Raw genomic sequence first — 72089 nt, 5'->3', positions numbered from 1 at the left:
CAGGTCAAACTTAGATTCACTGACAGTGGAATAGCCTAGCATTAGGTACCTCTCTATGTATTACAGTATAAAATTCAAAAATCACCTATAATGTGTTTTTCCCTAAAGATTTAATTTAGGTGTAATTAAGCCCCTTTAAACCCATCTTTCAGTTGACAGAAAATATGAGAAACAGAAGAACAAGTTAAACAATACCATAAAGAAATAATCAGAAAAATTTTGAATGTAGAATGTTCCATAAGATAACCATCCAAACTTCTCAAAAAGTCAAAATCATTTAGAAGAAGAAGAAGAAGAAGAAGAAGAAGAAGAAGAAGAAGAAGAAGAAGAAGAAGAAGAAGAGTTATTTTAGAGTCTAGACTAAAAGAAACTGCAGAGACATAAAAATTGTGGTGGTGAATTTTATGTATTACCTGGGGCACAGGATGTCCAGATATTTGGTGAAACATGACTCTGGGTGTTCATGGAAAATATTAACATTTGAATTTGTAGACTGTAAACTTTACATATATAAAGTTTATTATAAGGAATAGGAATATATGTCCTTTTTGTTTTGTTTTTCTGGAGAACCCTGACTAATACAACTAAATCCAATGCATGAACCTATCTTCAAACCTGGTTGAAAAAAAAAAAAAGAAAGAAAACTAGCTAAAAGGCATTTTTGGTGCATTTAGAAACATTTAAATATGGACTCTATATTAAATGATATTATGGAATTATTAATAATTTTAGAAGTGATAATGGTAATGTGGTTAAGTGGAAGATTGTTTTTACTCTTAGGAAGTAAATGCTGATGTATTTATAGGCAAAATGGCTTGTAATTAAAACTTAGCCTGAAATGGTATAGAATTAGAGAAAGAAAAAGAGAGAATATCTGACAAAATGTTAAAATTATTGAATCTCATTGAAGTGACATTATACTATTCTTTTAACCTTTTCTGTATGGGAGAAATGTCCTGAACTTAACTTTCTGCTTTATGTCTAATTTCTGCATGACTGTGTGTGTGTGCCTGGGTTACATAGAGCCCAGGCTGACCAAAATGTTCTAACTTCTTAAGAAATAGACTTGGTGCATTGAATTTTAGATTTTCCTCTTTTGTGATATACATTTTAAGGCAAAAATTTCTCTTATAAATTCTGTTTTGCTGCATCTCAAAAGTCTTGACACAGTTTTGTTCCATCAATTCTAAATATTTTCTGTTTGATTTTACTATTTTATTTGATCCATGAATTATTTATCAGTGTTCTTTTATTTTAAATGTATGTGTGTTTTTAGTTATCTTTGGTAATTAATCTCTAAGTTATGGACTGTGATGTGACTTTTATTTTTATTGAAACCCAGTTCTTAATGTGGTCAATCTTTGTAAGTATTTTATGTCTGTTGAAAAGTGGTGTGTGTGTTTGTTTTTTTTCTAATTTGGAGATGCAGGACTTTATGTGTCTGCCTTAAAGTTAATAATTGAGTTATTTAAATGTTCTATATCCTAACTTTTTGTCTATAATTAATCTCTCAATTGAGGGAGGAATCTTAACATCTCATGTTATAATTACGGTTTTCCTAGTTTATTCTTATAATTTGCACTATTTTTCTTTATATATATCTACTAGAGGCCCAGTGCACAAAATTCATGCATGGTTGTGGTCCCTAGGCCTGGCTGGCAATCAAAGTGTGGGTGTCTGGCATGGAAGGGCAGGTCCCAGCTGATCTCTGGGCCCTGGGCATGGGCCCTAGGCCCCCACACGACCCCCTCCACCTGAGTCATGGTTCCCGAATCCCCACGTGGAGATGCGGTGAGTGAGGCCAGACACAGCGGGCCGGGGTGCAGCCTGGCACCTGAGTGCGGGGGTTTCCCTGGCGCATGAGCCCTGGCATCCCGGGGGAGGGTAGCAGGGGGAGTGAGAACGAGCTTGGTAGACATCCCGCATTCTCACCACACCTCCTGGTCACCCCCGTCCCCAGGTAGCCTGTGAGAGGTTGCAGTGCATAGCTGAAGCCCGCCATGTTTTGCCTCGCCCCCTGGTGGTCAGTGCACATCACAGTGAGTGGTTGAACTCCCAGTCGAATGACAGCTCCGCTCGAGGGGACAATTTGCATATTAGGCTTTTATTATATAGGATATATATGTATCTATATCTATATATTCAGGACATATTTTTTGATGCATGGGAGGTACAGGCTCAAGTTCATCAAAATTAAGGAATGTCTGAGAAACTCTCACAGTCTAGAGGGGCCTAAAGAGACATGATGGGTAAAATCTAATGTGGTCTCCTATATGGGATCCTGGGACAGAAAGGGACATGAGGTAAGAAAGCTAAGGACATTTGAATAAAGTATAGACATTAATTAATGATAATGTCTCAATATTGCTCAGTTAGTTATAACAAATGCATCATTCAAATACAAAACGTTATTAATGGAGGAAGGTGGGTGCGGTGTACATGGAGGCCCTCTGCACTCACATGGCAACTTCTCTGTAAATCTAAAACTATTCTAAAGTGAAAAGTTTATCTAAAAACAAACGTGTTACAAGGTTAATGATATCTCCAGAAAAAAATATAAAACCTAAGAGTCACAATATTTCCAGAGATAAGGCTCTGCAGACTTTGATCTCAAAACCTAAAATTATAAAAACAAAGAAAATTAACCACAGGGTGAAGAGAGAAGGAATACATAAGAAACAGCAGATTAAGGGTTCCCAAGACTTGAGATAATAGGATAGTTCTTATACAGTACAAAAAATATTATTTAAAAATTATCTTTATTATTGAAAGTATTCCAGATGTCCCCTTTTCCCCTCATTGACCCCCTCCACCCTACTCCTGTCCTGCCCCAGGCCTTCACCGCACTGTGTCTATGAGTTATGCATACATGCAAATAAGTTCTTTGGTTAATCTCTTCCCACCCACCCCCCTTCCCTCTGGAGATTCATCAAAAATTATTTTAAGTAATTAAAAGTGTAAAAGAAGGTATGGGAAAACAATTAGAGATAGTAGTTGTAGTGTACATTTTGTTCATTTGTAGGAACAGTTATTGGACCAAAAAGACATAGACATGATATTCTTTTAAAAGACAAATACTCAGAAGAATTTTCTCTCTCAGTGGTATAAACAGCCATGCATCTTGCTCTAATATTGAATGGTCATTATTAGAGACATAAGGTCTTAAATACCAGTTTTAGAAATAGAGGTCATAAAACTTACCATGTAGCAAAATTCAGAGTAACCTTAAGGAGAAGTATAAGAGCACCACTACTGAATGAATATAAATCTGGGGATAGAGATCGTAGAAGATAAGGGTTTCCAACCACATACAGAGTTTTTTCTTCATTTGTTTGTTTGGTCCCAAAGAAGGGATTTGCTTACTAAGAATTAAGTTATTTAATAAAGAGTTTTCACAAAATTACTAAAGTTTGTCTGCAATCTTGAGTGAATGATTTTACATCCCACCACTCTTAAGTAAGAAAGAATGAATTGTAATTCTACATTGCTTTCTAGTTCACCCAAATCTTTAATTCTATGATCTCTGGGGCCTAAAAGTATCTGCCCATTTCTAGAATGCTGTATCCTAATATGCACCCTTGAACTTTTTGGCTGCAGCATGAGTCAAATCAGAAGACTATAGGAGAAACTTTCTTAACAAAGGAACCAAAAAAGCAAGGGACAGAAGCATTCTTTTGATGTAAAAAATTCTCCTTAGAGTCAGTCCTCTGTGCATTCACTTGTGGGTTATGTAGTTATGACTCAATTACATTATATTAACTGCCCCACGCAAAGAATTATTTTATGTTCCCTCATTTGTCTAAAATATAACTCGCTCACATGGGAGCCAGTTAGTCATCATCATTGTAAAGGGCACAGAAATATACTACAGTCTGATTAAATTCAAATGCTCAGGACATATCACTCAGCCAGAAGAGCATCTTGTGTTCCCATTAGAATTTTGTTAGAGAGAATATTATCAATTTATCACCCTTCACCAGTTTTCTTAGGTAAGAGGTGGAAGCTATTTTCATTTTCTTACAAAAACTAAGGAGCAAGAGGAGTTTGTCCAGGCAAATAAAACAGCAAGTAAAAAATAAAAAAAATAGGAACCAGTTCCCCCAACTCCCTGACTAGACCCCAAGAAGCTTTATTCTGAGGATATCTAGGACTGAATAAGAGAATCAAAGTACATGAATGCATCAAATATAAGAGGCAGTTCTCATTTCTCATTCTCTCCAGAACAAACCCTTCAGCAAGTCTAGGCCACAAGTCCCAAAATACTGACCAATTCCAGCCTTCATTCATCTCTACTACTTCCTCCATATTTTATCATCCTATCTTGGACCATGACAAAGATCTCCTAAGCACCACCTTTTACTCTCATACCCTGCTTACATGCATTCTGGTCATAACAGCCAGAGGGTACTTAAAAACAAAACAAAACAAAAAAGAAGCAACGGTCGTTGTCCTGTTTCAAAACCTGGCATAAAGTTAAAACTCCTTAGCAGAGCTTCCAAGATGCTGTATGATCTGGTTCTGTGCCAGCAACTCTGATCTCAACTCTTATCACACCCCCTCCCATTCACTTCTTGTCAACCACACTTGCCCCATCTCTGTCTCATACTCAAACCCACTGCCACCTCAAGGCATCTGCACTGGCCATTCTCTGAGCCTGAAAAGTTCTTACCTAAGCTCTCAAAATGCCTGTCTCCTTGTCATTCAGGTCTCAGTTTAAGGACATCTCCTCAGAGAGGACATGCCTAACCTCCCTATCTAAATTGCTGCCAGGCATCCTTTTTCTCATTGCTTTGTTTTACTTTACTTTTAGTACTTGTGATTACTTGATGTATTTTTCAGTCTACTTATTATCTATTCCCACCTGTTCTCCATTAGAATCTTAGGTTCATGCAAGCAGTAATTGTATCTGTCTTGTTCATTGATATATCCCTAACATCCGCTTTAATGTTTAACACATAAGTGGGTAACAAATGGTTTTCAAATAAGTTAATGACTGAAAATATGATGGATGCAGTTATTCTAGAGACAGAGGCCAAATAAAGTTGGCTGGATATGCATAATGGGAACTATTTGTTTATAGGAATAGAATAAATTAGAATTGCCTACAGAAATTTTTCCTGTTCAAGGAAAAGGACACATCAGTTGGAGCATCCCATTTTACTTTGAGTCATGTCCAAAGATATTGACAAACTATTAATTTGACAAGATGGTTGGCTGTTTTTCCAAATTCATGACCCCCCCCCCCACACACACACACAATGACTATTGGATTAATATTGGAAACTGACTGCCTAACCAGGAATGATGTTTACTATTCCCCTCTTACCTACCCCTCCTCAAGCTTGCAATTCAGTATAGTTATTTTGATAAGTTCTAGCCAGTGAAATGTTAAGGGCAATGATGTTTGCCTATCCCAGGCCTGGCCCATAGAATCTCTCCATGCAATACTCCCCCAGCTCTTTTCCACTTCTGACTGGCAAGAATGGAGATGATGCTTAGGACAGCTTTGCAAGCCCTGTACTATAGACAGCAGATCTTCCATCTAAGTCTGAGAATGACTGAATAGAAGAAACCACCATGCTGAATTTTTTATCCATGCATACTGCTTCCTGAGTAAGAAAGAATCTTCTATTGTGTTTGAACTATTTTGCATATTAGGATCTACCTGTTACTGCAATACCCTAGTAAATATTACCTAGGTTTCAGGTAAATTAAAAATATCACAAGAGCAGGTTTGGCCCATTACAGTTCTTCTGATTGGCTCTTGGGAAACTTCAAATAAACACTTTTACACTAAATTTAGGAGGTTAGAAAAGAACAAAGGTAGTAAAGCATGGGATGCTTGCTGGGGACAAGAAGGTAAAGGACTCAGAGTCACATAATGACAAATGGTTTCTGATTGGCTGTATTCCTGCACAAAGACAATAAAGGGGCTTCCATTCCCAGAAGAAGAAAAAGATGGGTGTGCTAAGAAGTTCTTCCACGGAGATGGCAATATTTCCATTAGCAGGGTGAGCTCATAGTTAAGTTATAAAGAAGGAAAATTGTATCTGTGGTTTCCTTCTTAGAAACCACACTCTCTGGCTAATGCATAGCCTTCTTCCCTTAGGTGTTCTCTCAAAAGATGCTGTCCTGGCAATCAGAAAGTCTAGCTTCCGGCTTGGTTCATCCATCACTTTCCTTGAGCTAGTTACTTCACCTGGCTGGATCTAAACACCTTTTTACTAGATGGGAGTGGGGTCATGATGGCTGGTGGTTAGGCTGAACATTGTATCCTGTTCTGATACAACACTGAGCAGAATGGATTAGTCATCATTAAAGTGATTCAGTGCCTTGGGTCTTGTCTGTTCTAGAGAACAAATCTCTAAGACCATACTAAGAGGTCTTTGGGATGATGTTTCAGGCTACTATTGAGCATGAGAAAAGTCTATCCCTTGTCTGCAAAAAAGAAAAAATAAAGTAGATCCCTGGCTATCTGAATAAAATTAATTCTGCCTGAAGCCAGGAGAGTCACAGCCAGGATCACTGAGGCCCTCCTGCCAGTCCATCAGATCTGTTTTTCTGCTACCCCCAGCTAGTCAGAGCTCATCTACAATTTGAATGACCTCTCTTTGTGGATGGTAGAGCAGCATGACTCTCATAATGTGCAAATTCTGTGCAGCAGCAGGCACCTTTTGCCCATTTTTATGTATCTCTCCATTAAATTTTCCAAATGTTCCAACAAGCTAATCTCCCATGACAGCGGCATGAGGTGGCCCTCACTAAGGCTAATGTGGCACCATAGACTGCATGGACCTTCAAGAACACTTAAGGTACAGCCTTATGTCTTTCTCCAATGAAATTCAGATATATTATAAAGTTGTGCCGCTACACTTTAGGAGACATCATGATCTGATGCACAGAATTGGTGAGGCGATTCAACCAGCATGACTCATGCCTATCATCAAGTAACTTTGGGATGCTTTGGGGAAGAGGGACTGAGCTTGGTTCAAGTGGCCACAATGGATAGATAGATCAATGATGGGTAGAAGGAAGCCACAGGGAGACTGATTTCACTCCAGAAAAAGAATGGGCTGCCCTTGGGAGGAAATGAGCTCCCTGTCCCTGGGGTTGCCTATGCAGACCTGAAGGATCTCTCAGAGGACATGAAACAGAGAAAAGCCAAGGTGGATGTTGCAGAGAGAAAATTTTGACTAAATATCAGAAACATCTCTGAAAATTAGACTGGGCTACCTGGAGAAGTAATGAGTTTCCTATTGCTGGAAGTATTCAAAGAGATATTAGGTGACTGAGAGAGATATTAAGAAAGAATTCCTCAATTTGGTCAAGTATTAGACTATATGGCTTCTAAGTTTCATTGTATTCAATGAGTCTTTAAATTTTTTTAAGTAGGGTTACTTTTACAATTAGGATTTAGTTTGTAAAATTAATTCACGCACATGCATTCATCTAATTGAAGTCAAATATTACTAAAAATCCATAAAGGTGAAAATTTCTCGCTCAATCTCTTTCTACCTGCCAGCCTCACACTCACGCTTATAACTGGTTACTTAGCATTTACAACCTTATTTCTAAATAATATACATTTATTACATTTCTTGATTTATCAATTCTAGACATTTTCTGTAGACTTTTCACTATAAAAGATGAGGGCTTACCTTTTTTGTACAAGGTCTATTTTCTCTCTTTCCAATTCCCCAAAAGAGTAATGGGAAAATTTCGGTTAAATAGTCATGTTTACATTATTATGATAATGCAAATATTGTTTGATACTGAGATTTTACAATCATGCATCTTTCTTATACAACACTTCTATTTTCCCAAAGTTAATAGCTATTTTCCTTTTGCCCATTTTTATGTATCTCCCATTAATTTTTCCAAATGTTCCAACAATCTCTACACATCTATCTATATTGCTTTTCAAAATCTTGCATATATCAGAGCCATTCTCCTTGAAAATCTCCCTCCGCTCTCCCTTTTCTAATGTGTATTGGCTTCCTCTATCCCTCCTGTGCAGCTTTATTCTGCGGCTTCTTTTAACCATTTTCCTGTGTAGGTCCTCTATTTGCTGTATCCTATGTCATTTTTTTGGTTTTGTTTAGCCCTCATTTTGGTTGAGCATGTCACCTAAAAGCCCTTTAAAGTGATGTCCCTGGAGAATAACTTTTCTGAATCCTCACATGCCTGAGAGTACTTTTACCTACCCTCACATTTGACTGGTGATGTGACAGAGACTAAGTCTTTCCTTTATCCATCTCTCCTTTATAAGAGATAAAGCTCCCCTCCCCACTTTAAGCTAGGTACCTGTCTGCCCAGCGAGAGTCTGTATTTCCCAGCCTGCCTTGCAGCTTGGTGTGACTATAGACTCAGTCAGAATTCATGTGTGCAATTTCCATATCCCATTTGAATGGGAGCTCCCTTTCTCCTTCCCATGGGCTGGTGCTTAGACAAGGTGGTGATGATAGCTTTGACCATGTGGACTAGGTCAGCCCCTAGAGAGTGAGAAAATGAAATAAAAGGGACTGTTCTTGTGCAGCTGAGCTGTCTTCCTGAATCACCTAACTACACCTACCCTGCTACTGCTCAGAGAATAAACTTTTTTCTTATCTGAGCCACTGTGTTTGGAAGGATTGGGGGAAGGCAGGGCAGCCCCTGTGTTATAGCACATTTGCCTGTTCCCTAGTTGAGAATAGAAATCATTTGAAATCATTTTCCTTCAGAATTTTGAAACTATAACTTTATTGCCTTTGAACTTCCAGTGTCAATCTTGAGAAGACCACTATCATTCTGACTCCCAGGCTTGTGTGTGGATCAGTTTCTTCATTTAGGATCTTTTTCTTTTCCTTGGCATTTTACAATTCCATGATGATGTATATTGGTGGGGATCTCTTTTAATTCACCAAGCTGAGCACCTAGTGATAACTTTCAATCTGAAAACTTATAGTTTTTAAGTTCTCAAATTATATTCTTCTCCCTTATTTTCATGTATGCACTTTCTAGAACCCTCAATAGTCACATGGTATAGCACTTTTGTCTAATTTCCTTACCAATTACTAGAGGTGCAGTGCACGAAATTTGTGCACTTGGGGGGGGGGGGCGTCCCTCAGCCCAGCCTGTGCCCTCTCGCAATCTGGGAGCCCTCAGGGCATATCCGACTGCCAAGGAGGTGGGAGCCTCCCACTACCACTGGCTGCACTTGCCAGCCGTGAGCCCGGCTTGTGGCTGAGCGCACAGACCACCAGGGGGCAGCTCCTGCATTAAGCGTCTGCACCTTGGTGGTCAATGCATGTCATAGTGACTGGTCATTCCACCCTTTAGTCGATTTACATATTAGCTTTTTATTATATAGGATTTCTTATTTTTTAGATCTTTTTGTTTTATTTCTAATAAATTCTTTAGATTTTTATCTTTTGATTCTTTCATTAGGTTTTTATTTCAGATTCATATTTTTAATTTCCACAGGCTCATTTTGGTCTTGAGAGTATTCCTTTTTATACCTCCTATTCTCGTTTCAGCTCTTAGCTCTCTGGAGATGTTAATTATAAGCTATTATACTTTAATTTTCTTCTGCTCCTATGTTGCCTCTGTGTCCTCTGAATTGGTTATTATTAGTATTATTATATTTTGTTGTAATCTCTCTCTTACCCATGTGTGAAGCCTTTTCAGAATTCTGGTATCCTTGGCTCTTTATTCGTATTTTTATGTGAGTGTGGAAAGGAGGAGTCAGTCTTTCCTTCAGTGTTCTCAGGCAGCGAACCAGTCTTTGCATCAGCAAGCTCAGATGTCAATGTCCATAGGTCTCTCCTCTGAATTTCCTCAGTTTCCCCAAAGAATAAAGCATTCTGTCTTGAGGCTGCCGTACCAACCTGAGGCTCTGGGTTCTGGGCTTGGAAAGGTGGTTGGAAATCCTTTTCTTTACTAAATAGACTTTTCCTTTATCCTTTGTTTGGTCACATATCTCACATCAGCACTGTGCTTGGTGTCCCCAGTTCAGGAATTAGATGATTTTGTTTTTTAAGGAAACAAACCTCAGGTCTCCACTATTGTGGGGCAGAGACAGTTTCCTTGTGGTCTGCAGTAAGGAAGGGCACCAGAGCTACAACTATTCTGTTTCCAGCTTCTAACTAATTTTGCTTTCACCCCTAGCAGCCCTGCCCAACATTTTTGCCCTTGGCTGAGATTATTAGGGGTCTGCAGGTCAGGTTGACTCACTTCTCATAGCATCCCATCTCAATTTTCTGTGAACTCTTCCTCTATGTTCCTTGTATTTGGAACAAGGCATGTCTGTAATCTAATCAGTTTATTTTTAAGGAAATTTCAGAATATTTTTAAAGACAATATTTGAAACTCTAAGTGCCTTCTAGGATTCTGTTTTGGAAACTTTTGGAAATGTCTGTATTTCTTAGTAGAGGTGATTTCCACAGTGCTCCTGAGTCTTTGTGGAATCAAAAGCTATGAGAAACTTCAAGAATCTCATGCAGAAAAGTGGCCCCAGTAGAGAAGTAGAGAAAATTTAAAGCTTCTCTTGGAATGCAGACTGACAATTGTTTGCGAAATCCAAAGTGTGAAAAATCATCTTAAGGTGGCTATAAACATCAAACTGATAGAAGGGCCTCTCCAACTTCCCACCTCACTCAGGGAATTTTATGTGTTGTTTTGCTTATTGTCTGGAGATTGCAAAAGACTGTCTTTGTTTTGTGAGACAGGAGTCTTTTAAATCTAATCAGACTTGAAGTGCAGCCATCTGGCTCCCCCTCCAGGAGGTGCTAACACAGCTCTGGTGCTCAAAAGTCATGGCCTGAAAGGCAAGAAAATCGTCCATGTGAACAAATACACTCTTCAAGCTCTCTCTCTTTTAATTATTTAAACTCCCAAAGGCTCTGAAGTTAAACAACAAGTTCTTCCTGGGGAAAGGTAATTTTGTCCTCTTTTCCCCACTCTTTCCCTCGACCTCAAGTCCTCTACAGGAACATCAAGGTCACTGCCATAAACTTAGTTGACATTAGAAAGCTTCCTCCACCTAAAACTGACAGAGAACAGTAAAGCTGGGAAGGTTTTCTCCCATGAGGCTGGGAATCTGTTCTACCCTCTCATTAATTAAAAAAAATTTACTTCCTTGGGCAAAATGGATCACGGCTGTCAGTTATCCATGTCAGAGAAATCATAATATTATTTCAGTTTTTCTGCAGCACCCCTCCAGCTCGTACTGAGTTAATTTTAGTGCAAACTAGGTTATTTTTGGCTCTTCAAATGTACTAATCTTCATGAAGAAGACACAGAATGTTTAGGATCTCAATGTCAGGCATACTTGGATTGAAATTCTGGCTCCCCCAATAACTAGCTATGACATTTTGAGCATGTCACTTAACCTATAATATTTATACACAATCTATGAATTACACCATAATAGTATGAAATAAGATCCAGAGGAATATTAAATGGAATGATGCATATAAAGATCTGAGCATATACTTTATCATATAGTAATTACTCAATAAATTTAACATTGGGAAGATTTAAAAAGCATGTATGTGTGTAGTTATGTTACACATGTGATCTGAATTGTAAAAGTTTAGAATACTTAATATTGCAGCTGCGCGTGCGCGTGCACACACACACACACACACACACACACACACACACACACACACTGAAATATAGGATCCAATAAATTTGAGCCTATTAAAACTCCTTTGAACTGTGCCAAGAACAACTTTTTAAAAAGTAGCACCTATGTTTTGTTTATCACAGCATGTGTTGAGAAACTATGAGATGAACTAGAGTCTTGAGGAAACTGGGGTTCCTGGATTCTCTTTTTAACTCACTTTGAGAACCAGTCCTGTGACTAAACTCAGACTCAGGTTCAACTTTAGTCACAGCCCTTCACTGTGAAAAAGCATTACAGGTTGTATGACTTTGTTTATAATAATCCCTACCTCCCACAATTTCAGTGAGGGCTCATGGATCAATGCTTGAAATTTGCCCCATACAGGGTCTGTAACAGGAAGTACTCTGAGGTACTGCCACCTACCTGCTTCCATTCAAGATCATCCATATTTCCAAGGCTTCTTTCTGTTCTCCATTTTAAAAGCAACCTATGGGAAAGTTAAAAACTGTTAAAGAGACTTGACTGAGTAAAATAACTGTGAAATAAAGTTAGGAGTCCTGGAATCTATTGCCACCCAGTTCATGTGACCTTGGTCAACTCCCTGCCTTGGCCAAGGTCTCAGTTTTCTATTTTGTAAATAGGGATCTTTTTATTACAAGATTCCTCCAAAATCTGACTACTTTGTAATTCTAATTTAGTCTCTCCTTCTCCAGTTTCCATCATTATTTGATACTTCCTAGAAGTATACGTCAGAAAGCTAAATTTTTTTAAACCATAGAAATGTGTTGAATCAAAAAGAATAGAGTTCCTGAAAGCATTCAAACTAGTGCCCTCAACAGTAATTTAAATGATTTCATCTCATTCATTTATGACAGAAAGAACTCTGGAGCTACACAGTACATCGGTATGACTATTATTTATACTTTCCAGACAGTGAGGAATTATTCTAAGAATAAAGGGACAGGTCATTTATCTCTCAGGCCCCCTGAACATATTCAAGTGCCTTGCTTTAGCATTGCTGAGAAAAAGAGATGCCCTACACAGTGGACTGGCAGGTATCAGGGAACTGAGTCTGCTAACAAACTTGCTTACAAGGTTGCCTGAGTGATGACCCCACAGTAATATCCCCATATCCAGGCAAACTGACACATGATAAATGCAGGGCGGAGGGGGTGGGAGAGGAAGAAGTCAACATTTCTTTAACACCATACACTTTTCTTCATGTTCACATCTATTGTAACATTGACCCTTATATACAGATCTACAATTTGCAAAACAATTTTTGCTCCCAGTAGTTTATAGTAATAGTAATCCTGCAATACAAAGGGACATGGCAGGAAATAACAGAGCTGAGACTGTTATCATTTTGTCTGGGGGGAAAATGAGCCTGAGTAAAGATATAGCATTTTGCAAGGTTCAACAGATAAAGATGAAAAATAGTGGCCAAATCAAGGCATGAATTCAGGTCATCTGACGCTAAGCCCTTTGTTCAGTCCAGCAGACCACATTGCCTCTCACTCTCATCAATTTGACTCCACAGAGGTACTGTATGCTGAGAAGGACTAGTAGAAAAGGACATTTAAACATTGTGGCAAAAGTCAGTAACTCCCATAACAAATGTAAAATCTGGATGTCAGAACCACAGGGATGTAGTGTGGTCACTTACAAAGGAATAAGACTTGAGTAATATCAGATTTCCTATCAGCACCTTTTAGGAATTAGGAGACAATGAAAACTCTTCAAATTTCAGAGGGAAAAAGATTTCAACATAAAACTCTATAACCAGTCAACCCATCTATCAAATGTAAAAGCATCATTAAGACACTTTGCATGTGCAAAAACTCAAGAAGTTCACTGCCCTTATACTCTGTTTGAGAGACATTTCTTGAGATATGGTTCTCTGCCAAAACAGGACAGCAAATTGTTAAAGAGGATGAAATTGGATACAAAAAACAATGGCAGCAGAGAAGGGCTGAGAAGTAAGAAAAACTAGAAATCAAGTAAGTGAAAATCCACTACCTGGGACATTTGGAAGATTCCCCTTTAATCTGAAATATGTGAACGACATAGAATGTTTCTTTCTACATGACAATCTATACTTCCTAGTTCTATAGTGAATAATATTTACATAATCATAATATTTTAAATTCTATTCATTCATTTTCTTTTTTATAACACATCTATTACACAGTCACATAAAATGTATTTGTAACTTTAAATAGTATAAAAATAATTACGGAGGAAAAATTTGGAGATGGAGGAGTATACTATTGTCATTTTCTTTATAGTGAGTTTATCACTGTATAAAGTTGATAACATATAGAGTTTAGTTATATTACTTAAATTCATGGAGGCTAATGATAGGCTATCCAAAAATTATAATCAGGTTAACAAAAATTAGGAAGTGGAAGGGGGGAGGGAAAGTGGATAGTAATATCAGTGAGTAAACTTCTCCAACCTCAAATCTGGGAAATAATACTTCTGTTTAGAGTTAATACATTAAAAAAATACAATAAAAAGTAGAGACCCAAGTCTGTTATATAAAGTTATAACAATAATTGCTAGTACAACTAAAAAGAGAGAATACTGACAGTGGTTGTTCCTGGGGAGAAGGGTTTGTGATAAAGTAGAGGGTGGTTTTACTTTTTATTTTTGTTCTTCTCCTCTGTGTGAATATTTTAAAATTCTGTACCTGCATTAATTCTATATTTAAACAAAGGAAAACTGAGTCTATTTGAATATTTAGTAACATCTGGATAAAAATCTAGCTGATGGTTTGACTTGATGCTGGCACATATTTAAATTCATACAAAAAAAAGGTAAGACTCTAAGAAATCAGGCTTATCTCCTTTATTTAAAAGTGAATTATCATGAGCCAAGAGAATGAAAGTGACTCCCTCAAGACTACTTTATAGTGCTGGCCGTAAAATCTAATTATTAATCATGTCAATAAATTATTTAAATAATTTTTTAAGGAGCCAACATTGTCCCAATTTTCAAAATTTGATAGTATCGAAATTTGGTAGCTTTTGACATGATTAACCACCCTTTCCAACCACCTGATCTCAAAAGGAGACCTCAGTTTGACTTTCTTCTCCTTGGTTACTTAGCTATAAAATGAGATCATCTCAATGCCTACTTTACCAAGCAATGCATTTTCAAGAATTTGTAAACCACCAAGTCTTAGATCAATGTTATTAACACCATTTTCATGTTTTGTTCATCTGCCATAGTAAAAGGAGGAGCCTACACAAACTCTGAATGGATTTATACTCAAGCAAATACATTTTGTTGTCTCTTATGAAGCCTGTCAAAGTGATTTGGGCAGAATTTCTAGGTTTCCATGGCCCACTAGGCCCTTAAATCAGATTGTTTCTATGACAGGTCAAGGTCCTCTCACAGGGCATTTTCTCTTTATTCATTGACATGCAGAGATACCAACAGGGACATATGCATGTCCCAAACTATTTGACTTTTCTTCCTTTCTTTCTTTCCCCTCCTCTTCTCTCCCCCTCCTTCCTTTCCTTCTCCTCCCTCTCCTTTTTAATTAAATTAACCTCAACAAAGAACTTAGCATTTTAAGCCATTCTTTCTATAAGTTCAATGCCTCCCTAGCTTTTGCTTTCTCTACACACTGTACCAGCCACCCTCATCCTGCATGTACCAGGACAATAGGCACTTCATCAGGCTCCACAGCACCGATGGGCTTTACACCTTCATGGCTTTGATTACATGCTTGATATCAATTCAAGCTGACATATACCATAAGGTATAAAAATGTCCATGGTTGAAGCAAATGTTAAGATTTGCCACTTTGATATTTCATACATAGTGAAAACATGCCAGACTTCATTAGGCATCTTCAGCGTCCCTTAAAGAAAGGACAGAGGATGTTTGGTGAAGTGTCATGGCTGCTGTCCACTTTTTAATCGATTGTTCTCAGGGGAAGGAAATAAACTGTTTCCAGAAGTGATTTACATTAAGGAAAACCTTCAGAAAGCATTAGGCTTGCCATGTGGACTTTCTGATTTATGAGGAGATTCAAGAAGTTAAAAACTGAGAGGCTAATGTATTTAGTACAGCTGTCATCCAAGAACAGATTAAAAATGAAGAGCAAAATTTTGATTTATTTAAGTAATCATTATTTAACCAAGAAACTTCAGCTCACTATTATCCATTAAAAACATTAAAATAAAATCCCGACCTAAGTTGTTTGGATTTTTTTATTGTTTCATCCTGAAAAGTAATAAACAATACTCCATAAACCAACATATATTGTGAGCCACTGACGGCAATTTAGCTGAACTAATTTTTTCTTTTATATTCTGGGTCAAGGAAAACATCTATAACAACTGTACATTAACATGCAATGTTCCCAATGAAACCTTGATTGTCTGAATCTCCACTTTCTCAGTGCCCGAACAAACTCAGATCCTATCACCTGTCTTTTTCATTATACACAACCCACTTGCACACGATCTCTATTACCCAGTATAACTCAAGTGCCCCTGTTCTATTTGAAAAACTGAAGCTTGAAGGAACATACTGTCTGAAATACATTGATTTTCATAGTGTAACAAAAAATCCTTTATCTAAGATTTCTTAAGTAAAACAAGTCCAGGTATTACATATGAGAGTAATCCCTGGTCTTTGCGTAATAGGCAGCATCCAGACACTTATAATCATGCTGATCTTCCAGGGATCAATCTACAGAAATATCCTTTAAATTGCTGCTGCATGTGTAAGTCTTTCCATGTGTTTCTCAGCCACCCTTCTTGTTTATTCAATTAAGACAGTTTTCCCTTCCTTTATATGGAATGTCAGCCTCTTTGAAGTTAAGTGTCACATCTACAGTAATATAAATGTCTTTTGGAAAGCATGTCTTCTCAAAGCAAAAATGAGAAAGAAAGTCCTATTTGGACACTGTACTGGGTTGAATAACGTCACCCAAAAAGATAAGTCTGAGTCTCAACCCCTGTATCTGTGAATGTGACCTTATGTGGACATAAGGTCTCTGTAGATATAATTGAGTTAAGGGTCTCAGGATGAGATCATTTTGGATCTAAAGTGAACCATAAATCTATTAACTGGCATCCATATAAGAGAAAGGAGAGGGGAAGGCAATGTGAAGATGGATACAGAGATTTGATAGATTTAACTACAAACCAAGGAATGTCAACCACCAGAAGTTAGGAGAGATGCAAGAAACTGGTTCTTCCTCAGAACCTCCAGAAAGATCCAACCCTGCCAACACCTTGCTTCCAGACCTCTGGCCTCCAGAACTGTGAGAAAATACATGTGTGGTGCTTATCATGGAAGCCCCAAGAAACTAAAACAGAGACAATAATGGGTACCTAAACAGAAATTATTGGCTCAGCAGGAAAAGAAAAGTATCTGTGTGTGTGGTGAACATATGTGTATACACTCATATCTGTATAAGTTGGAATCATTACTGTCATCATAAAGCCCCCTCGTCCATCATGATAGTGGTGGTGAGAAGAATGCTTAGTAAATGAATGACTAAAGGATTTCATCAGAACACTAGCAGTGTATATACTGCATAGATATGAATCAGGTACAAATCTTCCTGAGGTTGGAAGAAGTAAAGAGATTGCTCGGTCATGTTTTTTCCTAAGCTATCAAGAAGAAAAAAGCCAACAAGCTCCCTTCCCCAAAGCCTGTCCTGATCTCTCCCTTTTGCCTGCTGAAAGAGATCTCCTTTATCCCTGAACCCCCACAACTCCCTTTTATTGCCTTGAATTATAGTCAGTTATGTATATAAGGCCTCTATCATATTAAACGAAGCAAGTAGAGGGCAATTCTATACAGTGGAAAGTGGGTGAATTCAAATTCAGGAGACATAAACTTTCTTCCTACTATGATCCAGAGCAAACTACATTGCCTCAGTGCCTTGGGCTCTTCTGTAAAATTGGAATAAAAATCCCTGTCAGACACCCCTTACAATCTTCCTGGGAGTTGCAAATAAAATAATTGGATTGAAAATATAGCCAGAAAGAGCACATGACTAAAAGAGTATAAACCAGAAAAATCAGTCCGCATTAAAAACAAACATAAAGCATTGTTTATCTTTGCATCCCTCACAGCCAAGCTTATCGTGGAGCACTGTGCATGGAGGGTTTCAGTAAAAACATCTGGGCATGAACAGCAGTGTCCAGGGCATTGTCCTCACACGGACTGCAACCAGGAAACTTCAGAGCAGTTTGTTAAAGGCCCTTGAAAACAAGCAAATGAGCCAACCAGACAACCACAGTCTTCCTAACTCTACCAAGGACATTTTGGGAATAACATTACCCAGCACTGCTGTTTGCAAAGGTACTTGAGCGGCTCTATCCCTATGCAATTGGAGCTCTCACGGTCATGGTCAGCCTGCCCAGAAAGCCAAGAGACATTCCTTCTCTGGACTTCAGACCTTAAACACTGTCATCATTTCATATTTGGCATTTTCTCATTTTATAGAATCATAATGATGCACTTATTATTTATTTTTTGGATAACTGCCAACTGAATTCTGAGTTAATGTAAAATTTGAGACTTTTTATTTCTCCCATCAAAGTTCCTACTCTTACTCTATTTCAGGCCCTGCCAAAGAGTCTTTTTCTCACATCATTATGATTCAGTTGATTTATGAAACATCTAGATTGTGCTTTTCCAGTTGTCAGGCAAATTTAGGAAATTTTACCAAATCACCGATAAAGCAGGAAGAAACCTTATGGAGATCTTCTCCACGGGTTCTTACACAGGAATCCAAGAACCCCCTAAAGCCCATATATAGGTTTTGGGAATGTTATACAATCACAGTTGTTTTTATATTTGGTATGTGTGTTATATTTTATATTTGGTATGTGTCACTTCTAGCAGATCTAAAACAGGTTAAAAACCACATATCCACTCCAACTCTCTCATTTAAAATATTTCTATTGGTATGCTACCAATATTAGCACTATATTGAATATTTACCATGTGTCTCATATAGGGGCTTTACCTATATTATCTCATTTAATCCTCACAATTTTCCTACTTAGGTATTTTCATTATTGCTAGTAATGAAGCAGTTGAGCCTAAGTAACTCAGCTTAACTTGGCTTAACTTAACTGGGACAAGGTCACTTAGCTAGTAAAATAGGACAGGATTTCAATTCTCATTAACTTGAATTTTTCCTCTTCACTTTGTGTGATGCTATTTACCACAGTGACCACTTCCCTCAAGAGTCACTGATTTCTGCCTGGAATTGAAGGTCACCATTCAGTCTCAGTTTGTCCACCATAATCTGGGGCCGAGTTTGCCTCTTTATGCTGCCTGTGACCATAGGTCTCAGACACTGGAATGGTGCTATGAGAGGGAGAGGAGAGAGGGTCATGTCCCTGTTCTGAGGGATGTGACAGATACATGGGAGTGGTCAGACTACTGCTCTCTGAAGAAAAACCAGAGCAAACTGCTGATCCAGTGGCTTGTACAAACATGAACTAGGACCCAGGAAGTGGAAATGACTTGCCTAAAACTCAGAAACAGCAGTTGTAACAACTGGGAGGCAGAACACTAGGATCTAGTCCTGAAGCTGCCTTGCTGGTTAACTTCAGTAAAGTCTCACTGCTTCTCTGTTTCTCAGTTTCCCCATCTGAAAAATGAAGAGATTTAATCATATGATTTCAAATTCACCTTCCCACTCATCTTTATCAGAGGTGACTGACCCAAGCTTCATTCTCTTCATATGTTTTGTCATGTGTTATAGAAGTGCAAAGTATTTGAGCAATAATCAGATCTCATAGTTTTCAAGGTCACAAACAGAATCTGGGAAGATATTTTTATTCATAAATCATCTCTTTTTTAAAAAAATGTACATAAAAAGGTAATAGAAGTCATTATTGGTGAAATCATCAGGAAAAAAATAGCAAGGCGTGATCGAAGGTAGGCAGTTTAAGATGATGGATTATCAACCAGCTTGTCGCCTGTCAGTTCAAATAGCTTTCTGACTACTTCCATTTCCAAAGCTTCAAACTCAAATAGCTCTTCACAAAAACAATTGAGCCAGACAAATTGATATCAGTGCTTTACAAAGCCTGGTGCCCACCACCATCTGCTTCTTGGTCTACCAACATTATCTAACAGTGCTATGAAGAAAGGGAATGACCACTTATTGAGGCACTCGCAAAATGCCAAGCATGACACAGACACTTAATATATTTCATCTTGTTTAATCCTCTCTACAACCTTATGAGAAAGTCTTTAGTATTTCTATTTTACTCATTAGAAAACTGACACTTAGAAAATGTAAATGAGATTGTAGCCACCGAGTTCACTGGGAACTAAATAGAGGTAAAATTCTTCAGATCAAGGATCATCTACTTATTCATTTATGCACCTTTTACTATTCCCCAGCATTTTGGATTGAATTGTATGTGTATCCCCAAATCCATATGGTGAAGTCTTAAAACTCCCAGTACATCAGAATGTGGCCTCAATTAGAAATAAGGTATTAAAGAGGCAGTCAAGTGAAAATGTGGCCATTAGGGTGGGCCCTAATCCAATATGACCAGTGTCCTTATAGAAAGGAGAAATTTAGGCATAGAAACAGATGTGCACACAGGGAGAACTCCATGTGAAGATGAAGGAAAAGATCAGGGTGATGCTCCTACAAGCCAAGGAACACCAAATGTTTCCAGAAGACCACCAAGAGCTAGAGAAGAGATAGAGATCACACTCTCCCTCACAGCCCTCAAGAGAAAACAACCTTGCTGACACCTTGATTTCAAACATCCAGCCTCCAGAACTATGAAACAATACATTTCTGATGCCTAAGCCACCCAGTGTGTGACACGGCAGCACTAGCAGGCTAATATACCCAGTTAATTGGATATCAGAATCTAAAGTTTCATGAGAGTAAACAGTCTCAGCCATGGTGGGCCATTAGGCTCAGCATAAAGCTACTCCTATTCATTTGTTCATTAGCTCTCACCACAATCCCAAAAGGAAGTGGGGAATGGAGAATACTATTTCCTCACTTGACAGATATGTAACAAATGGCTGAGAAATTAGTTCTTGTCTCTATCACCAGCCTAATAACTAAATGATAGAACCAAAACTTGCACCCAAGGACTTCTGCTCTAGGCCCATAGTAAGCTCCACTGCATGATGGTAACTCCCCAAACCAATGTGAGGGGACACTGAGCAGAACCATGTTCCCTAAAATATCAGTGGTGCTACCCATCATTTAACTTGAAAGTTCCATCATTTTAACTTGAAAGCTATCCAGAGCTTTACACATTCCCTGAGGGAGTGAAGCATAAAAAAATCTTTAATGTCTGACTTATTTTTTAGAAGACTTCCTCCAAAAAAGCCTGGTGGAAAGGGGACTTGGTGTTTGGCCTGGCCAAGGATGATATTAAAAGGAGTCACTCTCAATGCAATACACATGTACTGACTAGCTATAATGCCCCTAATACTGTGCTGGGCCCTTGGAAGTTGTAGGTGATTAGAACACAGCCCTTGTCCTCTGTGTCTCATAAAAAAGGAGAAATAGACACATAAAGAGAGAATTTCCTGGAGGAACACACAGCCCAGCCTAAAGGCTCAGAGAAGGTTTACGAGGAGGGCTAATGGCTAAGTAGAATACCTACCTTAGCTCTCTCAAGTCCCCTAAATATCATACAGATCCTCCTGAGAACAAAAGCTTCCAGACACCTCAGAAAGTTCATCACCCAACATGTCAAATGAAAAAAGAAGTTAGTCCTGGCTGTTTGGCTCAGTGGAAAGAGATTGGCCTGCGGACTGAAGGGTTCCAGGTTCAATTTCCGGTCAGGGTACATGCCTGGGTTGTGGGCTCGATCCCCAGTGTGGGGCATGCAGGAGGCAGCCGATCGATGATTCTCTCTCATCATTGATGTTTCTATCTCTCTCTCCCTTTCTCTTCCTCTCTGAAATCAATAAAAATGTATTTTTTAAAAGAAGTTAAATATCTTTTGTTCAAATTTAAAACTGTATTCCTTTTCCCCAAAATAGTTCTCACCCCAATGATAGTGAACATTTTACATCCTATCAATCTTTTCAACATTGTTCTGTATTCTAAATGTTCTATATTTTGCACACTTACTGTGTGCCAGGTACTTTGCTAAGTAATTTTCATATTTGACCTTATATAATTTCCATTTTACAAATAAGTAACCTTAAAGAAGTTAATTAATTTCCCCATGATCACAAACCTGGCAGAGAATGAAAGTTCTCTACTCAATACCCACTCTACCCTTTCCCTTTCCAAGAGACCACAATTTTATTCAGGGCAGCAAAACACCCAACTAAAAACTACATTCCTCAGCCTCCCTTACAACTAGGGTGGTTATGTGACATAGTCACTTATGATTGGTCATAGGAAGCTCTTTGAAGTAGTCTGAACCAACTTGCACATGCTATTGTGTTCTTGTCCTTCTCCATGTGTGCTAACTAAATCAGGGCTGTGATAGCTGGTGCCCTGCAGCCATCCTAAGATCAAGGAGAGGCACACATAGATACACAAAGAAATTCTGAGCAGCATAGGAGGACCTAGAGTCACTACTGCTATTTATGGATGATGTGCCAGTGATAGACTGCTCATCTCTGAATATTTCATTGCTTGATAGAAAAACAGATATTACTTATGCCCCACCCCTTTCTTCTTTTACTTGCCATTGAATTAATTCCCTAAGTGAAACACACAGAACTGGTCAGTGGTAAAACATTCCTTGAAGGTATGTTGCAGTCTCCAAAATGTATAGCCATCAAGGTCTCACCTTGAGGATCTGGGAGCAAGGAGAGGAAAGAAAAGTTGTATATTCATAATGCAGAATTAAACAGGGAGTAAACTGGACACAGGTAGAAGAAGAGTCAGGTGTAGGACTGAGGAAAAAGAGCTGTGCTGGGAGACTAGTAATCAGGACTCTACCATGGCTTGGCCACTAAATAATGGGGATGTTGAACAAGTTATATTCTTGGCTTCATTCTCTTCATCTTTAATAAGAGGTTATGTTAGTGATTTCAGGGTCTCAACACAGAGTGTCAACTAGGCTATAAACCCTACAAAGTAAGGAGCCCCCACATTCCTAGTTGTTAGAAATGAGATTCTGTGAAGCTCCTCCCTGGGGTATTTCTCATTTAACTGGAGATTCTCTGAGACTATTGTAACTCTTTCACCCTCCCCACACACCCACTGTAGCCGGGAGACTTCCATGATTGTGTACAGAAAATGTGCATCATACCCAGGAAATATGACCCCATGTGCGTTGTCTTTCTTGTGTGGCCCCTGTGTGCACAGAGTCCTTCCCATGTGCATGAAATCTTCCCCATGGCCACAAATCATTTTAGTGTGCACCAAGTCCTCCTGACGGGCACCAAATCCTCTCTGTGTACATGAAGTCCTCCTACTTTCATGGCATCTTTACCATTTGTCTCCCACATACTTACCCAAGAGTCCAGCCAAATCTAGCAGATAAGACAATTTCACTCAGACAGGACCATAAAAACTCATTTTCTATCTGAGCAGTTCAAAGAACAGCACAAGATTATACTTCGTTTCTCAAGTGTTCCAAGAAATTCAACAGCGATTTGTCTTTGGTATATAGAAATGTATTATCAGCAGGCACATTGAGAGTTTTGAGCTCTGAATTCCCTTTAGAGACTAAGGCAGCTTAAAAAAACATGAAAAAATGTAACAATTGTTGAATAGACTTTAGGAAAAGAAAAAAACAAACAAACAAACAAAAAAAACCAGAAAGCCAGAGATCCTCAGATCAGCATAGTGAACGGAGAGCACATGATCTTACAGTGTTGCCACAAGGAGCCAAGAATTGGTTCTGAACTTCTTCATTGCTAAGGCAAAATTCAGCCAGTTTCAGAGCCACTAACTTCCCAAAAGTTACACAGTCACACAGAAAATCTGTAGCCAAGACATTTAGGGACAAAGTCTGGACCCTTGGACCTTTTGCCGGTGCTAAACTATCTCCAGTGAGCTCATTGTCAACCCCTACAGGCCAGGTAACCAGAAAACTGAGGGAGAATAATCCTTTAAAGTGTCTGCCAAGCAGAATTGTTCAAACAATAAACATGGAGCAAGTCAAACCATCAGAGATGGAGATTGTTTTCAGAAACTGGTGTTTGGCCAGTGCAATAACTAAGTGACATTAAGAATGAAGGCAGAGGGATGGCTAGTCAGAAAGCATCAGTAAAAAGTATCACAGAGAAAATGTTTGTTGGTGCCCATCAGGCAGTATCTTGAGATGGGAAAGCTATTAGAGTCTAGACCTGAGATTTTTCATGGGATGAGCAGCCCAATGCTACTGCAGTTCGATGTGCAAGAGTGCTCTTAAGATTAATCCATGTTCAACAAGTAAGCTCCTGGTTAAGGTCTAGCTGTCCAGGGAGGCCTTTCCTCTGGGACAAGGCAGTTCTGTCTACAGTTGTATGTGTTCTGGTTGCTGTGGCCATGGTCCTTCACTGGGAAACTGAAATTTTATACATCAACCTCATAAGCTTGGTTAGTCTGGGTCTTGGTTAGACTCTAGGTATTCAGTCTGCAGGACTGAGGGTCAGATACCAGACCACAGCCATGTCTCAGAGGGAAGAAATACATCCTTTCAGGATTCTTGAAAGGTAACCAGCCAGTGGTTTCCCTGGAAGCCCTTGTGTTCAAACTTCCAAGGCGTAAGCATTGAGAAGCGCTTGAGCTCCACACCAGCTCTTGGCTTTCTTAAATCACCTCTTCCCTTACCTGTGTAGGTGGCCTCCATGGATAGCCTTAGGTCTGATGTCCAGTCACACATGCTACTTCCTGGAACTTGTGCCTGCCTCAGACCCTGCACATTGAAGTAAAAAATCATTACATCTCAGACAACCAAATTGCTAGTACTTTACATTTACTATGCACATTACCCATGGGCAAATTTGAAAATTATAGCTCTTCACGGGTGTTTTATGCCACATTTCAAACAGCCCAGCCCAGTATGAAACCACAGGGAACAAAAATGAGGATGGAGGCGGAATGTAGAAAAGGATTGACTTTATTTTCTGATTAGTTGAGATGAAAAATGACTTGAGAGCACAAGTGGAATGACAATAACATGGTTCATTGGCCTGATCTCCTGCTGTTCATAAGCTGATAATGGAGCCCCAGGAAGCTTGTGTGACTTAAGTCTGTTTGTGATGCCCAAACAGATTGGCAGAATTGTTTTCATTTTAGAGTTCAAACACATTCCTAGGCTAATATAAAATGTAAGAAACTTTTTTTAATTAAGTGAAGGATTCATAGTACATTCACTGGGAGGGCAGTATTGGGAGGGAGACAGAACAACACTGAATTACTGAGCCTTCAGAGTTCAGCTTTGAAGCAATTTCCCCTAATGAGCCTTTGATGAACCTCCTTCTAAGCCCACAATCAGGAAGCAAGCTCTAAGTTTTTCTATTCTTTTCTTAAAACCACTTTATTGAGGATGGGTTAACATACAAAAAGTTGTAATCCATACAACTTCATGAGTTTGTATAAGTATATAAGTATCTGTAAAACCATCACCACAACCTACCAGGCATCCTCAAACTACGGCCCGTGGGCCACATGCGGCCCGCCGAGTACATTTATCCAGCCCGCCGGGTGCCGCTGCCTGTCCTGCTTAGCAGCTGACTCATCCCAGGCCCGCAGTGCGCATAGGAATTTGTTCATAGTTGTTTTTTTTTAACTATAGTCCGGCCCTCCAACGGTCTGAGGGACAGTGAACTTGCCCCCTGTTTAAAAAGTCTGAGGACCCCTGATAAACATATCTATCACCTCCAAAACTTTCCTGCCATTCTAATTATGTATTTGTTTATTTGCACACAGTATTGTTATCTATAGCTCTCTAAGTCTCATTCATCTGCACAACTAAAACTTTGTACCTTTTCCCCCTCCCTTCAGCCATTGGAAACCACCACTCTACACTCTGCTTCTATGAGTTTGACTGTTTTTAAATACTTCATATAAGTGATATCATGTTTTATTTGTTCTTCTGTGTCTGGCTTACTTCATTTAGTATATCCTCTAGATTCGGCCATGTTGCCACAAATGGCAGGACTTCCTTCTTTTGTGTAGCTGAATAATCCCATTTTATATGTTACCACATTTTCTTTGTTCATTCATCCACCAATGTACATTACGTTGCTTCTATATCTTGGCTAGTGTGGATAATGCTGAAATGAGCATGAGAATACAGATATCTCTTTGAAATTCTGATTTCAATTCCTTTGGGTATATACCAAGAAGTGGGATTTCTGAATCATATGGGAGTTTTGTTTTTAATATTATGAGAAACCTCTATACTGTTTTTCCTTAGTGGTTTCCTCAAAAAACTATAAAGAAAAACAAAAACAAAATCCAAAGTTAGCAGAAGGAAGAAAATAATAAAGATTAGAGCAGAAATACATAAAATAGAGTGTGCAAAAATATTTTTAAATCAACAAAACTAAGAGTTGGTTTTTCAAAAGAAAAACAAAATTGACAAGCCTTAGCCAGACTAAGAAAAAAAGAGAGGACTCAAATAAATAAAGTCTGCAACAGAAGAGAAGATATTAAAACCAATGCCACAGAAATAAAATAAAAAACTCTTACAAACAACTGTGTGCCAATTACTTGAGTAGCTCAGAAAAAAATGGATTAATTTCTAGAAACATGCAACCTACTAAGATTGAATCAAGAAAAAGAATAAAGACTGTATAAACCAGTAACAAATAAGGAGAGTGACTCAGTAGTTAAAATACTCCCCCTAAAAGAGTCCAGGACAAGATGTTTTCACAGGTGAATTCTACCAAACATTTAAAGAATTAATACCAAACCCTGGGTGGATTGCCCAGTGATTGAAGCACCATTCTGTACAGCAAAATGTTATGGGTTCAATTCCCAGTCAGAGCCACAGGCCTAGGTTTCGGATTTGATCTCTGATTAGGGTGCATATGGGAGACAACCAATCAATGTTTCTCACTTCTCTCTCTCTTTCTTTGCTCTCTCTAAAAGTCACTTAAAAAAACACATATCCTCAAGTGAGGATAAAAAAGATTTAATGCCAATCCTTCTTAAACTCTTTAAAAAAATAGTGAATTGGAAATATTTCCAAATGCATTTTACCAGGTCTGCATCAACCTGATAGACAAAAACACCACAAGAAAAGAAAACTACAGGTCCATATCACATTGAAAATTAATGCACAAACCCTCAACAAACCAAATTGAATAGCATATTCAAAGGATCATGCACCCCGACCAAGTGAGATTTATCTGTGGGATGCAAGAATAAACCACATTAACAGACTAAGAGGGGAAAACATCACAAAATTATCTCAATAGATGAAAAAAAAGCATATGGAAAAGTTCATCATTTTTTCATGATAAAATTCTCAAAAAAGGTTGCATAAAACAATTGTATTTCAACACAATACAGGCCATATATGAAAAGCCCATTAATATCATATTCAATGGTAAAAAATTGAAAGATTTTCCTCTAAATCTGGCATAAGGTGAGGACACACACTCTTGCCACTTCTATTCAACATAATACTGGAAGTCCTAGCCAAAGTAATTAGATAAGAAAAAGAAATACAAGACATCCAAATTAAAAAGGAAGAAGTAAACTTATCTCTGTTTGCAGACAACATGATCTTCTATAATGTTTTATTTGAGTCACCCTCCCAATGGTACTCCATCTTCCTTACTCTGCAGTCATTCACTAGTGTCTTACTTCTCCTAGTGGATGGTCTGTCTTTGAGGGAGGAGCTGGACCTCTTCCATCTAATTTCCTTGCAGTGATGGTTTCACACCACTTACCTTACAGGCACTCAGTACAGGTGGAGAAATGTGGGGAAAACTGCAGTCCTTCATGCAGTGTAACATTCAGCACTTTACAATTTGCAAAAGGCTTCACAGATTTGATCCCATATGTCTTTCCTAAAAGTCCAGTGAGGTTCGTTAGGACTATTAACCTCTGCTTCAGATAAAGATGCATTTATCTCCCAGAGGCAATTTCATGGATCAGCTCTAAAGTAGGGATTATAATAGTCCCTACTTGATAAAGTTGCTACAAAGACTACATGGAATAAAAACTATTAATGTATGTGATGGCACTCACACAGAGCCTGGAACATAGAAAATGCTATAGACATTTGCTCTTATTACATTTTATCTGTAGTATTTTATTTAATATGGAATCAGAAGACTAAGACCTAAGTTGTCTGCTTCCATATTCAAGGTCCCTTCAACACCTTCAGGCTTCTAACCTAGCATGAACCATATCTATGCAAGCCACTTTCTCCTGGGACCTTCCATGTCCTTATTTGTGTGCTAGGCATTTGAAGTGAACCTTTTTCGAGAGCACTGCCTGTCATGGCCATCTATGGCTGCTTCCATGAAGATAAATGTTCTTCCCTTTCTGAGCAGCTTCTCTTTTTGCTCCAGCGTTCACCTCTTCCCTTCCAGAGAAAAGAGAAGACCCTTTGCTCCTGAGGTCTGCAGCCTTTCTGAATTCTTCAAAATAGCTACCTGCTCTCCGTGGATGTGGAACAGGTATGTCCCAAATGGATAGAAATGCCCCTGCATGCCCTCTACCAGAGAGGTACTTAGACAAAGTGAATGAAGGGCAGATAGCAAGCACCAGCAGTAGTGAGGACACCCTAGAGAGTCTCAATGCTGATGGCAGGTCAGCTGGCCCAATCTTAGTTGAAGATGGGCCAGGGTGACTTGTCACCAGGACTTCAGGGTGTGCTGGCTATGCTATGATTCTTTTCTCTGGTTATCAAAAGGTTAAAAACAAATACAGTGTTAAACCACTAAACAAAAGACAAACACCATGTACTAGGAATCTGAACACAGACACACGCGGCTAGATTTATTCTAACATAATAGAACTTTTTCTCTATTTTCACCCTCAGTTAACAAGGTGTGGTTGGATGCCCAGTCCCACAGGAATCCTCCCTGACTACTCAGCAAGAAAAACCCCCTCTGTTATATAAATGAACTCCCATATTTTCTCTGTCCTCTTTTAAGACATTTAACTCTTTCTGCCTTGTTAAAAGTTGTCAATGTGTCCTAGCTTCCTGTCCTCAAACACTTTATTATGCAAATTAGCATTGCTCTCTTGGGTGTCAAGGTCTGCCCTTCTACATGTCTCTTCTGTAGCATTTACCTCATTTCCTCCTGGTTATTTGCATATAGGTCACCCCCCCACACACACATACACTCCCTCCTTCATCACCTTTTCTAAGTTCTACTACCACAGAGAAGGTGTTTTTTTCATCCTTGTATGCCCGATGAGTCATATAGTGTTAGTAATTACCAACTGAATTCTGTGAGATCAGAGATTGAGGTTTAGTCATCTCAAAATGTGCCCGGCACATAGGTACTTGCTTATTATTAATTGAATGGAAATTCTGAACAAATGATTATTTCTGAAGAAGTAAAGCTCTATTATTTTTCAAATGTATATTATAAACTTAGGTAGTAATGGGTACCAAGGGATACAATGTATGAGTGGGAGGAGAGATTCTTGGAAAAGTTTTGATTCATGATAGACATATTTTATGAAAGCCCATTAGCTTTGCCAAATGACCTGTCCTTGGCCTTCCTAGATAATAGACTGGAAAGTGGGCTTAGAGCAATGCATCTAGTCAAACTCATCCTGATAGTTAAACATCCAGCCAATGTGTAAGCACCATAGGAATAAGAAAAAACTAGTTCCTTAAGCAGCATATTCAACTTTTAGGTAGCTACCGTATGTTAAAATGTGCTTCCTATAATAGCCAGTCACTATGAGTAATAACTAAGAGAATTCTGTGGCCCAAAGGAACATGCTTTATATAAGGTCAAATAAACAAAGAAAAAGCAAAGTATGAATGCCAACATAGGCATCATGTACATACCCACAAAAAATGTGCATGAGGAAAAGCAGAGGAATAAAATACATCAAAATTATAATTTATTCACTTTTTTATCAAACAGCATTAGGTCCTTCTATGTGCTTGGCTATTCTAGGTCCTATGGGTATTGTATGAACAATATAGATGAGCCCTCATGGCTGATTCATGGTGATGAAATTGGGCTGAATTTTGTTTATTTTCTCTATATTCCATATTACCTGGCCTAGGCTTTTATTGATTATTAAAATCCTATAAGACTTAAGAATCCCTTCTTTATACTGAAAACACATAAAAACAATCTTTTAATTTTTGAATCTGAGAGATCTTATAAAAGGTATTATATCAATAGTTCTTCCCATGAAAAAGATGATGAGCTTCTGTCAAGAAAAATAGTATCAGTGTGCCAAGGTGAGTATGAAATATCTGCAAGGAACTTACTGGGCAGGCAATACTTTCCACTGATATAAAAGAACAGATCAACCACACAGTTCTCAAATTGAGTGGGTTTTCCAATCTATCTATACTAATAAAAGCCTAGGTGGCCCTTGCGCCCTCACATCATCACAAGATGGCTGCCCCCACATCATCACAGATGGCTGCCACAAGATAGCCAGCAAGGGAGGACAGTTGTGGGAGATCAGGCCAGCAGGGGAGGGCAGTTGTGGGCAACCAGACCTGCAGGGGAGGGCAGTTAGGGGGACCAGGCTGGCAGGGCAGGACAGTTAGGGGTGACCAAGCCAGCAGTGGAGGGCAGTTTGGGGGGACCAGGCCAGCAGAGGAGGGCAGTTGGGGGATGACCAGACCAACAGGGGAGGGCAGCTGGGGGCAATCAGGCTAGCAGGGGAGGGCAGTTGGGGGCGACCAGGCTGGCATGGGAGGGCAGTTGGGGGCGATCAGGCTAGGAACCAGCAATCCAGGATTGTGAGAGGCAGTCAGACATCCCCCAAGGGGTCCCAGATTGGAGAAGATGCAGGCTGGGCTAAGGGACACCCACTCCTGTGCACGAATTTCATGCACCAGGCCTCTAGTTTATTCATATTAAGTTAATCAAGAGTATAACTAGGCCAAGGAATCACAGGATACTGTTATAATAAGACATCAGGGATGAAAGGAAGCTTACAGTTGGACCCTCGAGCCAGTGTCCCCAGGTGTTCATTCAACATCAGTTTGAAGCCCTCTAAGGACAAATCATTCAAAGTATTTGGTGAAATTATTATAAATGAGAAGCTCAGCTCATCAAAAGCTTTGTGCATAGCCATGGTGAGAAGTTCTGAGCTTCCAATGGCTCTTCCTTTAGTGTTCAGTCGCCCTCTATGGGAACTGAGCTGGAACAGGCATGAGCATCTGCTCCTATCAATTATGGGAAATGGACTTCATGCATTAGTAGAGATTTAGGTCCTCCCTGCAATATGGCTGTGAATGATAAGCATCCATTCTTTCATTCAATGCCTAGAAGAAGACAAATACCAATCAAGTCAGGGTAGCTTTTCCTCAGATGACAGCACAGAGTTTAGGGAGGAAGTCCAATGATAGGATAAAACTTCCTGAAAGTCAATAAAAAATTAACTAAATTTTATTTTACTTTATTTTTTCAAACATATTTTTATTGATTTCATAGAGGAAAGGAGAGGGAGAGAGAGATAGAAACATGAATGATGAGAGAGAATCATTGATGGGCTGTCTCTTGCAGGCTCTCCACTGGGAACTGAGCCCACAACCCAGGCATGTGTCCTTGACTGGAATCGACCCCAGAATCCTTCAGGCTGCAGGCCGATGCTCTGTCCACTGACCAAAACCAGCCAGGGCTTAACTAAATTTTAAATTCACCTATTATAGAGTTTAATAAAATATTTTTACTGGCCTATTGGGGCCCAGAGCAGATCACCTCAAAATACGCCACTTTGGCATATTGGTTATTTTGAATTAAAACTACTTAAAAGTAGCCAGTGCAAGGAAACCTCCTTGTCTCCCTGGATGCAGGAAATAAATCTCCCGTGAAGGTGCCCTCCCTGCACCGGAGCCTGAGAGAAACATCCTTATCATCCAGAGTTAGAGAATTCAGGGCAAAGAAGCCTGTATAAATAAACCTTGTTACTTTTTTACTAATTTACTACCCAGTACAAACTTTGCTTAGATTCTTCGCTAGTGAACACACAAACCTGATTTTCTTTCTCCTGTCAAGTCTTCACAAATGTATTGTTTCTTTGTGTAAAAAGATATAAAAGCTGCCCACTTTTAAGTCCCTTTCTGAGTATCAATTTTATGATCTCCTGTATTCACAAATTAAATTGTTTTTTTTCCTGTTGCTCTGTCTTATGTCACTTTTGCTATTAGTGCAGACACAAGAGCTAAAGAGGGGGTAGGGGAAAATTTCCCCTCCCATACAGGCCCATGCTGACAGCTTTACAATTGATTTTTTCTTATGCTTGCTGGAGTAAATAAAACCTCCTCAGGTAGCTAGCTGCTTTAATGGGCTTTACAACCTGTGCTCTCATAGCAGCTTGATGTCAAAACCAGTAGCGCTCTTCCACAGAGAGAACTTTGGTGAAAGCAATGTGGACTGCCTAGGAAGAGGCATGTTTTGCCTGATTCTGATGAAATTAATACCTAATTCTCATTTCCGAGGAATTATTGACAGACTCTATCTCAGGGTCTTGCTCCAAATACACAAAATTTCTGCCACACCTGGTTCATGCTTCTTCTCTCTATTTCACAACAAGATTTTGGCGGGGGGGGGGGGGGGGGGCGGGGGGGGGTGTCTGCATAAGGTACAAGGCTTCTCTGCATATATGCTCATCATGCCCAGGGGGGCAGCAAAACTCAAGGGCTCCTTAGCTAAGATCTACCTGAAAAAGTACACTTTTCAATATGAAGAGTTGTTGTTTTCCCTTCCCCTTTGGCAGTTTCCTGCCTCAATTGTTTTATTTAAAAAGTGATTAGTATGTCATTCACTCATACTTGTATAGGAAAGCTCTCTGCCTGATCAGAAATTAAATAACTATTTTCTATTGATAGTATTTTCTTTGAAATGAAAGTTTCCAAAGTGAATGAATGTTCCTGGAAGGGTTTAACTCATATGACTTAAGGAGAGTATTAATTGCCCTTTTACTATTTATAATAACAATTTCACCAAGATTGAACAAGCCATCCATAAAAGTAAAGAGGAACAATTGTAAATGATGCCTACTCTGTAAGAAAGGTCTAGAAAGAAGCAAGATGCAAGAGATCAAATCTACTTCACAGAAGCCAAAATGGATGGTCTTTTTGCTGAGATTCTCAGCAAATTGATCTGCACTGTGAAAACAGCAGAACACCTGACACTTGAAATAAATCCATTATTAAGCCAAACTGTTTTATTGGTGTTCTTATATCAAGTTCTTAGCCTCTTGCTTGCTTTTCTAGATTCAAACATAAAACATCTTTTTCTTTCCACAGTGAGCACTGTAAAAGAGAAAATGCCCTGGTTTCATTCTCCACCTTGATGCAACTGGTTAGGACATGTAATCTAACCAGCTTCTGTGCCTCAAATTCCCCACCTGTGAAATAGAATTCTCACTCCTGGCATGCCCACCTCATTGTGTTATTGTGGGGAGTCAAATAAAATAACAGATATGAAAAGGTGATGTAAACTACAAAGTGATATGCTCCTGTGTCACTAAACTTATATTTTAATTGCATTGCTTTGCTTTGCAGGGGAGAAAAAATCTTTTTCCCCTCTACCCTCCTAGTTTCAATGTCTGGGCCTTCAAATCAAACTGATAACAGATTAACAAGAAAAAAAGGTTTTAATTACATACATATGCACAGAAGTTCACACACAAAAATGTGGCTAAAGGAGCTGGCTAGAAGATTGAGGCTTATAGAACATCTTGGTTAAATAAAAGAAGAGGGGTTGAGGCAAGTTATGAAAAGGAGGGAAGAGAAAATATGTGGTAAGTAGGTGTTGTCATATTATGCAGATAAGAATATCTCAGGTGAGCCCTGCCAGGTGTGGCTCAGTTGATTGGGCATCACCCTGTGCACTAAAGGCTTGCCCATTCGATTCCCGGTCAGGACACGTGCCCAGGTTGTGGGCTCAATCCCTTGGTAAGGGGTGTGGAGGAAGCAGCTCATCAATGGTTTGCTTTCACATTGATGTTTTTTTCTCTCTTCCTCTTTCTCTAAAAATTAATTTTAAAAAATTAAAAATAAAAGTGTCTCTCAGGTGATAAGATTTGTCTCCCAAAATAATAGGAAGACACTTTTACAAATGGAAATTTCCTTTATAAATATAAAAGTCATTTACAAAAGGGGAAATTTATACTCTTCTTTTTAGGTAGTTGGGAAGCAGTAAAGAGATTTTCCTGCAGCTGCTGGCTCTCAGTTGCCTTTAACTCAAAATAATCCATATGCCAAAGAGTCATATTTTGAGGTGGCAGATTCTGGTTCCCTTCAGCTTTGTTAAAAACAATACAACAGGCCCAAAATGGAGTCACTTTTGGAGTCACCAAACTGAGACTTATTACAGTTTCAGCTTTTCCAGAAATGGAATCTTAAACAAGTCAATCAGGAATCTCCTAATCAGCACTGGTTCAGTCATCTGCCTGCTGGGCCCCTGCCATCAGTAAAGGGAGGTGACCTTGAAATAACCAACCTGCTTTTTTTGGTCTTATATAACCAACTTCCTTGTTCTCATTCCCTTCTGCCTATAAAAGTATTTTATTTTGCACAACTCCTCAGACCTCCTTTCTATCTGCTAGATTAGTTGCTGGCAAATTCATGAATCATTGGATAAAGCCAATAAAATTTTTAAAATTGACTCAGATGAATTTTGTTTCTTAACAATATCATAATTTATCTGACTACATGTTTATCTCCCTAATGGACTGTGAGGCCAGGGCTTATCAGTTTCCATGCCAAATTAACAGGGCATTTCTGTCAGTCTCTTTAAAACATATGGTTCTATATGGCACCAAATGATGTACCAAAAAAAAAAAAAATCAATAACTCACTTTCACATCATGGAGAACAAACATCCAAATATTTTATTGCATTATTTCTCTTTTTGAAAGTGTGCGGTATTTGTCAAATAGTCACTAACTAATCTGAGAAGGATTTGCCAGCCTTTACCGGGGCTCTGCCTGGAAGTAATGAAAAAACTATGTATATACATGACATGCCCACAACATGCCCCAGGGAATAATGTAAGAAATGTAAGAAAGCAGCACAGAAGAAAGGAGTGTGTGTGTGTGTGTGTGTGTGTGTGTGTGTGTGTGTGTGTGTAAGGTTAAACAAAAAGGAAAATAAGGCAGAGAGATCCACACAATAAGAACAAGAAGAGGTTTTTGTTATTTTGTTGTTATTAAAGTAAATTGATCAGGAAAGCAGAAAGAGGGAAAACATAATACAAGGTGAAATCAGAGTGTCCTATATAATCCGACATGGGTGCAAGCATCCTGATATAGAAACCAAAGTCCATGTGCCCTACACTTCGAAAGGCCAAAACGCAAAGCATCAGAGTTTAGAGTAAGGAAAGGTTTATTGGTGGAGAACGCACCAACTGAGAAGATGGCAAATCTAATGGTGCCTCAAATCCATCTTGCTGGCTGGGTTAGGTGAAGGGTTTTTAAGGGGATAAGGAGAACAAGTATGTGGAAGTGCTGGCGGTGGGGGGGGGGGGGGCAAGTTTTAATGGGAGGACCTTGGAACTTGGCCATTTATAGTAAAGGGTTTGTTGTCCTGAAGAACAGACCCTTGGCTTCTGACAGGGTTCCCAAATTCAACTTCTGGTTATGTCCTGGTTTTTGGTTCTGTAGGGGATGTATGGGAGACTATGGTTCCAGGTGCAACTGGAGGTCAAAGTTCCCTCCTTTGTGCATGCTTCAGCTGCATGATTTGCGGGTTTGGTCTGTTGTCTCTGAAAAGCAACTCAGCATCTTATTAAAAGGAATAGGACCATTTTGAGCTGGTTTTGCAGTCAAAATTCGATGCATTAGTCCCACAGCTTTCTGAATGATGTACCAAGGTGCAGAGAAAAAATTCAGAGTAACATCAGCCACAAATACAGAATCCATGTCTATGAGATAAACACACACTGGATTTCAGAAGCAGTACAGGTACCCCAGGATTGAAACATTTTCTCCTGTGGATGCTCATAAAGGGCACACTGCTGCAGATAGTATCAACACATTTCCAGTAAATAAAATGCTTTTATTGTACCATGCCAATGAGAGTAAGAGTAATTCTAAGAGTGGCCAAAACCATGCTTTAAATCAGAGGCTCTGTAGCCCTGGGCCCAGCTAACTCTCCAAAGCTCTTACCCCTGTGAGATCTTGAACATATTGCATAGTCTTTGTTTAGAGTTTTCACATCTGAGAGAGAGGATTAATATTATTTACCCTCATAGCATTTCTGGGGGGAAATTCAGGGACCAAGTACTTAGCAAATAAATAGTAGCTTCTCAATAAATGCAGGCTCCCTTACCTCTACCTCCACCCCCACCCCACCGCATTTCCCCACCATGTGAATGCCCAGCAAATCTGGAAAGAACCCATGTAGTTCTTGTCCAGATTACTATTGAGTATGACTTTTTCTGACACAAAGCCAGAGTGAACAGTGGACAGATATTGTACAAATCAAGCCCTAATCCAAAATTAAGTTTTCTGTGCACATCCTTCAAACCTGACATCTCTGTAATGAGCCCATTACTTTAAGAATTAATTTATAACAAGTAGCTTGGTAGTCCAGCTCTTTGCTCTGCTGCTTTCATTTGCTCAGCAAGACCACAGGCATTAACTCCATCAATATATTCTGCATTTTGAAAAAAAAAATCCAAAACTCCCACTCCGGGATACTCATCTCTTGAAGGAAGCCAGAGCCTTCAGCAAAAACAAAGCTTTGGTGTGTGGGACCCTGCAGGGTTCATGAATTTCAGCCGCTTGTAAGAAATTATCTGTTTTGCTGGACCCTCGCTGGGATCAATCAAGCCCTCAGTGGTTGGTGCCAATTAAGACCTAGTGTGATGCAAAGAGAATATTTTAAACACTGTTTGACACCAAGTACTTCTCTGTACTCTTCCCACCTCCTTCCCTCCCTTCCTCCTCTCTAACTATTTGGCCAACCACCTTTCAGTCATGTTCTTCTTTTATCAAAACTCCAAGGTGAAGGTCATGGTATATAATAAAAGTAATGGCATCTGTCTCTTTTCTTAAGAAAGACACTTATCAAGTGATCTCTCAATATCTCTCATGATCTCCCAACAGTCTGGTGTAGGATGGCAAACAGACTTCATCAAGGCCTCAGCCCCGAGTCTGCCTTTTGAGACTCAATCTATTCCTCACAAAGCAGCCACAGTTACCTTCTGAAGATGGAATCAAAATTGTCATCCCTCAGCTTAAAATGAATCCCTGACTCCTCCTCATTCACAGAGCATAAAGCTTTCCGAGGGATGATCCCTAACTTCCTCCTCAGCCTCATCTCTCACCATTCCTTTCTTTCCCTACTCATTCTTGCAATTCCCTGAACACATTGATCTATTCTTGCCTTCCTGTCTTCCCTGTCCCTAAACTACCCACACCATCCTGGCCATCTCAGTAGCTAACTCATAGAGTACTTCCTTTAAGATTCAAGAAACCTTACCCAATGCTCTTAAGGACTTAGGAGCCCCTGTGCTGTATTCTCTTGTGTTAGTGCTTGCTTTGGGCATAGAATTTCTCATACTGCTGTATTAGTCTGTTCAAACTCCCCAGTTCCAAATAGTATGGGTGTTTCTTGAGAGCAAGTGTAGGCTTGCTTTCAAGTGTCTGGTATCTCATACATGGTAAGCCATGAGTACTCTACCTAGCTGCTTGTCACAGTTACCTGGTTGAGTTTGTTCACAACACAGATACTCCAGCCTTACCTTGGACCTATTAAATCAGTGTGTCAGTTTTAGCGGGGGGAGGTGGGGGAGAGAGAAGGGGGTGGAGCCCAGGTTTGTATGTTTTGTTAAAGCACCACCAATGTTGTATAGAGCTGGTTAAAAATAATGTGGTAGTAAAACTATTAGAACTAATAAATGAATTCAGTAAAGTTGCAGGACACAAAATTAATACACAGAAATCTGGTGTGTTTATATTCACTAATAATGAGTGATCAGAAGGAGAAGTTAAGAAAAAAATTGTATTTACAACTTCATCCAAAATAATAAGGTACCTAGGAATAAATTTAACCAAGGAGGTAAAAGACCTATACTCTAGAAATTATAAGACAATGATAAAAAAAAAAAAATTAAAGAGGACACAAATAAATGGAAGGATATACCATGCTCATTGATTGGAAGGATTAATCTTGCTAAAATGTCCATACTACCCAAAGTAATCAAAGCAATATACAGATTCAATGTAACCCCTATCAAAATACCAATGGCATTATTTTCAAAACTAGAACAAATGATCCTAAAATAATATGGAAACACAAAAGGCCTTGGTTTAGACTGCTTGTTTGGCAAGATAATCTGCTAGAGCATTTCCTTTAGCTTCAACATTCTCTCTTTTTGCATGATTCTCAACCTTTGTAATAGCCACCTCTCTAGGAAGTAGAGTTCATCTAAAAGTTGACTAACTTGCTGTCCCTTTTGGTGGGGGTTCTAGCATCCCAAAAGTCATTTGCTATCTGTATATATGTTTTCTCTCTAGTCTTTGGCTAGCTGACAAGCTCTAATAAATGTAGTAAATTCTGCCATCAGGGCTGATTTTACCTCAGAAAGAGGATTGCATTCTAAAGGAGAGCTTAAATTAGTGGCAGTATGTGCTGCTTGATAACGTCCAGATTTAGTTTTGAGGTATGACCCATCAACAACTAGTATTAGGTCAGAGTTCTCAGTAGGAGACTCTAACAAATCAATCTGAGTGAGGTATACAGAGTTCCATAATCCTACTAATAAAAGCCTATTTGGTCGTCACACCCTCACACCGTGATGCCTTCATGCTGCAAAGAGTGATCACCAGGAGGCTGCATGCACAGCGGGCAGGTGCAGGTGGGCGGGGCTGTGTGCATGCACAGGTGGGCAGGGGCTTGACGCTGCATGCGTGGCGTGGAGGCAGGGCCCCGGGCTCTGTGCAGTGAGACCAGGGGTTCCACGGCTCTGCACGACCGGTGTGGAGGCAGGACCCCTGGCTCCCGCCTACCTCTTTGGGGCAATCCATTGAGGAGCCCCGGATGGGTGGGCGGGGCCTACCTGTTTGGGGCGATTGATTGCAGGGATCCCAAAATATGAGAGGGCACAGGCCAGGCTGGGGGACCCCCCCGCCTCCCGAGTACATGAATTTCGTGTCCCGGGCCTCTAGTAGGTAAAATAATCATGAGGCTCCTCTTCTAGTAGGGGAAGGAGAGTGGCAGAATTCAGGGTGTTGCAGCAGTGAATAGTAATGTGAGATGGCAAGGGTAATAAAATTTCTCAAGAGGTTCACTGGCCAGCTGAAAAGCATTGTGCTCTCAGTCAGTAGTAAGTTCTGTTCTGCACAGAAACCATGAGGTCAATTGGGGATCTAGTTCAGCAGAAGCATCAACAAATTCTGCAGCAGATCACTTGCCCTAAGATGAGAAGCTTAAGTCTTTGCACTGGATCAAGGGAAGGCTTATAGTAAGTGATGGGTTTTGGATTAAACCCATCTTGAAACCCAACAGCTTGTCCAGATTGCTCATGTGTAAAGAGACAAAAGAGCGTTTTGTTTTTACAGATGTAAAGAAGAAGGAGGAGGAGGAGGAGATGGGGGAGGAGGAAGAGGAGGAAGTAGGTAGGTGTTAATAAATAATGAGTAAATGAATGAATACATGAATGTCCCCATTTTAGAGATGTTGAAACAAGCTTAAAGAATTAGAAATTTGACCTAAATTACACAAAGAAGGCTTTTGGATAGATAGAGGCTTTCTTAGACTAGAGCTACTTGATTACATGTCAATACCCCAAAAAGTCTGACCCAGGTGCTTAACACACAGTTGGCCTTCTAAATTTGTTGAGGTACAACAGTATGGTATGAATCAAAGAGCACTGTTCTCAGAGATGAGAACCTTGAGTTCTAGGCATGACTCGAACATTACCTACTACCTATTCTGGGACAAGAATTCCCTTGGGCCTTAGATTCCACATCTACACAAAGGGGATGATTAAATGATCAAAAGTTGCTTCCAGCTATGACATTTCTAATCCAATGGGTGCAGAAGAGTTGGAGTGTGAATCTTGACCTAGTGTTGACTGAAAAACCTTCATTATGACTTAGACAAGATGCTGGCTGATGCTCAGAGGGAAACTGACTTGACTATTCTGTACTTTTTAGTTCATCACAAATGTGGCCAGAATAGAACACTGCCTTTTGTTCTGTGAAAGACAAGTGAGTATTCAGCCCTAAGCACCCCCAGAGCTTACCTGAGATGCTCATGGCATTCAGACACCAGCAAAGATCTCCCTTTCTTGACCACATGAGGCTTCAGGGCTGAGAGTCCCTGGGGACCAGAGCATGTTAGGGTATGTGGCAGGAAGGTATGGACTCCCTGACACCCACACAGGAACAGCAATAACCTCTCACATGCATCCAGAGTGATAATACTCACATCACAGATCAGTGATCTCATTTGATTTTCACAAACTGCCACCTCTACCTTACAAATTGGGAAATACAGGCTCATAGAGCTTAAAGGATTTCTACATACCATGATTAAATGGTGGGACCTGAAGGTGTTTTCTGGTTTCTGCTTCATCATGTTACCTTTTTTTCTTATCTTTTTAATTGAATCCTAACAAAAATCCTGACAGGGAAAAGGGGCATGTATTTCTATTTCTATTTCATAGAGAAGGGAATTGAAGCTCAAAGGGACTTTTAGTCATCAGTTAATAGCAGTGATTTCCACTCCACTTTTTCTACATCACCACTGCTTTTTTTGCTTTAACTGTATCTTGTCATGAAACAGTACTATACCCCATCAGAGTGGTAGAGTGGGCTGGTTTTGTAATCCCCAATTTTCTAATAATTAAACTGAGGTGCAAAGAAGTAATATTGGGGCAATTTGCTCAAGAGGAGTTTATGAGTTTGGGTTGGTATAAGAATGACCTTTGCAACAACTGGAATTTCCCACAATGGAAATGGCCCCTGTCTCATCACAGGACCAGGGGACCTCTATGAAAGGAAGAGGAACTGGCTTAGGTAGCTATTAAACATCTTCCAGGTGTCAATGATTCTACTTTTTACCCCAAGTTCCACAGGCAGGATGTGATCCGTTAGGACCTGAACTCAAGTCTTACAACTTCTACTTCTATTCTGTGCCTATTTCATTCATCCCACCAACATTGATTGACCTGCTTCTCCAAAGAATTTAGAATCCAATTTTCCTAAGTGTAGGTCTAGCTATCATTGGAGCATTAGCCAGAGAGAGAAGATTTATTGGGTAAAACATCGATGAACTGGCCATTCACCAAATCAAAAGTAGTAAAAATGGGGTAGGCTTCTTGGGTAGCATAAATGATAGGAAAAGTCCCTAACATAGAATCTGAACCTGTGGTTTAATCCTGACTTTTCTACCAAATCCCTGTGGGACCCGGACAAAATCACTTTTCCTCTCATGGCATTGAGCATTCTTCTTTGTATAATATGACTCTTGGACAGAGGTTCTTTCAAGTTCAGCAACAAGAGGCTACAGAACAAGATTATCTTTGCTAGCAGCCATCAAAAACCTGGAAGAGAATTTGCTGGAATAACCAGCTCATCCTGGGGCTTAGCAATATTGGCTGATACTTTTTACGAACCCTGAATCCATTTAAGGTTGGGAAGTAAGAAGTAGCCTAGAAATAATAAAATTAGATAGACCCCTGGTCTCTGGAGTCCTATTAAGATGTGTCTGACTTCCATCCCCCAGGCTCAGATTGGCACTCTCTTATATCAGGAACTGGAGTGTTTTCCCGGACCAAGGCCTATCTCTATTTACCATTCCTAACAGTCCCATCATCCGTCTTCTCATACAGATCTCCCTGCTGACATTCCTGCCATTTCTTGACTGACAATCAATTTTCCTATCTGTCACTATCAATTCTACTCATTAACTCTCCCACCTGCCTCAGCTGAGGCCTCTCGACACCAAAAAACATCTCTGAAAAATAATTTTCCCAAGCAGAATCATTGAAACTTTTTGCACATCTAGAGAATCTTTTGTCTGAAGCTCTGAGTCATTTCTAAATGTCAGTAGAAATGTACATTTTTATAGGAAGGAGGTAGACTTTGCCATTCCAGTACAACCAAGAGAAACATGTAAAATAAAAAATAAAAAAGCAACTAGCTTTTTTGTCTTCCTTCCTTCTTTTCTCTCTCTCTCTCTCTCTCTCTCTCTTCCTTTTTCTCTTTCTTTCTTTTTTTGTGGTTCACATGGTTTCAGAAATTGTTAATAACAAACAGTGACATGCAGATAAAAATTATAAAGAAACCCCTATGCCTTTCTCTAAGGAGTCCCATGAAATGCTAAGACTTGACAAGAACCTATAAGAGGTTTCTATAGCACCACAAGGCAGGGATAAACATTGGTGAAGAGCTCAGTCTCTGCTATCAGACTAGCTGGATTTAAGAGTTGTAAAAATAACTTTACTATTCATAAGTATTTTCCCACATATTATCTCACTTTGCATGTGCTGTTCCCTCTGTTTTGAACATTCTTCCTTCAGATAGTAAGTTACTTTGCTTCCTCACCTCCTTCAGGCCTTTGTTTAAATGTCACCTTTCCTAATAGCTTTAAGAAAATTTTAATTATACCCTCTCCACTTGGCACACCCTATTCCCTTCCTATGACATATTTTTCCTCCATGGCCCTCCTCACCATCTGACTTACTGCACATTTTATGAATAGAATGTGAGCTCTCTGGGAGCCAGGAACTTTGTTATTTTCACTGCTATATTCAAGTCCTGGCATAGTGTCTGCAATATAGTAGTTGCTTAGTTAACACACAAAGGAATTTAATGTATTTCTCCCAACAACCTTGAGGAGCAGAAGTCATTATTATCACTGTTTTGCAGATGAAACAACTGAGGCTCAAAGAGTTCAGGTGGCCAGGCCAAGCATCTGAGGGGACAATCCCAGCTCTCCTCATACTGCCTCACTCTACACTCTCCAGAGACACATTTCAGAAACACAGTAATGAGTGAATCTTCCCATTCAGGAAGGAGTACCTTATGCTCAGCCCTGTGCCCTCACCTCTGTATTAGTCTCCTCTTGGCATCCCACTCACCTCCCCCTAAGGAGGCTGGAGGCTGAGTTTCCAGGCACCCAGCCTATTTGATGATCCCTTCAGGCCTAATCACTCCATTAAAGTAGAACAAACAGAAGTATGATATAATTGCCAAGTCAACAAACCTGAACAGCTGGTCAGAGTAAGGTCAACACAGTAATTGCCCTTTTCCAAAAAAGAAAAAAAAAATGGGGACTAGGTATTTGCACCAAGCTCTTATCTCTTTCTCTCAGTCTCCTTTCCCAGTTAGCTGAAGAGCTAATCACCTGGGTTGGCAGCTTTCCCACCCCTTTGTTCACACACTTGGGCCATTACTCTTCAATAAAATTCATGTCCACACACTCAACACTTGACAACACTCTGGAAATTGATCTGCTCAAATATTTTTGGAGCTAAATTAAGGCAATTTGTCCTTCCACTTCTGCACACTGGCATCCTAAGAGTCAGAATTATTGGTAAGAGGACAATTATGTTTTTCTGAGAAAGGAGGGAGGGAGCCTCCTGGGAGGAAGGCAATCCCAAATCTCGGTAATGTTGGTTATAAGTGATACAAAAAAAATACCACCTGTACTACTCTACTGTTTTCAAAGAATATTCACACACATTATCCACAGGATGTAAGCTTCACACTGTCCTGTGAGGAAGCTCGGGAGTACCTGACTCTCCACTTTACAGAAGACAGAACTAAGAGGCTCATGACTTGCCTAAGGTCACACCCCAGTAAGTGAAAGAACAAATACTTGAATCCAGGTTTAATGTCTTGAATGAAATGTTTTATGACACTGTGTGTGTATGTGTGTGTGTGTGTGTGTGTGTGTGTACACATGGGTGTGTGTGGAAGGGGAGATTGATCCCCCCACTGACCCTATACCTTCCAAGTTATCTTTCCCATGCACTCTTCCCCAAGCTCCACTGTCCCCAAATAGTATACTCATACATCAGGGATCATGTACTCTGGCAGTCCCCAGACTGCAGTCTCCAGAGAGAGGCTTGGATGTAAAACTTTTTAATTCCACAGGTATTTGACTTGCCTCAACAGCATGGACTTTGGTGTCAAACAGACCTGGCATCCCCAGAAGGGATTGATTGCTCTGAACCTCACTGCTCCATAGAATTATTGGCAGAATTATATGAAAAAACAAGAATAATTCTATTACAGTGCATTGCACATGGTAGATGCTCAATATCAGTGAGCAGCTATTATTGACTGCCCTGTTCACTCACATGTCATATCCATGTAGTGGGTACCCAGGCTGTTATGTGGCCTAACATTGTTGCCGTGATGCTTTTACCAGAGTCACTTTCAGAATCACTCTCTGGGCATGAAGATGCAGGAGAGCACCGATGTCCCCTTGTCTGAGGAGTTCCAGTTACTGAACAATAGCAGCAACAATAAGGGCAGTCACTCCCATTTCCTGAACATTCGTACATGCCCAGAATCATCCTAAGTATTCTCAATGGATAAATGCACTGATACTGTCAACAGCCCTACCACAAAGGGCTACCGTTATTCCAATTTAGATGTATCAATGCTGTTGATTGACTCAACATAAGGATTGCCATTATTCCCCTTTTACAGGCAAAGAGAGGGTCAGTAATTCTACCAATGGTGCAACCCAGGGAGCCCTCCTGGTAGAGTATAGGCTACTGACCACTGCATGATGCCATCTAAATAGTAAAAGATCCCTTTAGGAAGTCCCATTGTGTCTTATAGCAGGGCTGACCCCTTCCAGGTGCCCTCACCTGGCAACTTCACCCTGGCTTGTCAGTGTCACAGCTCTACCTGGAGTCACAAATGTTGACACTAAACAAGCCCAGAGAATTTCTCTCACCTAATAACTCACTCGTTTTTCAGATGAAACCCAGCGGGGAGGCAAGCTACCTGAGACTTCACAGACAAGCCCTGTTGTGAGACTCAAGGCTACAAATAAATGTGGGCCTTGAGACCATTTGGGATGCCCTTTTCACCTTGGTACCTGGCAGCTTAGCCATGTGCCTCAATTACCTTCTCTGACATAGTCAACAGCTCCTCTCAATCCCACCAAAGCAAGCCCTGGTACAAATTAGCCTGCTTTAATTTTTGTTTGGATTGTTTTATTTTAAAATATATACATATGTGCTTTTTAACAAAGACTTCCTTTGGGGAGGCAGGTGGAATATAAAGAATAAACAAATGTGTAATTGAGTAGATAACTACCAATTTTAGCACTCTTTCCACTGACATTTGCTTTTCTTCTTGCAAATTCTGAAGGACGGGAAGCAAATCTAGCAGTGAGGATGGCTCACAGGTTCCTTTTGCAAAGGGAGGAAAGAATAAGAAGAAACTTGGAGCTATTACCTCTTAGTGCAGATGAGAGGATGTCAAAATAGTGCTGCCTGCGGAATGTGGGAAAACATGAGCACTAAGCCACTAAATTAGGATGGCAGTGAATTAAGAATGGGTTACTCTGTCTACTAAAGTACTTAGAAGCCAGGTTCTCAACCACTGCCCCCACTGTGTTTTATCACAATCAAATTCTTTCTGGTTCTCTAACTTGAGGAGCTACTTATCTGAGGACCTTGGCCCTTGCCGATCACTCAACCTGATACACTCTTCTTGGCTCCCCCTGGTCATCCACAGCTCAGCTTAGATTTCACCTGAGAGAGGCCTTCCTTGGCCACCCAACCAACTTCCTCCTACCACTGGAGCAAATCACTTTGTTATTTTCATCATAACACTTGTCACTGCCTATTTTCTTCCAGAGTTGTTTATTTGTTAATTGTTTCTTCCTCACAAAAATTCAAGCTCAGTGAGGCTAGGGACCTCGTCTATTGTATTCAACACTATTTTCCTAGAGCTGAGACTGGGCCTAGAATGCAATACGCACCTAAGAAGTAATTGTCAAATGAATGTTAATATGATAAATGAATACCTCATATTCTAAATCACCCAGAAACTGACCCAAACCCATCAATATTACTTCGCATTTCATGTGTACTGGGAAAATGAAGGTGGGGCATGTGGCTACAGAGACGACTGTGATTAGTTTCTAACCTCAAGAGGTTTATACCTGGTTAGGAATTAAGACATGAATCTGAAAATGCAGCTGAAACAGTGCAGCCAGTGCTCAAGGACAAATAGGGTTCAAAGGGAGAGGTACTGAAGGCTGAATACCAACAGGGGGGAAGAAGGCATGAAGGAAGGTGCACAGAAGGTGCTGTCAACTAACAACACACAAACGCAGAGAGGGGTCACAGCTTCCAACTTCCTGCCAGGGCCCTTCTACGGCATTACAGGCTTTCCTTCGTGTCTTTGTGACTCTAAGAGGCTTGGAGTTGGAGAACTTGATTCAGAACCTGGCACCTGGAAAAGAGCCCAGACTGGGCAAATGCTCTTTCTGTGCAGGGCACTATGCTAGCTTACACATGCCATCTCAGTTACCCTCACTGCAAGCCTGCTACGGAGGTGTTCTAATTCTTACTTTAGATCTATGAACATTGAGACCCTGGTGGGAACTCTTTCACCCAAAAGGACAGAGACAATGCAGCCTGGTGTGTTGATCTCTATAGCCCCCTACACTCTTCCCTGTTCACACATCTGCCCCTTGCTCAAGGCCAGCCACTTTTTCAAGTTCACACAACAATGAGGGATTCCTCTCTAGATCTATTTGACTATAGGTGCTTTAAGCAGGTGTGTTTCTAAAGCCAGGCAGAGAAGCACAAGGACAAAGACGACCACTGCTCCTTCAGCCCTGGTGCAGAAAGCAAGCCCTTCAGAGGGTTCAAGTATTCAGATCAAAGCAAGAAGAATGGTGTTTAAAATGCAAAGATGCACCTCCTTGGGATTCATTTGGTTCACCCACCCTTATTTCTGATGAAATGATTCCCTAGTGACAAGCTCTTTACAGAATTTTCTCTCCATTTCTTCCTGCAGCACGGAGTAATTGTATGTCATCAAAAGCCTAGGAATAGTCAAGATTACAAAATTCTTGCTGTGCTCTTAGCAAAATCATTACTCACCAGCCAATGTTTAGGAATAAAAATGCTCCCCTTAAGTGCCATTAAACACAAATATTTATCAACGCTGTGCTGCAATGTTAGGCTGATGACGGTTGTGTGTTTGTGGGTGTGCATGGGTATGCATAATTAGATTCAGATTTTCAATGAGCACAAGATGGCTTACTGTGGCTCTGGCCTCCAGATACCCGCCTACAGGCAAAGAGTTTTTTTTTGCTTGTTTGTTCCTCAGAGAAATGTTCAAAATCTCAGAGGTAAATCCTAAAGATCGCCAGGTGCTTTCTGTTTTATAGCTCTTGGCAGGTACTGTGAAAGGTGCTGCCTATGCCAAAATAAATGGTGAGACTAATGGGAGAGACAAAAATGAACATAAAAAATAAGTAATGGTTCAGGAGAGCAAAATGCTGATGGGCAAATCATTGTTATAAACTCCTACTAGTGTTTGAAGAAAATGAGGCTTTTGATCTCTGCCTTCAATTTGCCAGATACACTGCTGCTAGAATTAACTCCTAAGCAGGTTAGTACATGTCATACTTAGGTCAAGTTCCCTAGAAGCTGAGCCTGAGACTGGGATTCTTGTTTCAGGGGTTTATTGCAGGGGACTGGGGGGTGGAGGTGGGGGGAGGGGGGAGGAGGGTTGTGCTCTCTGGATAAAGGGAGTGAGAAATGCAGAAAAAGGATACAGTGGATCCAGTTCCATGGCAGCACAAATCACCCACAGTTAGTCCCACCCAGAAGCTAGGAAACCAGCTTTTTGTGCTCTGTGTCAACTAGTCATTAGTTGAGGTCTGTCCCTGGGAAGGCTCCCATTCTGAGACGTGTGCAGCTGTGAGCTTTTTTGCCAACACAGAGCAGATGCTTGCAAGGGTAGCAAAGTCCTCTGGGAGGGTCGTCAAAGCATTCGCTGTACTTCTTGCCACTTTCCTTCTTATGAATCTGTTCTTGCATTGTGCAGAATAAGGTACAAACTTTTCAACATGAAATTTGAAAACTGTGTTCTGGTCTCAACCCCATGGTTCTGGAATAGATTTTCTAGAAATCTCAGCCTATTGATAGATTTGTTAAAATGTCTATGTGTATGTCTAACATACTGTCAGAGTAAAGGCAGGTCATGGGACATGCCTCCTCACAGACGGCCAACAGCTCCCCCTGGTCTTCTATAGGTCCCAGTCTAACCCTCCAGCCTTATCTCCTATCACCTCTCTTTGCTCAGCCCAGCTTTGACAGTGCAGTGGACTGTTCATTAGTCATTTCCCAAAGATGCTATGTTCTTTCACCTCACCATGCCTTCATGAGACTTATGATCAATAAAGATAGAATAGTACAGAAAACTGGAACCCATTCCACTACACCCTTCAATGTTATGGGCATTACTGTCTGAAAGCCCAGTTATAATCATCTTGTACCCTTCTTAAGAACCTCTCATGGCCTCTGCCCTGGAGAACTAAGTCCTAAATCCCTAGCACAGAATATCCTTTGGCTGTTTTTCTGTCTTTGTTCTCCAGTTCTATCGTTAAGCCCCAGTTCAAATGCCACCTCTACTGTGAAGATTTCCCTGACCCATGCAAACCTTCTTATCCCTCCTCCCCCCCTCCCCACCCCAGCACTGCATTCATACATTTTCTTAGCACTGGCTTTATTCTGCTGTGGGGAATATTCCTTGGTGTAGGTGCCTACTGCCATCAGATTGGGAGCTTCCTAAAAGGACTGTCCTCCATAGCACCTGGCACCTTGCTGGGTACAAAGCATGTGCCACTGCAGCTATGTTGAGTGAAAGAAAAGAATGTTCTTCTAAAGAATTGGTTCCTGGGAGAGGCATCCCAGACATGGTGAGACTTCCACAGGAACTCAGTACTTGAAAGAATGTTGAGAATGAAAAATAATAATAGCAACAACAACAAATGCTAAGGCTTATTGAAACACTTATTCTATCAGAATCTGTGTTTAACATTCTCCACAAATTCACTGATTTATCCTTATTAGACAGGTTCTACTTCTAGCTCCATTTTCTAGATGAGAAGAGCCTGTCACGGAGGCTGGGACCTGTTTGAGATCACACAGCTAGTAAGTAGTAGAAACAGGAATTTACATTGGGATTTAATAAGCTTGAGAGAAGAAATAAACTAGGATGTCACTTCCCCAACTTATTGCTGGGTTTAAATACCATCCTTGAAATTTTGAGGATCAGAGAAACTATAGTGAGAGGTATTTTTCCAGCTTTACAATTAACCAAGAAAATTGTAAGGTATTTAAATTGTACATTGTGGTGACTTGATACACATACACACTGTGAAAGGAGTCCCACCACCTAGTTAATTAACACATCCATCACCTCACTTATCTACCTTTTTTTTCTTTTTTGGTGGCAACATTTTTCTCCTTCCTTAGCAAATTTTAATTATATAATACAGTGTTATCAACTATAGTCACCATGTTTTTCATTAGACCCTCAGACCTTATTTATATTATAGCTGAAAGTTTGTATCCTTTTACCAACCTCTCCCTAGTTTCCCCAATCCCCCAAGCCCTTGGCTCCACTTTTCTACTCTGTTTCTCTGAGTTTTCCTTTTTGTTACTTTGCTTTGTAAGATTCCACGTATAAGTAGTATTAAGCAGCAGTATTTGTATTTTTCTGTCTACTTTAGGTTTTGTTATATTTTTAATCTTAAAGGCTGATTTACTTTTTTCTTTAATCATTTTCATCTGATCCATAACATTTTGTTTCCTTCACCTTAGAAATCCAATTCCCTTCTCTCCCCAGAACCTGCTTTTCTGAGTCAATAATTCTTCCTTCCAGACTATTTTTAATTTGATTTATTTATTTTGTTTTTGGAGCAACTTAAGCACGGACTGGCTAGTAAATACTGGTGGGCCGACACATTTTAGATTGTAGTAAATAGCAATAATCAAGAATATGCCCTGAAATTTCATCTTCTACATGATATATTTTTTTTTTTGCCTCTCTTTGCTCTTATTGTGGGTGTATTTTGATTATCTTAATTTCTGGTTTACAGACAACATTTGATTTTGTTCTGTAGACTAAACTCTGATTACTCAAACATTTATTCTTTAGCAAAGTTGGACATGAAGATTTGTTCAGCTCATGTTGTGAGCTAAATACATTATATTTATTGCTCAATTCAATCCCACAACATACCCCTGAGGAGATATTATCATCCACACTTACAGAAGAGGAACCTGAGTTCAGTCGCACAGTGAATTAAAGTGAAAAGTACTCAGGCATTTTTCACTACAATGACCAACTAATTTTTCTTTATATCACTCTGTCTCCCACAAGTCTACTCAGGAAAAATGTGACATGGGCATCAATAGCTATCCTATCCACTATATTCTCCTCTCCTGACATTTTGTCTGCCTCCCTCTTACTACTCGTCTCTGCAACCCTGTACAAGGTCCAGCACAGAGCCATGCATAGAGGAACACTTTTGAGAAAAATTGATATTTAGTGGCTAAATAAATAAATGAATAAATAAATGGAAAAAAAAAGAAGCCAACAACTTAAGGGTAAACCACAGCCTTTGGGAGCACTGCGGATATCAGTTTTATTGGGTAAAGGGTCTGAGAAGACTTTCAAGAGGACATGGCCTTTGGTGAGGAGAATATTCCTGGGTAGCCACATCGGCAAAGGGCTTTCCAGGCAGAGAAGTGTGAGAGAAATGCAAAGAGGTGGATAGGGCCTGACAGGTGAGGGAAATGAGACTAAGTATATGTGAAGTTTAAGGCAAGCTGAGGAAATCAATCGGAGTTGCAGTAAAAGAAAGATGGAGGACAGCTAGTGAAAGGATTTGATGATGAGCTCCATCTTGTAAACAAGGAGGAGTGGTAGGTTGTGCTTGAGGGGATGAGCTATAACCCAGACTGTTCAGAAAGTGTGGGCAGCAACTTCAGTTCTTCCAAAATAAATCCCAGAATTCAGTATGAACACTGCCATAAGCCAGAAATTCTAACAGTCAACTTTGACTTTCAGCTGAAGAAAATGAGAACAATCACACAGTTTGAAACAAAATAAAAAATTTCAAAAAGTTTTCCCATTTCTCTTCCCCCAGCTGTGAAGCCCTGTGAATCTGTGCTCACATTCTGAAGAGCTCCGGAGGGCCTTGTCAGGAAGATGTTGCATAAACCTCCTCGTCTCGGTTATATATTCTGGAGCACTTGTTTACAAGACAGAACATTGCCTGGTGGAATTTCACTGTTCCAGCAGACTTTCAGGAGCTCAAAGTCAAGGTAACAATCAGTACTTCTTGCCCAGAACCCTCTGGCCAGGTACATGAGAGTACCTGAGCTTGTGGTGACCCTTCTGTCCTCCTGTCCCTCAGCACCTTTTGGAGGTGGAAGATGACAGAGTAGATAAGGAATCTGTCTCTAGAGAAGATTCAGTGTCATATTCTTTCTCAGACCTCAGCCACTCCTTTGGATGGTGGGTACCAGCTATGCCAGGCTTTTAAATACCACCAAGAAGTGGTCCCAGTGTACTGTGATGGAGGAGGACAGAGGGACACTAATTCAGTGGTCTTGAACAGACACCCGTTGTTCCAATGACAACATGAAGGTGAGAGAGACTTGTGCCAGCCGAGACCTAGAAAGCACAGGGGGAAAATCTGACACAATAGAATGCCAGACACAATAGATTGCCAGGGCATTCCAGTTCTTCCCTCCCCCAAGGATCCTGCCCTCTGAACTCACCCTATACTGGGGTCTAAAAGGCTAAAATCAGTGCCCCGTCCCCCACTGGCATTTGCATTATTACAGGTATCCAGTGCCTGGAAACAGCTCATCTTGGCATTAACAAGGATTGCATGAGACCCTCTCTGTGATATTGGGGTCTTTCCTGCTCTCCTAGGTTTCCCCATATCATGAATTCACCTGCAGTACTGAGCACTGGACCAGAAGTTTGAATACTTGGATCCTAATCCCACCTTTGACATAATTGTTCTATACAAATTTAGTCAAATTGTTTAGATTCTCTAGAGCAGTGGTTCTCAACCTTTCTAATGCTGCGACCCTTTAATACAGTTCCTCATGTTGTGGTGACCCCCGACCATAAAATTATTTTCCTAGCTACTTCATAACTGTAATTTTGCTACTGTTAATGAATCGTAATGTAAATATCTGTGTTTTCTGATGGTCTTAGGCTCTACAGCAGTGGTTCTCAACCTGTGGGTCACGACCCACAGATTGAGAACCGCTAGCAGGGTCGCCTAAGACCATCGGAAAACACAAATATTTACATTACGATTCATAACAGTAGCAAAATTACAGTTATGAAGTAGCAACGAAAATAATTTTATGGTTGGGGGTCACCACAACATGAAGAATCATCATCATATGCAACTCACATTTATAAACATATAAATGTTGTTGCATATAAAACACTGAGAACAATGGCAGGCCCATAGTAGGGGGCCAATAAATACTACCTGGTGTTGTTTATCACCGGGAGGCAAGAAATAAAGGTAGATTGGGACCAATCTGTGTAGGATTTAGTCTATTCAAATTGTAAGTGTGACATGTACCTTGGAGTGAAAGGGAGCCACAGAAAATTCATGAGCTGACAAATGAGACAATTTTTGTTCAGAGGCAAAGAAGTTATCCTCAAAAGCTGCCTAGAAGATGACCACGTATGGGGCTTATGGGCTGGGTGAGCCTGCCTCATAGGTGAGGGACTCTGCACAGTAGCATCTCTGGTTATGTGGCACTTTCACATTGAGACAAAGAAGAAAGGCATCATTTTCATTTCACACATGAGGAAATCTGTATTTTACAGATGTGAAAAATGAGTTTAAGACAAGTGACTTGTCTATGAAATCTCATAGTTATGAAGGTAAAGCTGAGATTCAAACCAAAGCCAAATCTTTTGCACTAGGAGATTACTCCCCTTTTAGATAGTCTCTGGGTTTGAACCACACTGTGTAACACACCCTCAAATGTGCACATCCTATTTGTCACCAACTCTGTGCCTTTGTAAATGAGCTCACCTTCTCTTGGCTTGCCCTCTCCTCACTCATACCTGCCTAGATTTGTTTTGTCCGTTGAGGTGTAACCCCAGTGTGACTTTGTTCAGGAAGCCTCTTCTGTTTAATCTCAAATGACTCAGCCCCTTGTACTTCCCAGGCTCCTTAAGCCTTTTGCCTAGGTATTACACGTCTGTCTAGAAGCTCTATTAGGTGGCAAGCCCTGTGAGGATGATGCCAAGTCTTCCTGGGCCTTACACCTCCTAGAGTAAGCAGGTGAGCATCCTGCACTCAGACTCCCTTACAGCAGATACGGAATTCCTTTCTCTTACTGACATAGCCTTTAATCTTCACAGCAGGAGGAAGAGCCAACAACCTCATTTCACAGTTGAGGGATCTAAAGCCCAGAGAAGAAATTTGCTCACAGCCAGTGACATAACTGCAGAGATAAGGCAGATGACAAATGTTTCCAATTCCTAGTCCCCTGATCTTTCTTTTCCACCTGTGTTTGGCCCCAGACCGTTCCAGACATGCATGTTTGTTGACATTTTCCAGAGGCCATGGAATGGGTGCAAAAAGTTAAGTCATAACAATAACTCACATTTGCTGAGCTCTTAGCGTATGCCATGCACTGTTCTGAATTCTCCAATAGCATATCATTAAGCAACAACCTTGTAAGGTGATGTCCATTTTTATCATCACCTCCATTTTATACATGAGAAAACAAGTCACATAGAGGCACAGTAACTTGCATGAGGCCACACAGAAAGTAGAGCTAGAGCATGAAGAATCTTACTCAAAGGCCGTGCATATGGACACTATACTCTGCTGGCTTAAAAGGCAATAGGTCTAGTGTCAGATTCCTATGTATTCACAGTTGTGTCCCACTTACCTCATCCATGATGCATAGGGTGGTGGTGAGGCTTCACAGCGTAAATGATGCAGGCAGGACACCCATGCAAGGCCTTGCACATAGTAGGCCCTCTGTAAATGGTAGCTCTGAACATTGCTATGAAACATCTCCCAATGACAGAGCTCAGTTGGCAAAGCTTTGAATGGCAATGAAAGAATTTGACAAATGGAAATGCATAATCAGCTATTTATTTTCAGTTCACCTCTATCAAGTAGAGATAAAACATTAAGTGCACCGCTCCAGTTGTGAGAAAGAGGTGGGTGAGAGTCAAGGTTTGACATTGGGTTTTAAAAGCTCTTAAATAATTACAGCGCTCAGAGTAAACAAGGCCTTCATGCTTCATTAAGCAATGTGTATTATGGCTCCATTAACACACTGTGGCGTTTTTCCATTTCCCATTTTTCGAACCACGCTGAGAGGGGAGCTGAAGTCATCAGTGTTAATTGATAGCTAACAGGAAAAAAAGCTTCCTAAAAGGGGAATTTTTTTTAGGTCCTAATTTGATTAATTATTAAAGCTCCTGGTACCTATCTTGATGGGGCAACAGGAAAACCAGATAATGTTAATATTTATTCATGTCAAAACACAGCCTGGTTATAGCCTCCATGTACCTGTACCTTTTAGTGTTTGTTCTGGATTCTCCCAAGGCAAAGAGGAAAACCAGGAGCATTTAAAGATAATTAAAAATAAAGTACCGCCCTAACCGGTGTGGCTCAGTGCATAGAGCGTCGGCCTGCGGACTGAAGGGTCCCGGGTTCGATTCCGGTCAAGGGCATGTACCTGGGTTGCGGGCACATCCCCAGTAGGAGGTGTGCAGGAGGCAGCTGGTCGATGTTTCTCTTTCATCAATGTTTCTGGCTCTCTATCCCTCTCCCTTCCTCTCTGTAAAAAAATCAATAAAATATATTTTAAAAAATTTTTTAAAAAAATAAATAAATAAAGTACCATCTCACTTTCACTCCCCAGAAAATCCAGGACGCATCTTAGTTGAGACAATTTGGAGAGAAAAACTGTGCATTGGCCTCTGAACTATTCTTTCTCATACTGCTCTGATGCTTCAACAACCCACCATATTCACTGCTTTGGTTCATAGTAACAATGCAAGCTTTAATTTAATAAGTTATAAATTAACACTCAGTAACACCTTTATAGTTGTAGATATATATGTAGCTATAGGCAGAGATAGACAGATAAATATATAGGTAGACACAAATGTAGACATAGTCATAGATACACTGTACAGGTATTTGAACAAACATATGTGGGCTATTCTGCATAGCAACTAAGGTTTGGACTCCAGAGCCAGATTCCCTGGTTCAGATTCTGACATCTTTAGTTACTTGCTGAGTGACCTGGAACAATATATCTAAATCTTCTATGCCTCAGTTTCCTCATTTGAAAATGGCGATAATTTTTTTTAAATGACCTTATGTGATGGTTGTGAGTTTAAGTGAGTGAATAAATGGAAAATGGTTAAAACAGTTTAAGGGCTTTGCTAGTATTTGCTGTTACTATGATCAGTATTTTCTCTGTGTGCCAGACCCTGCTGTGGAGGATAGAAGGGTGAATCAAATTTGAGCCTTGTATCACCATGTGCATTAAGAAATTTATACAAATAACTAATACAGTTTAGAAAACAGTAAGAGCCTTAATGAGGAATATAACAAAAATTGTAAAGATTCAGAGGGAATGAGAAAACTTTCCAGTGGGTGTATGTGTTGTAGTGTAACCCCCATCTTACAAAGGACGCCTCAAAAAGTCGAATTATGGAGTCATTTATTAAAAGCCGGCGGCATACGAGGGAGCAAAAGGGCTCCAGACCTCGCAGCACCGAACAGCTTGCCACATCTGGCTTATATTGACAGAATATCACAAAGGTATTGATTATATCCTTGGGTCTGGAATGAGGAACCTGTTTCGCGAAAAAGCATTTTTACAGAAGAGCAACTTAGTTATCTAAAGTATCTACGAATCACTGAATCAACAGAAACGCATTATCTGGGACCACCTGGACAATTTAGAATAATTGTGCTGTCTAGATTCCGGGACCACTGAGTCAACCGAAATTCAGTTATCTGTAGCTACTGAGACAATTTAGGATCACTATTTTTCCTGGGTCCCAGAAGAATGTGCTTCGATGACCAGTGAAATCACAATCAATGGGATATTCAAACTGCCATCAAGGGAGTATTCAATCATACATAAGTTCAGAAAATCACAATAACTTTTAAATGAGTACAGAACCCAAAACAGCAAGGTTAAAATATTAAACAGCAATTTTTACCCAAGTATGGTTGCTACCATACTTCATATGAGGGATGCTGTCCAGATCAGGAGGATATTTTATGTAGAGGGAAGGGTTGAGCAAGTGCTTGCCTAGAAAAAGGAAAGTATGGAGGATTTCCACCAAGAAAAGTAATGCAAAGTGCCAGTAAATTAACTTTAAAACCAAGCAAGGAGAGAGAAATCAATTTGTTGGGATAGAGGTAGGTCAGTGACAAAGTTTGAATGAGTCTTCTTAAGTTCATGAGATGGGTAGTGCCAGGAAAACTCCACAAGACTAAATGGGGTAGGGCAGAATGACAGAATACAATCTTAGTAGAAAAAACAGATCAACCTGACAGCTCAAGGAAAAGAGACAGAATACAATCTCAGTAGAAAAAAAAACAGATCAACCTGACAGCTCAAGGAAAAGAGATCTACTCTCTGCTTTTCTTCTCACTAGTCCTGGTGAGACCTTGGACAATTCCTGTGCCTTCTCTGGACCCCATTTGCCTTCACTATAAAAATAAGAGATCAGGGTTAGATCATCTTCAAACACCCTTCCAGCTTTGACATTGGAGACTACAATTTTTCTAAGAGCCTAGGTGCCTCTATCTCTGCCCTCCCCCACTGCCCTCTCACACATCTTTCACACCCCTTCAATTCCCTCATTTATATGCAAGCAGATAAAATTTAAATAACAATGTGAAAAGAAATAGTCCCAAAGTGAAAATACCAGTAAAGGGTTAAAAGTATAAAAAGCAGAGGTGAATATTGAGGTTGGAGGCTAGGCATTTCTACAGACAGGATGGGAACAATTTTATGGCAGAGCCACCTTTTCATGGCCTTCCTGACTTGATAGTGAAGCTATTAAGTAGCTCAAACCACTCTTTTTTAATGAAGTGGTTCATTTGGACAAACACTTCAAGCTAAGAGGTTATGTTGCTGCAGCTAGAATTGGAGTGTTCTGCATAGCGTTAACACAATCTCTCACTGTCCTTTATCCTCCCCACTCTATATAAAGTTGAGTTATTTGAATTAGTGTTCAGCCAATGCCATTTGGAGCCTTTCTGTTCCCTAAGTTTCTCAAGATTCTACTATATCACTTCTATTGACATGATTAGCTCCTCATTAACTTTAATGGAAGCTGTGGGTATGAAGTCTATTTTGTTCTCTAGGACATTTGCTTCTTGTTGGTAAACTTTGGAGCTTTATTTGACTCATCATTATAAATATACATAGGGTAATGACTACTAAGTGACAGTGTTTCCTGAACAAAATAAAACTTCCTCATCCAACTCATTTAATAAACTAATAGATGTTCAGGATTAGAAGAATCACAAAGGTCATTGAGTCCTGCCATCATTTGGATCTCCTTTTAACACCCCTACCAAGTAATAGTCAAGTCTCTGTTTACATAAATCCAAAGGCTGGGAGGCAGCTTCTTTCAAGTGTTCATTATGTGACAAATATTCAAGACATATCACCATTCTTCTTACCCTCTTTGGGCATAGTTTTATTTGTATTCATGGTCCCCATGTAGCCACAATGTTTTTCCTATGACCCATCTTAAAGTTGTCATTGGTCTGCTTAGATCAAGCCCAGTCTCAGAGACTGCACCTGTAACTTGTTAGGAACATTATATAACTGGGAATGGGCCCTTCATTGGTTGAGCAAAATGCAATAATACCAGTTGATGTAGAAGTTTATGTCCTTGTTCCTGGATCCTGTGAATATGTTGTTTTACATGGCAAAGGGATATTGCTGATGTGATTGAGTTAAGGATCTGGAGATGGGGAGATGAACCTGGATTATCTGCCTGGGCCCAAAGGAAAACGTCCTTACAAAAGGGATGCAGGAATGTCAGAGTTGGTTAATATGTGACAATGGAAGTGGAGATTGGTTTTATATGGGGCCATGAGCCAAGGAATGTGGGAAATCTCCAGAAGATGGAAAAAGTCAGAAAAATGGATTCTTTTCTAGAGCTTCCAGAAGAAACATAACCCTATTGACACATTGCGACTGATTTAGGACTTCTGATCTCCAGAAGTGTAAGATAATAATTTGTGTTGTTTTTAGTTAATAAATTGTAGTAAATTATTAACAACTAGAGGCCTGGTGCATGAAAATTCATGCATTGGAGCAGGGGGGTCCTCAGCCCAGCCTGCCCCCTCTCACAGTCTGGGAACTCTCAAGGGAGGGAGGTGACCCAGTGATCAGGTTGCCCCCTCACACCTCTGCTGCTTCCATTGCCGGCAGCACAAACCTCGGCTGGCCCTGGTTACCTAAGCCTTGGGTGGTGCTGGACAGCTGGGCAGCTGACATCTGAGGCTTGCCTGTGCCTCAGGCATTGGCTGGGAAGCTGCCATGTGAGGCTTGCCTGCTCCTTGGGCAGGCCCTGGGTGGCTAGAGGGTTGAGGGGACTGGGGAACTCTGGAGGCAGGCGCGCAGCTGCAGCTCTGGTGGGGCTGAGGGGACTGGGCGCTGCCATCTGATGGCTGTGGGCGCTGCCATCTTTGAGGGCGTGGCAGTCAATTAGCATATTCCCTCCTTATTGGCTGTGGGTGCCACCATCTTTTGTGATGGCATGATGGTCAATTAGCATATTCCCTCTTTATTAGATAGGATAACAAATACACTGATAATAATAAAATTTTATTTATGCCATAATTATATGAGTGCACCTAGGGTTGGGGATCATGTTCTGTGGGACTGATGTAAGCTACCCAAATTCACAAGATGAAAACTCAGCCATACACGAATTTTCTTATTTATGATATATTGACATTATTTCATCCAGGGCACCCCATTTCTAGGATCAGTCTCCCTGAAAATAGAATTGGTCATCAGAAGTTTCTTGGTGATAGAAATAGCAGAAAGAGAAAATTAGATTCTGGTGTCTTTTCAGATCTCTTTTCTAGTATAACAAAACTTATTAAATCACAACAGGCCTGTTATAATGATCCTGCTGCTCAGATCTGGAGTAGAGATTCACTCTTCCTTAGAAAATACTAGTATTATAATCATTAGGCAACTTTTCTTCTAGATTATTTTATTATTATTTTTTGCCCTAATCAGTCACAAAAACACATTTCACCTTACATCAGTCAGAGTTACACCTAAGCACATATTCCTGAGAGACAGGACCAATTAGAAGCTTCAGGACTATCACACATCTTATAGCAATTACATGTAAAATTGGTGCCTTTGAAATATCTTCAGAAGATTTAGTTTTTTTTAAAGCTATAGCTTAACTAGCAATATTCAAAAGTCATCACCAAGTGAGTTATTTCTTGGAAAAATTCATAAATGATGAATGTCATACATTTCTATTAAATTCCATTCCAGAAAGCAGTATTTTCTGACATTCTCCTCAAATCCTTGAGCTGTGTTGTTTATCCCCACTTGGTTGCTGTGGCCCCCTTGTCTTAGTACAGGTTTGATTTGTAAAAGAAATCTGTATGTATACACTTTCTTCAGTTAGGAATTTCAGTCACTTTGACTCACTGCTTTCCTTAAGATGTTATGTCTAATTTATCATCAAAGCCTGTCATTTTTTTTGCTCAAAACTGTCTCTTGATTTTTTCCCTTACTGGGTCAGGCATCCACCTCTCACACCATGAGATTCAACAATGCCACTGAATCTCCCTGTCACTAAGTAACCTTAAATTCGATCAGTGAATGCTGGGATGGGCTTTGGAAGTGGCCTCTTCATCCACTCTGACCTTTGCCTGGTCCTAGACCTGGGTACACACTTCTATATCCATGGCCCTTTGACACCTGAGACTTTCCGCACCAAGTCCAATCTATCCAACACAATAGGACCTGTGTGTGCCTACTTCCCAGGGCTGAAAAAAGTTTTTCCTTTTCATCCTTCAGCCTAAAAGAAATGCCAAGTGTGACAGGAGTGCCCTGTATTTGCTTGCTATGCCTGTTGTAACACATTATCACGAACTTGGAGGTTTAAGACAACACATTAAGTCTCTCATGATTCTGGAGGTCAGAAGTATGACATCAGTTTCACTGGGTCAAAATCAACCTCAGAAAGGCAGTGCTTCCTCCAGAGGCTCTCAGAAAAACTGTTTTCTGGCCTTTCCAGCTTCTAAAACTGCATTCTTTGGCTTGTGGCTCCTATCTTTATCTTCAAAGCCATCAACTTAGAGTCTTGCTTTAGTGACACCCTGACTTCTTCTTATAAGGATATTTGTGATTACAGGTAGGGCCCACCCAAACAATTCAAAATAATCTTCTCATATCAAGATCCTTAACTTGATTACATCTGCAAAGTCCCTTCTGCAAGGAAACATTTGCAGACTCAAGGAATAGGATCTGGAACTCCTTGGAGGACTTTATTCCACATACTGCAAGTGCCTTTAACTGTCGCCACATGTGGAAGTGGGTAGAGGATCTCAAGAAGTAGGAAAGGATGATGGATCTGACACCTTCAAAGTAAATTAACCTGAGGGCTCAGCAATGTGATCCAAGGTCAGGAAGCCATCAGCCCTCTTTTCTATAGCATCTCCAAAGGTTATTCCAGCAGGAGGTGAGACCCTAATGGAGATTTAGCATGGCCATTGACAGACAGATGCATTCCTAAGACCACAGCAATGAGCAGGTGGTAGCACCCTGAAGGTCTGTGTTGTGAGACCTCTCACTCCCATATTCTGAGGAATTGTGCCCATCCTGGGAGACCCAGACCTGACTTTTAAGCCCCTTTCTAAACCAATTGATGATTTCTGGGCTTTTCTGCCTCAGAGACTATCCTGGAAAGAGTGGAGAAGAGCAAACTTGATGCTGTAACATGCCAGACCTCAGCTATATCAAGCCAGTGTCCCAGGGACAACAAAGGCCAGATACAGGGGTGGGAGAGGACTCCAGAGATTCCATGAGATCCTGAAATAGGTGGGCACTGTCTCCATGCTGCAGCCATGAGGATGACCTGCAGCATACACACAGCTGCTTGTGAGAGCTAATACAGCTTCTAGTGGAGACCCTCAGCCATAAGACCCTCGAGCCCACTCCCACAGTCAGACAGACCAAGAACAAAGAGAAAGCAAAAGAAGAGAAACCTCTAGGTCTTAGCCCCCAGGCTAAAATGTCTTCTATTCCAGTGGGATCTCTACATTTGATATCTGTACCCTCTATATTCATTCTGCCCAATACTCATCTCCTTTTGAAGGTTCAGGGAGCCTTAGAATTGTCGGAGTCCACAGGTATACTATTCTGTCCATGCCTCCTCTATACAAAGAAAGATGACCTGGTCACCAAAGAGTCATGGTCCCCTTCCCACTCCTAAAGACATTCTTTTAACTCCCTTTATCTCTCTCAGTTGAATCTCTTCACTCCTTAATGTCCAATATTCTGGGTCCTGGGGCTGCATTTAAATCAAGTCTTCTGACTAACTTATTAGGTCCAGCATTTTAATTGACTTTTTTCTTATTATTTGATGTCTTCTTTTTATTTAATGACTTCCAAGGGCTCCCGTGGCACCCAGATTATGTAAGTGCTGGGGCTAGGATAAATGATGCCAGCAGCTTCACAGCCCAGAAGGAGAACATTTAAACTGAATTTAATTTCATTCTTTTATTCCAGCACCCAAAGACTATAGGAAAATGATGTGAAACTTTTCTGGTGTTTTCTTTCTGCAACAAGGGGAGAATTTGCAAAACAAAAAGCTTTCTTGTATTATCATTTTATTTTTAAAGGGACTCAGAATATGGAGTGAGCTTGTAGAATGATTTCTTTGTTCTTAATTTGAACAAACCAATGTGATTGCTTTTTAATACATCTCTAGGGCTTCGGCTAGTTTTAATTAGTTTACTTTGCATGTGTTTTTTCTTTTTACTGTTGTCACTGTAGTTGATTTGTTTTCAATCTTTACGCTCTACCAGTCCCTGTCTCTCCTCCTAACTCTTCGGCCTCCCCATCATATTCACCTGTGGTTTTATAAAAGCTGATAAAATTCTGAATTATCTGTGTCTATAAAAATAAAGCTCTCCAGTTCTTCCTCATGCCTCTCATCACCCTCTTGCCCCAGTGCTTAGAAATATAGTCGCAAGTTTATGAGGACATGTTCCTTCCATAATGAGGAAACACCCAATCAGCCGTAACATAAAAAAGCATCATAAAATTAGAGGTGGAAAAGTATGCATTTTAGCATCTTCTCAGTTTTACTAGGGAGGAAACTGAGGCCCAGCCTGGCTAAAGTCACGGGCCCAGTGAAAGGCTGAGGCTGGCCTCCGGGCTGGTGCCCACCTGAGAGGCCAGTGCTGATTCCGCGGTACCACCTGTGGGCTCTGAGCTGACCGCTGAAGGCCGCAGTGCAGTCGCCCTTGCAAGACCTTTCTTCAGCTCCGGTTCTCCTCTGCATGAGAGCTTGGTGGCTGCTCCAGAATTTCTCTGCCAAGGGATAATTGTGGTGTTCTGTAGTTGAAAGAGCTCAGGATTGAAAGTTCAAAATCCTCGATTGTAGTCTTGCCTTTAACGTTAATCAACCCTATGAATATTTTTTAAAAATAGTTTTTACATGTTTTTATTGGTTTCAGAGAGGAAGGGAGAGGAAGAAAGAGGTAGAAACATCAATAATGAGAGTGTCAAAGACAGGTTGCCTCCTGCAACAGGTTGCCTACTGCTGATCAAGCCCGAAATCCAGGTATGTGCCCTGACTGGGAATTGAGTAGTAACTTCCTGGTTCATGGGTTGACACTCAACTGTAGGTATTTCTCTCTTTCCACGTCCAGCGCAGCTAGAAAGCAGGTCCAGTTCCTAAGTAGGGGCGGCTGGGGATTGAGAAATAAAAGAAAGAGATAAGACACAGAGATAGAAGAAAAAAGCTGGGACCTGGTGGGACCACCGTTCTCTTCTGATGGAGAGACAGGGACAGGGACCCAGAGCCAAACCAGCGAGTTTATTTTATATCCCAAATACCAGGAAGTTTCACCAAAAGGTCAAGACAAAAGGAGATTATTTGCATTCTTGAGTAGGCCCTGAGCATTCCTGGTGCTAGGCTGGATTTAGATATCAAAACCACTTCCCCACACCACAGGCTGAAATGAAGGTCAAGCTGACAACACCCTTGCCCTTTTGACAAGGTGTGTTCCCAGGGCGTGGCTTTGCCTGTCGCCTTGGTTTCAGCTGACAATAATTAAATAATGCCCATGTGCTTTCCCAGGCGCTGTCTACACTCAACCACTGAGCCAAACCAGTTGGGCAGTCCTATGAACTTGATTGAGTAATTTAAGTCTCTACATTTCAGTATCCTTACCATGAAGTGAAAATAATATCTAACTGGCCTATGGATCAGGAGGGTGATAAACAACTTCCTTGTCTTTGGAAATTCTTGGCTTCCAAGACACCCTTCTTTTCTGTATTTCTCACCTCAGTGGCCATTTCTTTCAGCCTCCTCTCTGAGGCCCATATCTTTCACCCACCTCCTAAAATGGGCTCTGTCCTCTCTCCACTTGTCTGCTGACTTGGCACACTTTTCCTGGTAATGTCACCCTTCAGCTTCAATTACCATCCATGAATTATGATTCCCAAATCTCATCTCTAGCCCAGACCTCACTCCTGAGGGAACATTCATCTTCTTATTCACCATTTCCCCGTGGGTGGTCCTCAGCACCTTCACTCAACCCAGGCCACATGCCAATCATGCTTCCCCTAAGCCTTCTCTTCCTGGTTGCTTCTCTTGATGAATGACACCCTTGTTATTCTTTACATCAAAAAAGAGAAAATCATGTTAGTTTTCCCTAAATTCCCAGCCACATTGAATAGGCCACAATATTCTGGGGTGTTATTTTTTCTACTGACTTTTTTTCGTCTCTTACCTAGACTATCAATACCTCTAATCTGTCTTCTCTTTCAGCTATCTCTTTTTGATTCATCTTTTACACCAACCCACAATTCTGATGATTTTATTCTCAGAATGTTTAAAAGTCCACCATCCTCTATAAAAACAACAACAAACAAACAAAACCAAAAACTGATCAAAGCTCTTTCACAGTATTAGCCATGCCGACCCTCCAATCGCATCTATCTCCCCATCTCCATTAGCACGCATGCACACACACACACACACACACACACACACACCAGCATCACCACCCCCACACCACGCTTTGACCCTACCAAAGTTCTTTATTCTCATTACAGGTCTTATTTATTAGATCTGCAGACTTCAAGCCCACTTCTTTGAAGCTTACACTCATGGTGGAACATCCTGGAAATCATGTTTATACCACATGATCTTACCACTCTGGTTATATTGGTAAGACTGGAGTAGATTCTGGACCCAAACAGCCAAGTAGCTATTCTCTAGCAAAGATTTACAATTTAGACTGAGAGCTACAACTTAGATATCTGTGGTTCAGTAGGTTTCTTTTTAGTTCTTGTTGAACCCTGCCATGCGGCTTGGTAGTACCCTGCCCTTGGGGTCTGTGGGATGTCCTTGGTTCCCAATCATTCATTCTCATAAAAACTGTTTAAGCAAGGATGAAATGAGTTTCCTTTACTTGCCACCAAATGTGTCTAAATCACTCACCAGGGTATCTCCTGCTTAGGAGTTTAACATCTTCTTTTCTGATTAAATCACCTTTCAGCTGTGTCATCTTACGAATTTCTTCTCATTTTCAGGTTCCAGCTCAAGCATGGTCTCCTCTGCAAGTCCTCAATATTCCCTCTCCCATTGAACTACTGTTTACTCCTGCCTGGGTGCTGCCATTGTATTTGTTATCACACTCATCATAACTTTGTTTATAAGATAGTTTTTCCCATGAGACTATGAGCTCCTTAAGGGTAGGGACTATGCAGTTTTCATGTTTTCTTCTCCCTCACTAGGGAAAAGCTTCACACATGGTAGACACTCAGTGCATGTATACTGAATGAGTGACTTGATACTTGTAAAAAGTGGTCTATAAACTATTAAGGTCTACACAACTATTAAATGAAATTGTTTAAAGAAAGTTATATTCCTCAAGTATAAAACAAAAGCCTTATACTTTAGCTAATCACTAGCTAATTTGATAGGTCATCTTCTCAGTCCTAAAATTGATTTATGCTCTGTTCTGAATTTTAAATTCATCATGGATATTATCAAGTGATCAAATTTCCATAAAAATTAAGACAAACACAAGAGGAAAAAAAGGTAATAAAATAGCTAGCAATTTAGAGAGAGAAAAGAACTACGTGTTAATGGATCAGCCTCCCAATGGCTGTCTTTTATTTGCAGTCATTTTAAGATTGAATTAAAAAAAACATTTTGACAACCTACTTCAACTTTTTATTTTTGTTCTGGGTATAGTGAAAACCTTTCTGTTTGAACTTTTGTAATGGCTTTTTAGTTTCTGAAAGAAATTGAAAATGCTTACATTCCATCTCTAAAGATAACCCATTTATCCTCCATCCATCTCAGGGCAAGACCTATCTCCCTGTACTAACCACCCTAAAAAAGTGAACATGCAGCAGCCCAAGTTGTTTTTGAGGGTCAAGGAAAAATCTAGATTAGAGTAATACACCTTGGAACTGATTAATCATTCTCAAAACATACACTGCATTTCCCACCTCTGTATTTTTGTCATTTATCTCCCCAACTTGGAATAGCATTCACATCCCTCTGCTCTCCCCCATTTGTTAAAAGCTCAGCTGCCCTGAATATGAAAGTCCTTTATCTTGGCTGCAGTCCTTGGTAGCAATTGCTTTATACCTCACCTGTAGAACTTCTTACTCTCATGTCAGTCTTTCTTTCTACACTGGGCCCTTCATGGTCAAATCTAAGTATGTGAGTACTATATCTACAGCACCTAGGTGGTGCCTCAGCACTCAGATGCATTCCTTTTTATTAAATACTAGAGGCCCAGTGCACTAATACGTGTACAGGCTGGCCAGGGGGAGGGGCCACAGGCAGTTGGCTGGCCAGCCCGCCCCTGATCGGGGTGGGGGGGGCAGGGCTGGCCAGGAGGAGGGGTCGTGGGTGGTTGGCAGGCTGGCCCCATCCCCCCTCCACCCCACCCCCTGGTCAAACTCTGGTCAAACTTCCGGTTGAGGGGACAATTTGCATGTTAGCCTTTTATTATATAGGGTATACAAAGGGGATGTTATTAACCAGTCCTTGATCATTGTGTGACATTGCACTATGTTTAAAATTAAGCTCGGCTAGAATTAGAAAACTCACTTACCCAACTCTACTCATTATATTTTAGTTTGGTGGGAGTTAACAACATAGCTTCCCCAAAACTACCTACCCAAGCACCAAATTGTTTTAAGTTCTACAATTAATGTGTGTCTGACTAATACCTACAAGTGTCTTTGGAAAGATGGCTCAGTGAGCACTGATAAGAAAATCAGGATAACTAAGTTTTAACCCTAAATGTAATATTGGATATGACACTTTTCCTGCAAGTAAAATGCTTCTTTCCTAGACCTTTAGAATGCTTTCTACTCTAAGAAAAATAAACATGGTCTCCCTCACAGAGATGGGTGAAAGCATCAGAATACGTGTCACATAAAAAAATGGAAAGAACTGGGGATGGCTACAGGAGAGAAGAGAGCATCTGGGTGCAGTGAGGGGGCCAAAGCTTGGGAGCTTTCTGCAAACATATGCAGGGCTGTATTTGAAGGAATGATTAAACTAATTCTGTCTAGCCCCAAAGTACCTCAGGAGGCAATGAGTCCTCTATCATTTTTGGAATTTAAAAAAAGTTTTCATAATTTCTAGATAGTCAAGCAAGTTTAAGTACTGAATATTGGGTTAGCGCATAGCCAAGAAATGCTATGATTCTCTCGGCTAGATCCCAACAACATGTCTCTGGGGCATGTCTCTGGCCAGGATCAGAAGGACATTGGTGAACCCTTGAGGAATGGTCAGGGCTGAATAATGAAATGCACTAGATTTAAATTTATCAGATTTCTAAAGAGGCACATAGCAGGTTAAAGGCCTAGGGCTGTAATGAGTCATGGCCTAGCTCCAATAAATAATTGATTTTCTCTGTGACTAGATCCACAAAGCAGATAAAGCCTTTACTATTTAACCCCCAGATCAGTCTTAATTTATCTCCTTCCAGATGGAGAATGTAATTGCACATTTCAGCTTTTCAAGCTAGTGTTTGATTTTCTTAGTACTCTGTCTCCCCCAGAACTACATGTTGGAAATTTATGCCAGCTGGAACCAAGGGAGCTTAGAAATATTACCTGCAGAGATTCAGTGTATTCTCTTTATAGACAATTTCCAAAGAAGCAATTTTAGTAAGGCCAAATATTGATGGGATGAATAAGAACAAAGAGGCAATAAGTAAATGGACTTAGTTATATATAAAGATTTTTGAATGTAGCAACTTATAATACAAAAGTTGTCTGGAAACATAGAATTCCTATGGCTAAATAAAAGGGACTATGGGACTAGCAGAATTATTTTGTTGTTCCACTTGTTTATGCATTCATTGGTTGATTCTTGTATGTGCCCTGACTGGGGATCAAACCCACAACCTTGGTATATTGGGACAAAGCTCTAACCAACTGAGCTACCCAGCCAAGCTTAGCAAAATTAGTTTGATTTTAAGTATTTTCTTTGGTAAAAATAGATCATCCAGTCTCATAGTGCTAAGAAAGATCTGAAAATATCAATAGCTTCACTCTCCTTTACCCAAATATTTATCAATAGGAAAATGCATAATTAATTGTGATGCATTTGTATAATAAAACTAAAATGACTGAAAATATAAATGGAGATATTTCAAAAATATAATATAAGCTACTATTTATAAAGAGTGTTAAAACACAAAGCAATACAACATATTATTTATGATTTCATACATATCAGTAAAAGTATCAGACTATAAGGAGAAAGAATGCACACTGAATTATTGCTAGTGCTCTCCCTTAAAAGGGAAGAGAGGAATAAGAACATACCTGAGGAGGAGATAAAGAGACTTCAAGCTTGTTTATTTATTTGATAAACATTTTGGAATGAAATATAAACATTTTTAAATTAAATATCATCTTCACCATTGTTACTTTCCCATTATACCCAAGCCTCATATTTTTCCTTATTATCTTAGAATAGTGGTTTTCAAAATTTGGTGTGTATCAGAATCTCCTGGAAGGTTTTTTATTTTTTATTTTAATTAATTAATGAAGTGACACTGATTAATAAAATTATACAGGTTGCAGGTACACAAAATACAACATCTATACACTGTATATGGTGTCCACCATCCCAAGTCAAGTCTCCATCCATCACCATTTATCTTCTCTGTATCCTCCTCTACCTCCCTTTACTGTGTCCATGTGTCTTTTCTCTTTGACTGAATCTCTCCTCCACCATCCCCACCCACCCAGACTTATTCCTCCTTCCCTTGCAGCTATCTATAAATCTCTTTGTTTTGCTTGTTAGTTCATTTGTTCATTAGATTCCACATATGAGTGAAATCATATGGTATTTGTCTTTCTCTGACTGGTTTATTACATTCAGCATAATGTTCTCCAGGTCTACCCATGCTGTCACAAAGGGTATGATTTACTTATTTTTCTAAGGCCAATTAGTATTTCATTGTGTAAATGTACCACAGCTTTTTTATCCCCTCATCTACTGATGGGCCCTTGGGCTGTTTCTATATCTTGGCTATCTATATATATAAAAGCCCAGCAACCAGAATGGCGGAACAACCAGAACAACTGGAATGACCGGTGGCTATGATGCGCACTGCAACAGTTAACCAGCCTGATATGGGCTCTGATCACCCCCTCCCCTCCGCTGGCCTGGCCCCAGAACAGCCCCCAACACTCTGATCGGGGGTGGGGCCAGCTGGCCAACTGCCCGCAGCCCCTCCCCCACACCGGCCTGGCCCAATGGGCCTCCAACGGGGTGGCTGGCTGGACCCCACCTGTGCACAAATTCATGCACTGGGCCTCTAGTTCTAAATAGTACTGCAATGAACATAGGCATATATTCTTTCCAATTAGTGCTTTGGGTTTCTTTGGATAAATTCCCAGAAGTGGAATCACTGGGTTATAAGGCAGTTCCTTACTCCATACTATTTTCTACAGTGGTTGCACCAATCTGCATTCCCACCAACAGTGCACAAGGGTCCCCTTTTCTACACATCCTCACAAACACTTTTTATTGACTTACTGATGGTGTGAGGTGATATCTCATTATGGTTTTAATTTGCATTTATCTGATGATCAGTGGGGTTGAGTCTCTTTTCATATGTCTATTGGCCATCTGTATATCCTCTTTGGAGAAGTGTCTATTCAGGTCTTTTGCCCATTTTTTAATTGGATTGTGTTTTTGGTGCTGAATTTTATAAGTTGTTTATACATTTTGAATATTAACCCCTTATCAGATATATCAGGGGATGTGCTCTCCTATTCAATGGGTCATTTTTTCATTTTGTTGATGGTTTCCTTTGCTATGCAAAAAAACATTTTAGTTTAATGAAACCTCATTTGTTTATTTTTTCTTCTGTTTCCCTTGCCTGAGGAGATATATCAGAAAATATATTGCTACAAGAAATGTTTAAGATTTGAGTGCCTATGTTTTCTTCTAAGATTTTTATGGTTTCAAGTCTAACATTCAAGTGTTTAATCTACTTTCAGTTTATTCTTATGTATGGTGTAAGATGGTGGTCTAGTTTTATGTCTCTGCCCTTCCTGCCAATCTCAATGTGGCTTCCTCAGTAAATCATTGGTTATAAGACTTCTCTTCAGCTAGTATTCAGTTGGTTGTTCAGGATGATTATTCTATAATTTAGTTATAATTCCAGTTTGGTCCTGGAAGGACGTAAATGTAGCTTCCACCTATTCCTCTGCTATCTTGGATCTTTAGTGTGAGGTGTGGAACCACCTTTGAGAAAAGAGTTAGATTTCCTGTGAATTATACCCATTGTTTGGAATAAACTTCAGTGAACTCCATTCAGATATCTCCTGGAGGGATTTTTAAAACACAGATTTCTAGATCCCTTTCCCAAATTTCTGATTCAGTAGATCTGGGGGTAGGCCCAAGAATTTGCATTTCTAACAAGTTACCAGGTTTTTCTAATGTAGTTGGTGGAGGGCCACACTTTAAAAACCAATGTCTTATATTATAGTACTTACTAGTGCATGTTCATCTATAATTTAAACTGCCTAAGGAGAGAGATTTTAATTAATTAATCTTTGTAGCATCCACCTAGCAAATAGGTCATCAATAAATATTTGTAAATTGAAAGAGGTTGTCATTAAAAAATAAAACTACACACACACACTCACACACATACACTGTCTTTGGTATGATAACTACTCGATAGCATGCAACATAAATAATGCATTCATGGTAATAATTTGACAATTTTAGAAAAGCAAATAAACGTTACCTAAGAAGGTAGACATTCTTCAGGGAAGGCCTGAAGATATGGTCAACAGTGTCTTCTCTTTGGTCGGAATTAATTCCCCTCCTCAAGTCAGAAGATTTAAGGAGGAGTTCATAGGGAAGCCCAAAGTTAAGAAAATAGACTAGGGCAGTGGATCAGAATACTGCAGTGGTTTCATCATGCAATACCTACTCATACCTCCTACCTATGTTACCTGAGAAGACCCAAAAATACTCTCTCTATGGAGGCTATGAATGGCAAGCCCCACAAAGAGCTTGGGGGAGCTCACACAGCCTCTTTGTAGGCCATGAATGACAGTGAGAATTGTTGCCTGAATGGACTTCTTGGGCTCAGGGGGTATGATGGGATCCTGAACTATTAGAGCCCAAGTGGTGGGGCGTAGTCACCAGATATGAGGTGGGAGTGCTTACATGACAACCAGCAGAGGGAAAGCAGAGATCAAAGGAGCTTGACCCACAGAGATATTCAGCATTGTTTAATTGATTGTGGTGTTCCTAAAACTGAAACCGACAGACAGCTTTATTTAATTCTTCAGAAGAGCTTGTCTTAATTTTAAGTGCTGCCCTGTAAACTATCTGTGGCTTTGGTCAAGTTACTTAAATACCTTGAACATCAGTTTTTACATTTGTAAAATGTGAAGTATAAATTCTTGTCTGATGCCTAGTTTATGAATTATAAAATGTATAAAGATCCAATGAGGTAACAGCTGCAGGACACTTTAATGAATTGGGAAGTATAAACAAATGTAAGCACTTCTCATTTTCTTTATTATCAATAGTATTTGTAAAGAATCTAGTATAGGCTTGTTATATAATGGAGTTTCAAAAAGATATAAAGTTTAGTAAGTATAGTTTTTTTCCTCTAAAATTTTTTATTTTACTGGGAAAATTAGACTAAACATAAATATATAAATAACTACAGATATATAAACAAAGGTATAACCATAGGATCATACATGTGTGCATGCGCACATGTATGCACACAGACTATTAAGAATACGAGGTAGAACTAAGCATGTGTATAAGAAAGCATTAGGTTAAAGTAAAGAAAAACATATCTACTTTTAAAAAATACAGAGAATTTATTGGATTATACACATGAAAAGTACAGAGGTAAAAATCTTTTTGTTGTTGTTTGGGACAAGCTTAATATTGTACTTCATTGAGGCCACCAAAGCCCCAGCTTCCACATGTCTCTCCACCCTGCCCTCTGCAGCACAGGTCTTCAGGCTGCACTGGCAGTCTCAACATGGTTGGCAAAACCTTCCAAACTTCTCATCCACAATCAGCAAGAAAAAGATGCCCCAGCAGTGCCCCCAAGTTCCTAAGGTTTACTGTAATTGGCCATGTGCCCAGCCATGAGCCAGTCCCCATACTCAGGGAATGGGATATTTTGAATGGCTTACTCCATTCCAGTATTAATCCTGGACTAGAAATGGAGTCAGTCTCATTCCTACCACATGGCTGAGATTGCACAGATGGGTGTTTTACCAGAAGTAATTCAGGATGCTGCTGTCAAAGAGGAAAAAGGTACTGGAAAAGAAGAACTGAGCAGAAAAACAGGAGAAGAAAAAAGGAGAGCAGCAGCAACAGTATCGGACATCTGCCCACTGTAATGACAAATAGATGACTCATAAAAAAAAGTTTTGATAAATCACCTGAGAGAAAGAGCATGAGAACCAGGAAGTTTCAGAAGACTTGGTGAAGGCTCTAGAACTTGAGTGGTCTTACCCTTGAGTACATCATGCTAACTCATGTATGACATCAAAGGAAAATGATGAAGAAGAGTTTGGTGGAAAGTCTGGTCAAACCATTGCCTCCCAGCCTTCTGTTTGGGTA

The sequence above is a fragment of the Plecotus auritus genome, assembly GCF_963455305.1.
Source record: "Plecotus auritus genome assembly, chromosome: 2".
NCBI lineage: Eukaryota > Metazoa > Chordata > Mammalia > Chiroptera > Vespertilionidae > Plecotus > Plecotus auritus.
This window is presented reverse-complemented; position numbering follows the sequence as displayed.